The sequence below is a fragment of the Thamnophis sirtalis genome, unplaced genomic scaffold (assembly GCF_051295495.1).
Source record: "Thamnophis sirtalis isolate CommonGarterSnake01/CBP01778 unplaced genomic scaffold, rThaSir2_p1.2 scaffold_3, whole genome shotgun sequence".
NCBI lineage: Eukaryota > Metazoa > Chordata > Lepidosauria > Squamata > Natricidae > Thamnophis > Thamnophis sirtalis.
Genome location: NW_028261383.1, coordinates 103,749,872 through 103,821,960, shown reverse-complemented (window position 1 = coordinate 103,821,960; position 72,089 = coordinate 103,749,872). Strand labels below are relative to the sequence as shown.

The 72,089-nt window shown below is 41.3% G+C and overlaps 2 long non-coding RNA genes across 2 annotated transcripts; one reads left to right on the top strand and one right to left on the bottom strand.

The window, feature by feature from the left end:
• Window positions 1-33,319: 33,319 nt before the first annotated feature.
• Window positions 33,320-58,873, bottom strand: LOC106547655 (uncharacterized). The gene is made up of 2 exons (XR_001313447.2): window positions 58,512-58,873; window positions 33,320-34,262 (listed from the first exon to the last, which is right to left on the bottom strand). It is a non-coding gene; the product is annotated as an uncharacterized LOC106547655 (long non-coding RNA).
• Window positions 35,429-68,960, top strand: LOC148048087 (uncharacterized). Its single transcript, XR_015695973.1, has 3 exons — window positions 35,429-35,847; window positions 35,974-36,167; window positions 67,660-68,960. It is a non-coding gene; the product is annotated as an uncharacterized LOC148048087 (long non-coding RNA).
• Window positions 68,961-72,089: the final 3,129 nt, after the last annotated feature.

The window sequence follows — 72,089 nt, the reverse complement described above, 5'->3', positions numbered from 1 at the left end:
AAATAAAATTAGCAACATAGGACAGAATTGTATTGGGCCTGTCTTTTGGCAGCATTAGAGTCTCAGCAGATGTAAGAGTAACAAAAATATCTCCAGGTCAATATGGTGTTTCTCTTTAAATTTTGGTTTGTTAGCATAGCATAGTGCCATTCATGTCTTCTACTTGTCCAGATAATCTATAGTTTATTGTAAATGTTTTGAGATATGTCTGTCGCATCCTGTCAAGAAAAGTCTTAAATTATTTCATTGGAACATTTGTTATCTCACATTATTCTTTCTTCATAAGTAAAGTGCCTTGCTGTTTTCTTCGTTTTCTTTTCATTGATATCCAGGGAAACAAACAAAATCTTTAATTACTTTCATCAACTCCTGATGAGATTTGCGAAGCATCTACCAAAAGACTTAATGTAGGTAATCTGTGGTTCAGGAATCCACCCAATTCTATCTTGGTGGCACAATCTCCCATTTCTTATGATCTTTTCTTAGACCGTAACCCTCAATTGGAAGAATAAATGAGAACACGGACTCCCAATTTCCTTCATTTTTCTTGTGGTCTCTGGAGTTCAGAGTTTGTTCTAGAAGTGTCATGTATCCCTAAAATGAATTATTGGAAGGGATGATCTTTTTGTTATCTCGAAGCACTTAACAGCCTATATCCATGATGGCGAACCTATGGCATGCGTGCCTGAAGTGGCATGTGGAGTCATTTTCACTTGGCACGCACAGTGTTGCCTGTTCCTCTTCTCGGTTTCTGGCATGCATGCTTGCATGATGATCAGCTGGCCTTCGTGTGTGCAGCAGTGCCAGAAACCAGAAGAGCTGGTCTGGTGCTCTTTCTGGCGTGCGCATGCGCACCGGCCAGCTAATCGCTGCACATGCATGCATGCCAGAAACTGGAAGACCAACTGACCAGCAAGCATGCATGCACCAGAAACCGGAAGTTCATTCCCCAGTGTGTGCATGCCCCCTGGGCCACTTCTCTTCTGAGTTGTGGCTCTGATGAGTGCACACACTCCCTTTTCAGCACTTGGTACTGAAAAGGTTTGCCATCACTGGCTTATATGATGCATCCTGGTTAGAGTACCTGAAAGAAAATATACTTCCTGCAACATCATGTCACGCCTGCACACTATGGCCTTGTTTCCTCCTCCCAGGAGAAACTCAACCAATACTATCAAAACTGTGCTTTGAAGCTTTTGAAGCTCCGCGAAGATGCTTCTCTGGAAGAGCTCTAGGCGTTAGGATGTCTGGCAAATTTGCACATGCGCACACTGGGAACAGGCTCCAGCTGTTCATCTGCCTCACTGATGTCTGACTCTGAAGGCAGCAGAGTCAGACATCTGGCATACAGGTCTGGCCCCCTCTCTGCCTCTGACACAGAGCCCTCATCAGAGCCTTCCCCAGACTCCAGGACTGCCCATGTTCCTTCCCAACCTCCTCACTCTCCGAATCTTCTGCCAGCTCCGCAGGCTGCTGGCGGGCCACAATAACGTTAGATGTTTGAAAGTATTGTAATTCTACATTAACAGTGTTGCCTGCTGGAAAAAGCATTCTTGTAAATAGGATGCCCCTGCTGTCCTCTTTGTGGCTCCCATTTGTCCTCATATTTCCTCTTTCTTAGTCCAAGCTGCATTTGGTGCAAAGGTTTGTTTTCCTATTGCTAGAAGAAAAGGGCTTGGAAAGGCTCTGCTTGCAATTCAGCACTTACTCAATTTCACTGAATGCTGACTAAGCCATGGAGAGGAGCATGTCATTCGGCCAGGGAGGAATTCCTTTGCTTTGAGTTTGTCCTCTGATGGGCAAAAGGTAGGCGGATCTCACATATTGGCAGGATCCTACGCACACACATATCAGCTTTTTCCATCATTATTCAAAGTTTGTTGCATTAAAACATTGGAAGAATTGTGTGAAGGATTAGGCCATAGGCCAAACTGTTCCCGCTGTGGATTTTGTGAAGTCTACAAGCAACAACATCTTCCTACTACTCATGCTGCACAGGAACTGGAATTGGAAGGCATCTCATCTCTGTTCCTGTGAGGCAGCATACACACATCACGGTTGTTGCCATTGCTTGATTCTCCATGAACTTGCCTAATCCTTTAGAAAGCTGTCTAACTTGCTGGCCATTATTAAGTCAAGGTGGGGCAGTGGTTAGAATGCAGTACTGCAGGCTATTTCTGCTGACTGCCAACTGCCAGCAGTTCAGCAGTTCGATTCTCACCTGGTCAAGGTTGACTCAGCCTTCCATCCTTCTGAGGTCAGTAAAATGAGGACCCAGATTGTTGGGGGCAATAGGCTGACTCTGTAAAACGGCTTAGAGAGAGCTGTAAATCACTGTGAAGTGATATATAAGTCTAAGTGCTATTGCTAAGTGCTATTATATCTTGTGATAGCAAATTCCAACTTTAGCTGTGCTTTGTGTGAAGATATAGTTCTTGTCATCACTTTTCAGTTCCACCATTTGGTTACAGAGAATGAATGTATTGTGCATTAAGTGTTACAGGAGAAAAAGAAAATTATCTCCCTTTCCACACCATCACACTATGTCTAATTTCAAACTAAATACAGCTGCCTTAGTAACCCTACTCCCAAAGGTTTCAGTCTTTGTTTTAGCCTTTTGACCATTTTAGATGTCCTTTTCTGTATTGTTTAAGCTTGTTTTGAGATGCAAAGACCTGGAATGTATAACCACGGCATATATTGGTATAAAATCATGCTGCCATTTTTTTAAATTCTTTTGATGATGATCCTGAACATGCAGTTTGCTTTTTCACATCAATCATACCATAGGTGGAGCTTTTCACTGAGCTGTCAAGGTTGTTCCTAGCCAGTCAGTACCAACACAGATCCACCCCAACAGCATAAATTAGGAATTTATTCTGGCTCAGGATGCATTAATTTTTATTTTGTGAACATTTGCACAGTTCCCATTTTAATAGCCATTTATGAATGTGAGATCCTTTAGTGTCTGTGTGTGTGTGTGTGTGTGTGTGTGTGTATTTATCTATCTGTCTATCTGACTGTATCATCTTTATTCTAACCATCCTAAATAAGTTGGTGCTCCCAAAAAACCGGGTCACTTCACCGCTCACTTCTATTCTATTCTATTCTATTCTATTCTATTTATTAAATTTATAGGCCGCCCAATCCCGAAGGACTCCGGGCAGCTTACAGAAAATAAAATTTTAAGAGAAAGGTTAAAAACAAACAGAAGAAAGCAGATTAAAAGAAACACATCATGCACCCACTTCTAACTTCAAATTACATACAACTTTGTTAAGAAGCCCCAGTCCCCCCCAAAATCTTTGAGGTATGTAACCACTGACGGCTTCCACTTAAAATTAAGAGCTGAAATTACATTAAATTTCTCCCAATAAAATCATTTATTTCGAAGATTGTAGGTTACGCACAACATCCCCCCCCCCCCGATATAGCATTCTCACTCCCAAAGTCTCCAATGTCTTATTTTTCTCAGCATTCTAAACCATTTTGAATTATTTTGTTGGTGGATAAACACAAAAAGTCTTCCCATCACCCTCATGGTTGCTCACATTGAATGTATTGGAATAATTATATGGAACTTCTCGCGCAAACCACAAATTGTTACTTAGATGAAGACCTAGATCTCTTGAAAGAAGGCTGTAAAGGTGAAGGGAAAGAGAAGAAGAGGATAACCAGCAGGAAGGTGGATGGATTCAGTTTCAGTGTTGATGCATACTGTTGGACGAACTGAAGGACAGGTTAAGGACAGTTTGTTATGGAGAAATCTATTTATGTAGTCGCTAATTGATGGCACGTAATCAATAAAATAAATGTGCCCTGCATCTGATATGCCAACTACCTCCAGGATCCTGTTCTCGAGTAGTGTTGGAGTATCATTCTCATGCCAGTTGAGCATTCTATCCCAGCACAGAATAGAATAGAATGGAATGGAGTGGAATGGGAATGGGAATAGGAGGAGTGGGAATGGGAATGGGAATGGGAATAGGAATAGGAATGGGAATGGGAATAGGAATAGGAATAGGAATAGGAATAGGAATAGGAATAGGAATAGGAATAGGAATAGGAATAGGAATAGGAATAGGAATAGGAATAGGAATAATTGGCCAAGTGTGATTGGCCAGACAAGGAATTTATCTCTGGTGCATAAGTCTCAGTGCACATTCAAACAACAAAGTAATATAGTCATAATAATGTTTCTCTGTTTCTTCAGTTACATGTTAAAGAGAAAAAGGATGGGAAAGGAGGGTGAGCAGGACAAAATGACCTGGGCCAACAAATGGGTTATGTGGTTAAAGTCTCGAATTTGGTTCAGTGAATTTGTAATAATGCAGTTGAGATTACCAAATGCAAAGTAGGGGATCTCACCTCAAATAAACAGTCTATGAAATGTTGCTTCCATCTTTGCCCTCTTTAGATATCTAAAGGCAATGTTTATGTCATTGCCTTCTCCCAAGCACCCTCACATGCAACTTGAATCTCTATAAGGAATGCACAGAGGCCTCCATCCAAGCATGAGGTGTTTATTGAAATTTCTGTGCACGTGGGGATATGGGTATGTGAAATATTTCCTGCTGATATTCCTGTCATACAAGGTTGCACCTTTTGCAGGATTACCTTGTGAGCATGAAATTCATTGGCCAGCTCATGAGTGGAAATAAAACTCTTTGCCATTATGCCTGAAGGGACTTCTTAAGTGGCCATTGGCAGGAATGGCTGCTCTGCTGCATTTGATGTCTATGTTTCTTTCACAGAGGGCAGCACGAAATTCATTCTGCACAAGGGCCAAGGCTGGAGTCCAGCCAGATCATGCCATTTGTCCAACTGGTAGAGAATCTGGGAAATTACAATATTGTTTGCTTATTTTCAGATTGTGAAAATCACTAAAATGATGTGAGTCTCATAGGTTTCTCTATCATCATTTCTCTTCAGTTTTCTTTCATGCTCCTCTTCAGCCTTCAGCAAGTTTTAAGAGAAGGAAAGGGAAAGGGAAGGAAAGGACAAAGAAGAGGAGGAAGGAAGGGAGAAAGAGAAGAAAGAAAGAAAGAAAGAAAGAAAGAAAGAAAGAAGAAAGAAAGAAAGAAAGAAGAGAGTTAATATACTAATAGTAATATCTCAATATGCCTCATCCTGAATTCAGGTCAGCCAACAATGGAAGTATTGGGAAGTGACATAATTTATGGTTTCTATAGATACATCATAGTGGCAAGTTGCAATACTGTTGCTAACTAGCAATCTTTCAACTAATGTCTGATTCATCTTGTGTTGGACTGTGTGAATAGAGATTTATTTCATGAAGAGTTGTGTCAATCTGGCTAATCTCCTTAGTCCACAAACTATTTTTTATTGTATTATGCTAACTCAGCCAGGGTGTATGTTACTAACCTAAAGTCAATGGTCTCTGAATGTACCTAATATGCATGGATTCCCTCAATTTCTTAAGTTAGTATTACAGTACACACTGAATCATAAAGTAGCTACAGAGTCTGAGTTCACACAACCGGCTTAGCTAAAATGTGTTGGTTATCTGGTTTGTAAGTCAGGGTCTTGTATGTACACAGCTCAAGAGCTTCCTGCAATGGAATTGCTGGAGCCCATTCCTTTGGTTTCCCTTCCTTGTGTTGCCAGAAAGGACCTCCACATACACACACTAGTTCAAGTCTTTACTTTCTCTTGAAAGAAATCCTCAAGAGATTCAGATGAAGTAAAGAATCTTTAGGATAGGTGGCTCAGTGGCTAAGATGCTGAGCTTGTCAATCAGAAAGGTCGGCAGTTCGATGGTTTGAATCCCTAGAATAGGTCTCCTGCGTGAGCAGGGGGTTGGACTAGATGACCTCCAAGGTCCCTTCTAACTCTGTTACTGTTACTGTTAACTGAGGATTGTGTGGCTGCCCTGGATTTCAGCAACTTTGCACAAGTAGGTGCTACGTTGCCAGGAGGCTGCTTAGGGCTAAGGCCGCAGTGCTTTTGTTCCTATTATTTTCAACAATGACAAATGGAAGGCCATCTGTTCTGAGTGGGTGGCACTTCCTAGCCTTAGAACTTGTGGCACTGCCAAAAAGAATTGAAGTTGCCTGCTCCCTTGGAGATAGTGTCCTCCTGTCTGCCTTTTCTGTGATGTGACAGTAGAATATTTAATTGGCACCTGGAAGGGAACTCTCCTAGTATTGAGACAGAATCAGAGATATCGCAATTTCATTCCAAAGGCTTCCACCTTCCTTCAGAATAAGGTCTAGTCCTCCTTAGCATGTAGCTATGGTATGTGGGGAGAAAGTACTCTTTATTCCCTGAGCCTCCAGATTTTCTGCTCATGAGTTAGGACTGAATACGGTCCTGTTTTTTGTGTTTTAACACACCTAAAACAGGAAGCCTGACACATCAGAATGAAGTGGTGCTTAGAACACATTTAGAACTGCTAAAACTGAGACACCCATTCCAAATATTGCTGTTGTTGGCTGATCATTCATCCTAGGCCAAGGCTGAATAACAGAATAACAGAGTTGGAAGGCAATAGCAATAGCAATATAGCAATAGCAGTAGACTTATATACCGCTTCATAGGCCTTTCAGGCCTCTCTAAGCGGTTTACAGAGAGTCAGCATATTGCCCCCAACAATCTGGGTCCTCATTTTACCCACCTCGGAAGGATGGAAGGCTGAGTCAACCCTGAGCCGGTGAGATTTGAACCGCTGACCTGCTGATCTAGCAGTAGCCTGCAGTGCTGCATTTAACCACTGCGCCACCTTGGCTCAAGGCACCTTGTAGGTCATCTATTCCAACCTCTCCTGCCCAAGGAGGAGACCCTACACCATTTCTGACAGATGGCAGTCCAGTCTCTTCTTGAAAGATTCCAGTGATGAAGCTCTCACAACTTCTGAAGGCAAGCTGCTCCATTGGTTGATTGTTCTCACTGTCAGAAAATTTCTTCTTATTTCTAGTTTGTATCTCTCCTTGATCAGTTTCCATCTATTATTCCTTGTCGGGCTTTCGGGGGATTTGGAAAATAGGTTGACCCCCCCCCCTCTGTGACAACCCCTCAAATATTGGAACACTGCTATCATGTCTCGCCTGGTCCTTCTCTTCACCAGACTAGCCATGTCCATTTCCTGTAACCGTTCTTTGTATGTTTTAGTCTCCAGTCTCTAATCATATTTGTTGCTCTTCTCTGCACTCTTTCTAGACTCTCAATATCATTTTTTTTTAAAAAATTTTTTTTCAAAACAAACACAACACATAAGGTCTTCCTTCATTACATACTGTAGAAAGTGTATCAGTTGGTTACAAAAGGCTTTCGTGCATCTCTTCCACAGTCATCAAGCATAATTCATATTAATTCAAGTATTTTAATTCATATATTTATACATGTTACCGTCATCATACCTCCATTTTCATTTGACTGTAATTGTTTAAACGTCCTTCATCATAAAATATACCAAGATTTAATACATAACCACATACTGGCATTTCATTTACTATTTCTAAAATCCTCCAATAACACTGAATCCTTATGTCCTATTCTAGCTAAACGTCCATAATATTTAGTAACAAAATTTTCTAATTCTCCTTTCCAAATCACTGTTTACAATTTACATCCAGTTTCCTTATGTTGTGTGTGTGTGTGTGTATTATATATATAATGTTGTTATCATTATCCCTCCTTTATTTGACTATATCCTGTATCATAACATTTCCCCCCTAATAATCAAGACTTAACTGAATCTAACTTAGTTCTTTTTTATTAACCTTTATATATAATCCAAAAGAATTTCTAATCTTCATTTCATGGGTACCATTCAATATTCATATCCAATTATTACTTATCATAACACTACACATTGTATACATTATTATCATTATCAATTATTTATTTAACTATATCTATTGTCACGAAATTTTACTAAGTTTAACTAGTTTTAAATTATACACTCCCATCTATCAACCTGTATGTTTCCAGTAGCAAAACAGTCCCATGTCTTCTGCCATTTGTGGTGTCAGTCCTCTAATCATCTTCTTAATCAAATTTATATAAACTCCTCTTGGCAACTCCTTGCTTATAAAATCTCTCATGTAATTTCGATGCCCTTCTTCTGTTTCCTTAATCAGCTTATCTTTAATTGTGAGTAGTGTTATCAATGATTTTGCTAATAAAATTTCTCTTTAAATCCATAAATTCTTTTGTTTTTTCTTCTGTGTCTTGCCATCTGGGTTAGAGTTCCTCTCCATTTAATTCCTCTTTCAGTATTCCACTCTTTCCATTTCCAGAAACAAACCGATCACCATAAATATCAGCAGATTTAATTTCTTTATGGTCATTTTATTCTTCGGTTTTTAGGATTCTAACCTCCACTTTTTCCACTTGATAAACATATCCAATTTCTTCATATTTTACTGTTAGATGCTCTAAGTCTTCCAACTTCTTCTCCGTCCTCTCAAATTTGTTTGATAATTTCTGAATTTCTAAGAATATGTTTTGCTGGCTTAAAGTTTCTTTCTGCTGTTGAAGTTGTGCCATTATCTTCAGCTAACAAACACTGCTGCTCTAGCTTGGAAGGTTTTTACAAGATTAAGCATACATTCACAATAAAATTTTACTTTCACTTTTCTCTGGTTAAAGATATACTTCAAAGGGACATCTGTATGCTTTTCTTCTTATCACTCTTTATAAACAAGCAGTGAGACCTTGAAGTGCCAAGCCAGGATAATCAGAAAAGTAAAAGTGTTTCATTTCCAATACACAAACCTTCAGCCTCCGAGTATTGTTGCAATTTTCTTTGTTTCTTTTTGTATCTTTTTTGTATTTTAAGTTAAAAAAAGGTCCAATTCTTGAATGAGTTAGAAAAACACCCACAGTAATGAAAGAGGAGAATTTTAGTCCATAGGTTACAAAGAATAATAAAAGAAAAAATAAAAGAAGAAAACTTAATCCATTTGTTTTGAAAGGCTTGCATAAATTCCATCCATGAACATAGGTTTAGGTTTAGATTTATTAGATTTATATGCCGCCCTTCTCCCAAGGACTTAGGGCGGCGTACAACATTTTAAAAAAACACATATTACAAAAGTTAAAAGGAATTAAATAGAATATTCCAAACAAACCCAATTAGAATTAACAATGACATTTTAAAGAAAATTCAATTAAAATTAACAAGGATCAATAATTTATTTTGTTTTGTTCAGGCCTGGCTTGCTGGAAAAGCCAACTTTTAGGGCACGTCGGAAGGACCGGAGGTCGGGGATTATACGAAGCTCCGGGGGCAGCTCACTCCAGAGGGAAAGCGCTCCCACAGAGAAGGCTCTCCCCCTGGGGTTCGCTAGCCGACACTGTCTGGCCGACGGCACCCTGAAAAGGCCAACCCTGTGGGATCGCACTGGACAGTGGGAGGCTACCGGTGGCAGTAGGTGGTCTCGCATGTATCCTGGGCCTAAGCCATGGAGCGCTTTAAAGGTCATAATTAATACCTTGAATCGCACCCGGAAGACAACCGGCAACCAGTGCAGGGGTGTAACATGGGAGCACCTAGGTGGCCCCATGATAATCCATGCAGCTGCATTCTGGACCAGTTGAAGCCTCCGGGTGCTCTTCAAGGGCAGCCCCATGTAGAGAGTGTTACAGCATTTAACATAGCATTTAAAAAGTAAGATACCCACTGTCCAAAACCATTCCAAACTTCCACCGCTTATTTCTTCTGTTCTCCAATTTAAATTAATTTTAAGTTTTTTATAGGCTTCCTTTTTTAAAACGGTAAAAATTCCTCACCAGCTGGAAACACTTTCTCTTTCCATATCCTTCCATTTTGGAGCCACCCCGACTTCATCAGCCTTGGCTGGAATTTTTGTCGCTGGCTTGAAGAACTTCTCTTGCATCGATCAGGGACTTTGCGATGTCCCTGAGATCAGCAAGATGTATTCTTCCTGTTCATCATCTCTGCCAGACGGTTTAGGTCCGATTGGACCACCCAGAGGCAAAAGTATCGGCCATGGTCTCACAGCATCAAGACCGCAGGTCCGTATCGTTGCGACATTGGCTCCTCCCCTTCAACATCATTTTTATAGTGTAGTGACCAAAACTGGATTCAGTATCCTAGATGTGGTCTTACTAAGGATTTATAGAGTGGTAATAGCACCTCACGTAATCTTGATTGAATCCTAATGCAGTTTAGGATTGCATTGACTTTTTTGGCTGCCGCTGCACATTGTTAATTCATGTTTAATTGGTTGTCCACTAAGACTTCAAGATCGCTGTCACAGTTACTGATATTAAGGCTGGTTTCTCCCAATCTATGTGTGTAATTTTGGTTTTTCTTATCTAAGTGTAAGACTTTACTTTTCTCTACATTGCTCGTATACTGTTCATAAAGCCACCCACAGCACCTTATTCTTGCAAACAATAATATGATGACTGTGTTTGTGACAGACCCCAACAAGTAAGAGACAGAAGTAGCTCTTCACAGGCTCTTAATGCTGTCCTGGCAAGAGATTTCCAGGGCGTGATTGCCAATGCACTCTCTTCCTGGCACTGAGTCATCGGCACAGCCCATCTTTTTGCTGCTCTGGCAGGCTGATTCACTAGCTTGACGCAGTTTTCTTGGCCAGCCATGGGGTGCTTTCCTTTCCCTTCCCTTCCAAGAAACCAGCCCTTGATCTGGGTTACCAGATCACTTGCTCCTTTGAACAGCCTCTCAGGACTAGTGCTCAACTCAAGCTCTGTCTCGGGCCAGAGGTCAAAGTGAAGATTAACATTAAGCTGATTTTGATAGCTAGATCAGGAAGAGATTAATATACATCACTGCTCCAGTTGCTGGCAGATTGCATGATGCCCAGTTTTCCAGAGACTGGAATGAGGATTAAAAACCTCAGTGTCAGATCAGAGATGTAAGAATGGAAGCAAGGCGAAGCAACAGGTTTCCATTGGGGCATTTCTACTAGTGCCTTCCTGCTTATTAGTTTTGTGGCCCCACCTTGTGCACACCTGTGAATCACAGCTCACAAGTCAGGGCAAACTGTGAGTAGATCACAGGGAATTGAAGTGCTGAGTTTATCAGAAACAGGGGCCGCCTGGAGCTATTTGACAGGGCCAATTTTATAATTCAGCAAAATTTAAATGAATCAGCCATAACTATAGCACACAGACATGAAATAAAAGATAATGAGGTCAAGCCGAATAACAATCTGATTAGGGAGAGTGAATTATCCAGGACTGGAAGTCTGGTGGAACAGCTTTCAGAAAGCTCATGGGCAATTTTTTTCTCTTGAGTCTTGAGCACCCTCAGCCAAACAGGATCTGGCCACTTTATTTTCTGACTGTCTTCTTCAGGCAGAAGCACAAGGTAGGGTTGAAGCCACTCCAAAAGGTCTCAGTAGACCCGAATGCAGGACCCTTGAAAGGCAAAACAGTAAAATGTGCTTGGCAGGGCAGTTTCTACCAGAAGCTTCTACAGAATGAAAGAAATGCTCCCAACCAAGTTGTATTGGATTATAGTTCTCCACAACTAGTGGTCTAGGGGTAGCAATGGAAAGTGTGGTCTGGACTGGGTGATGAAACTTCCGTAAGATAGTGGATGGCCTATACCTGTGACGGCGAACCTATGGCACGCGTGCCACAGGTGGCACACAAAGCCATTTCTGAGGGCACATGAGGCATTGCCCTGAAGGCTCCTGAGGGCAAAACCCTGCCCAACGGGCAACTTGGAAGTCCATTCCCGTTCCTGTTAGGTGGTTTTTCACCCTCCAGAGACTTCAGGGAAGCCTCCGGAGGGCAAAAAACAGTTGAAAATCAAGGCTGAAAATCCCGTTTCCATGTTGGGACATTTTTTACCCTCCCAAGGCTCCTAGAAGACCTCTGGGGCCTGGGGAGGGCAAAAAACAGACCTACTGGGCCCACTGGAAGTCGCGCGCCCGCCCCGCTAATTTAAGCCTTCCTCCTGCACCGTGACCCCTGCACATGCATGTGTGACCCCCCCCCCCTGCCCCACACATGCGCCCACAGGTAATTTCCAGCCTCCAGGGTTGGGAGGCCATTTTCGCCCTCCTCAGGCTCCAAGAAAGCTGTGGGCACATTTGTGGGGTGGGGGGGATCACACATGCATGTGCAGGGGTCACGGTGCGGGAGGGGGCTTAAATTAGCGGGGTGGGCATGTGAGCGCACGCAATTCTGGCACCTGAAGCTAAAAAGGTTCACCATCACTAGCTTATACCCATGTGACAGTCAGTGTCACCTACCCTGGTATGTGGCTGTTTTTCTTAGCATTTGTTAACAGGCATTGCTGCAAGGTCCATTTGTTTTTGCACTGTTTGTCTAGTTTTTACAGCAAAATTATCAATGCGTAATGTGACCAAAGGTTTTGTTTATCAGCTGGCTAGTCACACAGAAGCTGATTAGGGCTGAGGGGGAGTGACTGGCCTAAGGTCACCCAGCTGGCTTCCACACCTAAGAGAGGACTATAACTTGCATCTCTCTATTTCTGGTCAATACCTTAACTGGCTTTGACACTTTCCCCTAGCATGGATTAGTTGATGTCGCATTCTGCACATCCGATTTTTACCATAAAGCCCATTATTTATTTATGGTAAAGCCACAAAAATAGGCGAAATATAGGTTTTGCTTTGTAAAGAAAGTACAGTGAAAGTTTAATTTTAAACCAGCCAAAATTGACATGAAGATCTATTGTCTTTTTAATGGTGACTTGGCTAGAAATGGTTATAAACAAAACAAACGACACTGAAATAAAAAGAGTTTTGTTCTCAGTTGATGGCTGAAAGAACCTGAGATGTTAATCATGTCAATCAGCCTTCTCTGGACTGGCACCTCTATGATGGATGGGGCTGCCAATTCCATTTTTCCTAGATCATCTTTGGGGACGGTGGAAATTGTAGTCTTGCAAAACGTTTCCAAATTGGAATGTTCTCCAAATGTCTGGGCTTAGGAAACTGAAATCCACCCACATTTTGGGCTGAGGAAGACTTATTTAACAATTTAAAAAAAACTGCTCTAGTGTGCTCAGGCACAAAGTGTGTTTCAGTGGTTCTTTTCCCAGCCCAGGGAGCCCTTGTGAACCTTTAGATTTAGTTGCAATCTCCAGCCCAACAGGGCATATGGAAACACCTTTGCTGTTAATGGAAATAGGGAGGCTTTGCTGTGAAACAGAGGTAGTCAAATCTTCCATGCAAGAGGCAGGGATGGTTCCGTGTTGTAAGCTCTGACGTTCAAAGGACTGAAATGATATAAAAGCACAACATCAATACAAATAATAAAGATAATAAATACGTGGATCCCTGGAAGCTGACAAGGCTCGCCGTGTCCAAGAAGATCTGCTTTAAGAAGACTTTAAAAGACCTATGGATGTGCAAGAATGCTGATTAGTTCATTAAATATAACCTCACCACTCTCTTGCCATTCAGCGGCTTGGATGATTTTCTTCTCAGATTATTTTAGCCCCCGAATTTGGGTAAGGCTCATCCCACATGACTGGCAGAAAGTAACTTGAACACAGTTTGCCAAGCAAGCAGCCAGCAGATGGGGGTATAATATTCCCTCCAGGTTAGTGTCAGTCACAGCTTGAATGACAGCAGTTAATGGTGCACCGTTTTTCTGCAATCCCCTTTTCCTTTCTGCACCTCTGTGTGTGCATTTTGCCCTTTCTGCCGCCTCAGCGGGACATGGTGCGTCAGGAGCCTGTGTCGAGAAACAAAAGAGCGGTGAACGAGCATGAAAGAGTACCACGGCCTCAGCAGGATGAGAGGAATTCACAGCACCTGAGACATTGTGGAAATGTGCAGATACAAGGGATGGCTGAAAGGCCCGGGATTGTTTATCTCTGAGCCTGAGAGGACAATGCGATGAAAAAGCATATTGATTCGGGATAATGCTTGGCTTCAGGGAGCAAATTGTCAACTGACAAGAGGATCAAAGGGAACTAGAAAAATAGCAAATCCAAATCCCTGCAAAGGAACACTGTCTCTCTGTAACATGAATGCAAAATATAACCTGCGGGTTTTCAGAAGCGTCATAAACAGTGACAAAAATTGAACATATTGAACTAATTGCAACAGGCTATTTTGGCAAGCAAGCCAGAGGCTCACACAATGACTATAACCCTACACTCAGTCACAGAGTAACAGATGGTAAATTTAATTTTCCCTCTGTTGTCTATCTTGCTTGTTGTACCTGCTGCTGGAAAATGATCTCCTGAAATAGTTGGTAGGAGGTGTTTGTAAAAAAAATCTGATTATGAAGCACCTCAAATTCAAATCGCTGTTTTCAGCTTTCTTTGAGCAGAAAACAGGTTTTGCAGGTGAAAAAGGACACTCCAAACATTTTGGAATCATTTTGAAGTTCAAAACATCTTTGTTTCAAACATGTGACCCCTCCCGAAAGTTCAAAACAACTTAATTCAAGCTTGAAGTAAGACGAAATCAGAATGGCTCAAATTTTAAGTATTTTACACATACTCTACGCATCTGGGAGCTGAAATAAGTTAGAATTCTGCACCATTTAAATATGAAGCACAAGAACGTACTAAATATTAGAATTTCAATGACTGGAAATGTGGGTTTTCTAGGCAATCCAGTCATTAATATAATTAACATAGTACTCTCTAGAACAGGGGTGTCAAACTTGCACCCCGCGGGCTGGATGCGTCATGTGCTGGCTCCGCCCCCACCTGGTTTAGCAAAGGGGGGGAAAGTCCTGATAGATCACGTGATGCTGCCATGACGATGCAGGTTTGACACATCTGATCTAGAATCTCCAGGTGTAGTATCTCACCAAGTGTACCCTGTATCACATTACATTGTTCACATTCACTCATAGGACAACCACAATGCAGCTATCTGCCATTAAAAAAAAAGCAATGGTATTTCTTTAGGTCACTGTTTCTCAACTTCAGCCATTTTAAATTATGTGGACTTCAATTCCCAGAATTCCTTGGCCCAGCATGTGTGAAGTTCACACATCTTCAAGTCGACAGTAAATTCGAATCCCTTTTCCTGGATAGGAGTTAATTTCTAGATACTAACGATTAGGATCAACTGTCTGTGGGCAGCAGATTATAATCAAGCATTTCTTTCATATACATGGTCAGATATAAGAATGAAGGAGCACCGAGTTCAGCATCTCCTTATTATCTGGTGGCTCACCAAAAACCAACTAGAGGTTACTTGCTTCTAGATGTTTGTTTATATAGTTGATTGATATTCTGCTTTCTCTTTAGGAGCTCAAGACAACATACAGAACATTCCTTCCTGCAGTTGTTTTTCTCTGCAATGATCACCTTGTGGAGGGGGTTGAGGTGAGTAAGTACTGCCTGCCCCAAAGTGAGCTTCCATGATGATGTAAACCTGGTTTTCCCAGGTCTTAGATGAATACCAACATTCCCAACTTGATAACAGCCTTCAGTTTTCAGATTGTGTGGAGTTTTTTTTTTGTTTTCAGTTACAGTCCTGTGATTCTTGACCAATATAAAAATGCAGATATGACGGTAGAATGTGAAGCTAATTATGTACTGTAAGTTCTATGAGTCATGTGTTGGGATTATATATAGCTATGAATTGCCACAGATTTTTTGGGGGGGGGGGGAGATTCTACTGTTTACTAAGAAGAAGTGGCTATTGTTAAATTGCCAGGAGTCAAAAGCTTCTGCTGATCTCATGCAAACTATCCTTGAAAGTTGCTCTGAGGAGAGTTTTTCCCTCAGCTGTTGACCTGAGCTTGCGGTTGTTAGTACACTCTGATGACTATAGAGTACAGAGTGAATTGCACAGCACCACAGTCCTAAAGGAGACAGAAACACTTGATGTATTCAAAAGGAAAACATGAAGGACAGCATTGCTGGGAATCATGTTGAAGGATTCCATCAGCCGAGGGGAAAAAAAGAGAGCATTATTAACCTCTTTCTGCAGCCAGCCCCACACTTAATTGATCTTGAAAGAAGAGCTAATTAAACTATCAACATATGAGCTAATTATTAATTATTACTTGGCTGCAGTGTAATACGAGTCTGTAAGAGTGTCTTTGTTTTGTTGAGAATGGTACTCTCCCTTCCTCTCCTGTTAGGAAGAGCTAGGCCTCCAAGGTTCCTTCCAACTCTGTTATTCTGTAGTCCATTTTTCCCCCTGCCAGTTTTAATCATTGATCCACATTTAACCAAGAGGTGCTTAAGAACTGATAGAGCCATTTTACAGCCATCCACCCCCCCACCCACCCCCAAAGCAGATTGAAGGAACAAAAACCTCCATAAAAATAATTACAAGGAAGTGTGCTTGCTGACAAGAGTGAAGGGAGGGTTATGTCAAGATAGAGGACTTCCCCTTATCCACCGCTATTAAAATAAATAAATGGAAGTTCCTGTTCCGAGTAACACCACTTCAGTCTGCTTGTTTTACTACGTTTTTATCTGTTCTATTAAGGCGTTTCACCTCTCTATAGGGATAAATCTGAGAAGCAACCTAATCTGTGCATGGACAAAGAGAAATTCCTAAAAAAAAAATGTAAAAAATCCAAGGTCTCCTTTTCTGCTCTTCTTGGCTTCTCCAGCTTAGTGGCATTCTTTTTCTCCCTTACAAATTGCCACCTTGCCACAATTTCTACCTTGGAGAATATCATTGCCACTAAAAAAGAGGCCGGAGAGCTGTTTGTCAGAAACCAGATAGAATCTACTGCCCAGGCAGGGGGTTGGACTAGATTACCTTTGAGGTCCCTTCCAATTCTTATTCTGAAATGAAAATGTAAACTCAAAGGTGGAGCTGTTTGAAGATGACCTGACTTTAGGGAAAGTCTGTCCTCAAAATATACATGACCTGGAAATTCTCCTTGGCCTGGATCCTTTTTAATCCCCTTTTCCCTAACCTTCAACCCATTAGCATGTCTTCTGCTGACAGAGGGCCATTGCAACTCTTCTTGGAAAAATTCCTGCCTTTCCCTCAGGGACAATCCATAAAGTACGTCACTCATCAAAGCGAGCAAGCAGTAAAGGAGTTGTGACAAAGGAAGGGAAGGGTTGGGCTTTGGTTGAAAGGAAGGAAAGTATTACCAGGGAGTTGACTAAGGGAGGCACAGCACAGCAAAAACAACATGCATGACTGAAAAGCTATCCCATTGACTCAGACGTAGAGATACAATCAAGCACTTGGCTGCAAGAGTTTCTGTCAGAAGGACACTGCTATCACATGCATTGCAGTACTTTCTCTGAGGAAGGTGCTGGCCATTCCAATCACCTCCAGCCTTTGAATTCTGCTAGTGAGAGGATACTTCTGTGACCGGTCTTAGAAATGATTCTTCAAACGTCCCTCCCGCAGAGATGCAATTGAGTATATTCTGTAGTATCTAAACACCTATAGGAGATAACAGAAAATGCTTCTCCCCTCCAAAGAGATATTTTTGTGAAAATGGATCGGAGCGGGAGAGAATGCACATGAATCAAAGGTTAATTATAAAGAAATATGCTTGTCAGTTGAAAAGAGCTAAAGGACAATTTCTTGCCACTGGGTAGGCCAAGGTGCACCACAACTCCTATTAAGATAACATGGTTATCAGTGACGTGCGGTGACGGTTACCGTTGGTGAGGCAAGACCGCAGCAGCAGCGAGAAGCAACGTCCCCGGCACTGTGTCCGACAGGCGTCTCGCATTTATGGCGGACATAAATGCGAGACGCCTGTCGGACACAGTGGCGGGGACGTTGCTTCTTGCTGCCGTCGCGCTCCACCGCCTTGCGCCCCGCCTCCTCCGATGAACAATCCTGCTGCCCCGGCCTGCAGCCAGCCCACCCGCCCCTCGCCCGACCTGCTCCCTGGGTGTCCCGGCTCCATCTGAGATGCTTCTCGCCACCGTCGCGCTCCACCGCCTTGCCCCCCCCGCCTCCTCCAACAAACAATCCTGATGCCCCGGCCTGCAGCCAGCCCAGCAGAGCTTCCAGTCGCAAAGCTGTAAATTAATTCCTGCCAAGTCCCTGAGGCACGAATCACAATAAGCAAATCTTCCGAAAGAAATACGTTGTCTCCTCCAACCATCACTCCTCTTTTGCTTCTATTTATTCTCCAGCCAGGAGGAGCCATTCAGCATTCAGGTGTGCCTTTCTTCCCATGTCAGTCCCTGTCCCTCATTTTTTCTCCTCTCCTGACAGCTCTGGACATATGCGCATCTGGAACAGGCCCCAGCTGTTCTACTTCCCTACTTATCTCCAATTCCTGAAGGCAGCTGGAAAATGTCAAATGGCTTTGTCTCTATCTCTGTTTCTGATGCAGAGCATCCATCAAAACCTTCCCCAGACTCCAGGACTGGCCCAAATTCCTCCTCAATCTTCTTATCGTCAGAGTCTGCCGCCAGTTCTGCTGGCAACTGGCGGGCCACAAGAAAACCATACTGACTAGTTAAAAACAGCAAATTGGAAACTAGGCTAATTTTGACGGAAGCCCTTCTAAGACTGTCAGGTTTAGGCTGTAGTCTCCTTACCGTCTCACTTGGGAGGGAAAATCCAGTATAATCCCCTTCTGAAACACCTGAAGAGCAAAACAATGACCAAAGTCATTCTTCTTTCTATATACACTTACATCATTCTTCCCTAGCTTTGTTTATTCCCCGACATGATGCAAGCAGACCCTATATATCAGGAGTGTCAAATTCAAGTCCTGTGGGCGGGACTCGGCCTGTGGGGTGCTTAAATCTGGCCTGTGGGGCCGGCCTGGAAATAGCAAAGGACCATCCCATGGTACCTCTGGCAGCCAAAATGGGGCACTGGGCGGAGGGGGGGATACCGTGTTTTCAGCCTGAATGGCCTCCTGCAGTACTCTGCCAGGCAAAATGGGTTGTGGGGTGGCTGCGCGCAGCCCACACACACCATTTTTGGTGGCAGGGTGCTGCAGGAGGCATCCCTCCCATCTCCCCCCTCCCCCCCGGCTGGCCCTCAAAGAAATCCAGTTTCACACCCTTGCTCTACACCCATGTGAATCCATGTGAATGATGTTGCCAGTTTCTGAAGAATGGGAAACTGTCTGTACTAAATCTCATGTCAAGTAATCTACTGTACTTGCTGGATTGTTGTTGATGGAAACAAGACTCACCACTTTTTCTAGCCCAGTTCAACTTCAGGTTTCAGTACTGGGATTCATATTCCGGGAACACACCTGGAGCAGCATGGATTCCAAGGGGGGGGAGGAAATTGCTGTTTGTGTATTGGAGAATGTGCATTTCTTGCAATGATAGTTAGTTAGTCTATAGAAGGGCCCATAGTTTCATGAAAACACATCAGTTCAGGATAGGAACTGGGAAAATGCTGGAAGCTAATTGGAAGGAATAAGGTGGAACCAGCTCATCCCTCTCTTAGACTTGCCTAGTTTTGTTCTTTTCACTAGCGGCACATTGAATGCCGCCTCTGGGTGGATACCTCACTAGGGTGTGTCCCACCTGCACTGTATAAAATTGAGTCAGCAATTGCTGCAGTAGAAAGTGAATCTCTATTAACCCTCTGGATGCTGGATGTTTCTCAAGCTGGTGCCTTGCAGAAGGGATGGGCTACCATTTCCATAATGTCAAAACAGTGGTGGTGGAGTAATAGAGATGACAATCTAAGTTATCCAAAGGTCATTCGGTTGGAGAGGTGGGGGCTTCAAATGTATATCTCCAGTACCTTTCTTTTCTAAAGGTGTAGTTTAATTCAATTCTAGTGACGTTCTGGTCACATTCATGCCATTGTCTTGGCAGTGTTCCCAAGGTAGCTGGACTGTGTATTCTGCCAAAATGTCTTAGTTTACAGCTTTACTATTCCCTGGAGGAATCCTATCAGCCAGGCCTGACTGATCCTATGTAGCTTCCAAACCCAGACAAGGTCAGTGAAATGCTGCCATCAGCTGAGACATGTACATTTCTAGAATCTAAAGGGCATAAATTGTCATTGAACAGCAATGACGGGTACAATTTCACAGTGCTGTCTAGTAGGAGAATAACAGATTAAAATCTCCAGAAGCAAAAGTGACCCAGTAACATCTCAGCCAGGTACATAGGACGCTGTTTTCTGAACAGATGAGATCTGACCAGATCATTGGTCCATCTAGATCGGCTTTGAGTATAATTCAAAATGCCCAGCTGGCAAAACCAGAAGACCAGTATATTGAAAGTTATCAAGCTGCTGAAAGTTCATCACAATCAATAGTGTTTGGCAATAAATCTTCAGAGTTGCAGACATAAAGGTCTGACTGGAGACATCAAGGATTGAATCTGAGAGCCTTTAGGGGCACAGCCATAGGTCCAAGGGGGAGGTTGCTGTTGTTGGTTGCGAAGTCATGTCCAACCCATCACAACCCCATGGACAACATTTCTTCAGGCCTTCATGTCCTCTACCATCCCTCGAAGTCCATTTAAACTCACGCCGACTGCTTCAGTGACACCATCTAGCCACCTCTTCTATCGTCCCCTTCTTTTTTTGCCCTCAATCTTTCCCAACATGAGGCTCTTCTCCAGTGAGTCCTTCCTTCTCATTAGGTGGCCAAAGCACTTGAGTTTCACCTTCAGAATCTGGCCTTCTAAAGAGCAGTCAGGATTGATCTCCTCTAGGACTGACTGGTTTGATCGCCTTGCAGTCCAAGGGACTCACAGGAGTCTTCTCCAGCACCATAGTTCAAAGACCTCAATTCTTTGGCGCTCAGCCTTCCTTATGGTCCAACTTTCACAGGCATACATTGCAACTGGGAAAACCATAGCCTTGACTATACACACTTTTGTTGGCAGGGTGATGTCTCTACTTTTTAGTATGATATCTAGATTTACCATTGCTTTCCTCCCTAGGAGCAAATGAAAAAAGAAATGGCACAATGGAAGTCATGTACGTACCCTGATGAGGGTAGTGAGTGGTTGCCAGTAAGATAGATATTGCTTGCTTCTCTAGCCTAGAAGGGTGGCATATACTTGTAATAAATAATATAACTGTGCAAAATAAGAATGCTGCCACTTACTCCCTCGCCATGACTCTGCTCCAGTCAAAGAAGAATAAAAGGAGTGGTTTGGCTCAGACTGATTGCTGTATGGGTTTGTGGGGCAGCTACTGAATTCCACTCACACACGGCTACTGTAGATGGCATTAATCCAGCTGATCACACCCCGAAGTTCCATTGCAAAGGGAGTTTCTCCGAGAGGAAACCAGGTTCATACACCTGCAAACTCAACCACTTGGTGGATTAATGCAATTCATATTCCCGGACATGTAGTATTCTCTAGGCTGGTGTTTCTCAACCTTCGCAACTTTAAGACATGGGGAACTTTAATTCCCATGCTGGCTGGGAAATTCTTAAAATTGCCAAGGGTTGAGAAACATCCCTCTAGGGAGTTGTCCTGGGGCAACAGCTGTTTTCCCCTGATCAAAAGCCTTTCCACATACAGACATTGCACCCATACAGGTAGTCCTTGACTTACAATAGTTGATTTAGTGACTGTTCAAAGTTCTAGCTCCACTAAAAAAAATGACTGATCACCGATTTTCACTCTTATGACCATTGCAGTATGCACATGGTCACTTGATCAAAATTCAGATGCTTGGCAACTGACTTGGCGTGTCCTGGGGTCATGGGATCACCTCTTGTGACCTTCTGACAAGTCAATGGGGAAGCAAGATTCTTGTAGCAACCACATTACTAACGTAACAACTGCAGTGACTCACTGCCCCTGAAGAGTGTTCGAAGACTGCAGTTGGTCCAGAATGCAGCCGCACGAGCGATATTGGGTGTACCTAGATACACCCATGTTACACCCATCCTCTGCGAGCTGCACTGGCTCCCCATTGGTCTTCGGATGCGCTTCAAGGTGCTAGTCGTTACTTTTAAAGCCCTACATGGTATAGGACCTGGCTACCTGAGAGACCGCCTCCTGCCACTTACCTACCAATGACCAATAAGATCGCATAGGTTGGGCCTCCTCCGGGTGCCATCAACCGGACAATGCCGGCTGGTGGCTCCCCAGGGGAGGGCCTTCTCTATAGCTGCGCCGGCCCTGTGGAACGATTTACCCATGGAGATCCGGACCCTTACCACTCTCCCGGCCTTCCGTAAAGCCACTAAGACCTGGCTGTTCCAGCAGGCCTCGGGCTGTTGATCAATATCCAGCCTCACTTAGACAGAATGGATGGTGTGTAATTTTAATAATTGTATCTTTTATCTTAAATTTTTAAATGCTTTTTTATCGTGCCTGTAAGCCGCCCAGAGTCCCAAGGGAGTGGGCGGCATACAAATTTTATTAAATTGAAATTGAAAACTTAACAACTGTGGCAAGAAAGGTCACAAACCTGGAGCAAAATTCACCTAACAACTGGCTCGTTCAGCAACATAAATTGTGGGCTCAATTGTGGTCCTGAGTCGAGGATCACCCATAGGAGATTTGAAGTTCCCTTGTCCCCACTTTTGTTCATTTTGTGGCAAAACCATGGTAAAGGAACAATAGGAAAGAGATTCAGAGTGTTGGGAAGCTGCTTTTGGGCATTTTTACACTGTCCAGCTGGTGGGAGTGCTCGCCAGCTCAAGAAAGGGGAGGTGAGGACAACTGCAGTGTGCTGGCACATAGAAGCACAAAAGAGAGCGAAGGCATTTGGAAGGGCCAACATGGATAGACGATCACATTTTGATCCTCAGTTCGAAGAGGGATCATGATGGCCCTAAAAGGTTTAGAATAGATGATAGATGGATATGACTTTGTTTTCTTCTCCTGGGACACAAAGAGAAGAGGTGAGCAGTTTCTTTATGTTACCAGTCATATAAGTGCTGGATGTCTTTTTTTTCCCTGCAGAGTCCTTCGGGATTGGGCGGCATATAAATTTTGATAATAAATAAATAATAATAAATAAAGTATGGCCCAGGGGTGGGCTGCTACAGGTTCACCCAAGTTCGGGGAAACTCATAGCTATCTTTATGGCCAGTTCAGAGAATCTTCACATCCCACCCCTGACTAGTCCCACCCCCACCTCCCCTCCCCGGAGTCTCCATGCGGCTGATTTTGGATGCGAGGTAAGTGCAGGGCTGGTGTGGAGGCTCGGGGAGGGGGGAAAATGGGCCTCCCAGAAGTTCCTCCAGAGGGCCTCCCGAGCGTGGGTGAAGCAGTTTTCGCCCTCCCAGAGGCTCAAGGAAAGCCTCCGGAGCCTGGGGAGGGCAAAAATGCCCCCACCCACCATGGTGCAAGAGGTCGGCTAGGCCATGCCCACAATGGCCACACCCACCCAGCAACCGGGCAGAGAACCTGTTGCTGAAATTTTTGAATCCCACCCCTGCTATGGCCCCATGAGTCCCATTCCAATATGGACCAGGACTTGCTTGGAGTCTGAATGCTGTCATGAAACCAATCTCTTTGTAGGGTTCCCGACTGTCAGCTCCCAACACAGGCATCTACTTAATTGGGACATGTTGCCGATTACATAGGCAGGAAAGGAAGTTCAACCCTTCCTTATCTAGAGGAAAAAACTTTTGTCTGGGAGTCATCACTGATGGAAAGGAAGAAACGTTTGCTAGGCTGGGAGAACTGAGACTATCTCACTTCAGCCTCAGATTGAAGTTTGGAATTTCCAGAAAACCAAACAGGAAGTTACAGGAAAGACTGAATTAAAAAAGAATTTCTGATTCAAAGGAACTGTCAGTAGTGTTGCAATGGTTCATGAAAGCTCATCTTTTAATGCAATTGGTTAGTCAGAAAAGGTGTCACCACTGTCCTCTTGGATTATTGTGATTATTAATTATTATTATTATTTATATCCTGCTTTTTTGTTACCATAATCTTACCTGGCTCTCCTCCTACAATGTCTACAATTAGACAAACACAGGAAAAATGCCTACTTAGCATTGTACCAAAGTCTTTCATTCCTTTTTCTGTGCTGGTTAAGCTTTTTTTTTTTTAATTTGTCTCTGATCTTTATTTAATACATGCAAGACTGGTTAGTGTATGTTTGATGCATTTTAGAATCTCTTTGCAGCAGAATCTTCATTTATTAGTCAATCATTTCCTTTTGTGATCTGTCATAAATTTATATTTTCTTCACAGCAGTGTAGATTCCTTTAAAGTGTTCTCTGTAACTTTAGAAGTACTGTATTTTAATTTCTTCCACTACTGTTTCTACATACGACGATCTAAAATTCAAAGAGAATTTTTATATTCTTTTTTTAATTTAATGAAGTTTTATTTATCTATAGCTATATGATATTGACTAACAACCCCCCCCCCCCCAAAAAAAAGAAAAGAGCTGGTTTCCTAGTCATACACCCCAAAGTTATAGGAGATAAAGTGGTGGAGCTACATAATTTATTGTATTAATAATTTTTTCTCCTTATGTTGGCCAATAAGGCAACTAGGCTGTAGGCTCATGTCTGACTACCAAGTTAGGGATAAAGAGGAGGGTTCCACCACAAAACCGCGTTCGACTAACGCGCGCTCGACGAAACCGCGTAGCTGACGTCATCACAGGGCGACAACAGCGCGGAGACAGAAGCACGCTGTAAACGCTAAACCTAAAATTAACCCCTAAACCTAAACCTACCCCCCTAAACCTAATCCTAACCCTAACCCTTAACCTAACCCTTAACCTAACCCTTAACCTAACCCTAAACCTAACCCTAACCCTTAACCTAACCCTAAACCTAACCCTTACCTTAAGTTGAATCGGCTTGCTTTCAAAGCGCTATTTAAAGCGCCCTTCTTTCTCCGCGCTCGCTGTTGTCGCCCTGTTGATGACGTCAGCGACGCGGTTTAATCGGGCGCGCTTTAGTCGAGCGCGGTTTTGTCGTGCCACGAAAGAGGAGGATTCCAGGATAAGGTATCCTTCTAGAAGATAGGTGGTTGACAGTATTATCAGGAAACCAGGAAACTGAGCCCAGAGTAAAACCCGGGAGTTAGTAATCACGATTATTCAGTTATTATTATTCATTATTCATAAGTAATGCCAACTCTTTATTTAGGGGAGTTTAGGAAATTATGTACAAGATTTCTGCTGGGGGATAGGCAAGCACATATACCTTTTCCTACTACATTATCCCAACTTCATTAATAAAATTATTTTTTTGGGGGGGGGGGATGAATTATCCCTGCTTCCTTTGGGTTTAAAATAGGTATACATAAAATGCTGAAGGGTTGGGCTGGAACGCTGTATTTTTTTTTTTGTTGCTCACTTACAAAGCTCTGGAGTCTGTGGGCTGGTTCAGATAGCCTCGGGAACCAGCTTAACCAGTATTGGCTCTAAGGCTCAGCCGGGGTTTCTGGGGAGTGAGTCACAAGGCCTATCCTTGCAGCGCCAGCTCTATTTGCTCATGATCAAATGACAGGGCGAGAGACACAGGAATAGCTAGCCTTGCTGGGAATGATGGGTGCTGTGGAAAAAGCATCTGGAAAGGTCCAGATGTTGTAAGGTGGTGCCTTGAATAGAGTCAAATTAGAAATGTACATACAAATGGATAACGAATAAGGAGATTATGAATGAAAGATAGAAATGTATAGTAGGGAAAACACTAACAATCGGTTGCAAAGAAACCGATTCGGAACTGCTGTATGATATACGATGGAACTTATTGTTCCTATGTTGTTTTTAAGTTATGTGTTTTTGTTAATGTGTTTATGTGTTTAAAATAAAAAAAATTATCACTAAAATAAAGAAGGCCCAAAGTCTCCAGGAAGACTGAGAGTTTGTTTGAAGTCTATGAGTTGCCTCCGTATCAAATATAGGTAGTCCTCGTGTTATGACCATAACTGAGCCCAAAATTTCTGTTAAGTGAGACATCTGTTACATGGATTTTACTACCTTTCTTGCCTCAGTTAAGCGGATCACTGTAGTTGGTTAAATTAGTAATCCAGCTGTTACGCAAATCTGACTTTGCTTGTCAGAAGGTCGTAAAAGATGATCCCATGGCACGTCGTAAGTATGGGCCAGTTGGCAAGCATCTGAATTGTGATCATGGGGATGCCGGAAAGGTTAACTGAAAAAACTATCGTAAGTCATTTTTTTTCAGTGCTGTTGTAACTTTGAAACAGTCATTAAATGAATTGTAAATCGAGGATTGTATATGCCCAGTTCTCTTCTGGCAAAGCCAAGTTGCTTTGAATTAGGCAGGGGAGTAGAAAAAGCAGCGTTATCTACCTTTGCAAAATGGCAATAACAGCCTATTGATGGCGGGGAGTGGGGTATTTTGGGGTACCTTAGAGCGGATTTTTCCCCTCCCACAAAAGAACCGCCACTCCTTCCCCAAAGCCACGAGGGATTGTGAGGGACGGGAAATGACAGCCCAGCGTTGCGAGACTCTGTTGCGCTCTGAAGCAATACACGCCTTGCAAAACGTCGCGGTGCTGCCGATGAACTCGCGGCTGACTAGCGGGGCGGAGTTGGGTTGCTCTGGGCTGAGAAATTCCGTGCGCAAATTATACCCAATGCAAACTGTAATCCACGCCACGCGTTGCCCAAGCTGACGACTCCCGTATCGGGGAGGGAAGGGCCGCCTCGTCTTTGCAGGATCAAAGGATTCCACAGCAGCAGGGAGGCCGCCTTTCGTACCGCACGCAGAGGAGGTACAAAGGCAACGTATTATTACTATTTTCAAATAATAACAGCGTTCGGAAGTGCCTCTGATACGGTTCCTGCCCCTTTCTCGAAGCGCGCGTTGATTGCAGATTTTCCGCCAATATATAAGGTGGCCATAAATCTGAGCAGCGCAAGCCAGCAGCGCCCTCTGCTGTTCCCGGGGTGCCTTTGCAGAATCCCTTCAATTACAGAAATAAACATATGAGAAGAGAATCCCACCCAGTTCCCTGCATAGATTATACCTACGATGAATGCTTGCATCCGAATCTGTATTTTTTTCAGGAACTTACCTCTCTCTCCTGTCCTCCTCCCCCCCCAAAAAAACCCAAAACTCTGTTCTATTCACTGTTCTTTTTCTTTGCTCTCCAGCTGACGCTTGACTTTATTGCCTAATTTGCTCTGAGGCCCTCTCTATTTTTCTTGGAAATTTTCTTGGTTATTATTTTTCTGACCGATATAGATTTGTAACATACTATTGTCACCTTCTGAAGGGTTGACGATAGTGTCAGGCATATGTATCATATATCAGGCATCACTTGAGACTTTCAAGAAGAGATTGGACTGCTTATTTGTCAGAAATGGTGTAGGGTCTCCTGCTTGAGCAGGGTGGTGGTGGTGTTGGACTACTAGATGACCGAAAAGGTCCCTTCCAACTCTGTTAATCTGTTAAATGTGTTAAATATGTGCCGATTGGATTCACGTGTTGTGCTAAAATGGTTTACATTTAAATGAGCAAAGATACATGAATGTAGCCACCATGACTTATTGTTAGGAATGAATTTGAGTCTTAATCAATAGCTGTAGTAGAGCGTCAAAGTCATGGGAAGTGATTCTGTATTATGCTGGTCTAACCACCCTTTTGGTTGAAGGAAAGGGAGGCTAGGCTTTGAGAATGGAATAATGCTCAACTGCTCTAGAGGTTTCTAATCCATTGCTCCACATTGGATTTCAATTGGATATGTTCTTTTTTCTACTCATCTTACCTTGGCTAGGCAAATATTGGTGTCTTGTCGGTACGTTTACTGAAGAGTCACCTGACCTATGGATCTGAAAAGATCCCCAAACTAAAGTAATTATCATCTGTAAGCTATTTATTTTTGCAACAAATCCATATACCTACCTGGCTCACCAAAGGCAACTCTGGGGCAGCGCACAATTTCTACTTCTGTACAACTTGCACCCTTATTCTATTTCTTCAATTGAATCAATATTTTGTGTTGGATTTGCACAAGGCACTAAGCTGAAAGAGAGTGGGCTTGTTTCTGATTCGGGGTTGTATGACTATCATTACATATCACTTAGATCAGGACTGTCAAACTCCCGGATGCGTCACGCACTGGCCACACCCATGCCTGGTTTAGTAAAGGGAAAGTCCCAATATGTCATGTGATGCCGCCATGACAATATGAGTTTGACACCCCTGACTTAGATAGTTCTTAATATTTGTTCTTCCCAATTTATCCAAACCTGTTTTTAAAGGAAGTGAGATTTTGTGTTCAAACAGAAGTAACTTGCAATGCCAGGTCTTAATTTTTTCCAGCTGCTTTTTAGTTATATGTTGGATGGAGTCAGGATTCATGAAACAGGATGGAGGAGGTAGAACATGTGAAATGGAGGCAATCTAGAATAGTCAGTAGAACCTGTGCACCATCCCTTTGTGTGCCTTACATATAAACTGTGTTTATAGAGGCTGGCTTGTGTAACCACACCCCACACAAAATTAGTATCTTAAAAAAAAAATTAAAATAAGCTATCCTTTGAGAATCCTGGCATTGTGAAATGCACAATATTTATTCCTCAATTAAGAACCCACTATGATACTCATTAAGGCTATTATTAAGTTAGGTTTGTCATTAGACCAATCAGGTCTAATGATCATCTGACTCAAATGCAGAGAGTTGATACCCGCTGACCAGTTCATAAAGAGCAGTATGTTTTCCTTCAAATGAGGCATATAATCCTTCTATCAAAGTCTGAATGGTTACACACACACACACACACACACACACACACACACACACACACACACACACGGCTGTTGGTGCTGAGTCAGTGGTCTGAATTGCATTGTCAGCAGAGACTCGCTGGTCTTATCTGGCTCTCTGTTTTGTAACAACTCATCGTGACCATTCGGATACATCTAGTGCACAACTACATGCATGCACACTTTTTAATCGTTTGTTTCATTGCAAGGCCAAAATGTGCAACATTTTATTTCTTCCATATCAGTTCAGTTCAAATGAATAATTGTGAAGCAAGTTCACTCATAAGCGTAGTGTTTCAAAAAAAACAAGTTTTAAGCTTTATTGACACAGAAACCTTCACGGAAGGGATTAGGTGCTGCCTATTATCCATTAATGGCAATGATGGGACTGTTGAGAATGAGAGGAAGAATTTCAATAGTAAGATTCATACCGTAAAATGTAATTTAAATGGTAATTTTATTTCCAGTTAAAATGTAAATAAAATGAAATCAGAAGTACTTCATTCAGAGTCTGCAGCCTTCATCTCCAAAAGAAATTATAGGTTTGAGAGGATCCCTGTACAATTTTTGATCAGGTTCGTTAACCTTTGGAAAGCTAAGAAAATAAAAATGGATGTGTGTCGAAGGTCTTTCAAAGATCTTGTTTTTCTATTCCCATTGACACTCTGGTTGCTTGTACGGCTCCTTCTGATGTGATAAAAGTGAACAGTTGTATCGGTTGCTAAGCCATGACCCCAAGAACAGTATTTCCAGGAATCCCCATCTTATCTTCTAAGGGATTCCTGGGAAAACTGGACCCCGAGGACATAGTGAGATTGGGCTCCGATCTGGAATTTTCTCTTAATTCACTCCTTCCCCGTCTGCTGCACAATAGGTGTTTCCTTCAGTGTCCATTTCCACTGGGTGGCAGCAGTGAGAAGGTGATTTGGTAGAAACGGTAAGAGGCCACTGATTCCCAGACTGAGATTTCTTTTTCAAAATATGAATGATTTGAGAAACCCTCCTTGGCTCTGTTCAGAACAAGAGTCCGTTTGGGGGAACTTCACGCCCCCCCAAACCAGAAGGCCAGTCGTCTTGCGGTATCTCCCCCGCCCCCCACATGATGCCTGCCCAGACAGAATGGGCTTCGGTATTTGCAGCATTCTCTGCAATCTGTCATTTTCTCCACGCTCTTCTTCAACCTTGTGGAATTGTCACCTCCTGGATCATACCTGCCCGGATTCTTACCTCTGGTTGCTTTGAACACAGGAAAGCAGGGCTGGTCCTTTTCTTTCTGTGGCTTTGTTTCACCCTTCCTGAGCTACAGTGCTTCATCTCAGACTCACAACTGACCAGAGATGCAGCACTGCACCTTGGGCTGGGAGACATCGAAGTCATAAAACTGTCCATCCTGGAAGCCTCTTTCTCTCGCAAGAGCTGTCGCGGAGAGGTTAGGAAGTCACCGAGAAGAGAAATAAGAGGATTTGGAGCGACCTTAATTTTTTAGCACCTTTTTTTTTTCATACTACTTTCCCCCCACCTTCACCCCATCAAGTTGCTTCCTGAGCATCTTCCCTGGAAGACCTGAGTTTTGCAAAGGATTCTCCAGACCAGTTATTCAAAGCAGGCACCAATCACATGCACTGTTAAAAATCAAGAGTTGAAGTAGAGGGTTTTTATGGGGCTTTTGCTGTAAGAAATACGTTTTTAATACAATGATTGGACATTTTTGCAGGATTTTCCTTGTAGGAAGTTAGATGACAAAATTAGAAGTACGGAAAGTGCTTATTGGCCAAGGCAGTATCTGTATAGGTGCCAAGGCACATTTCAGATGTATTTACAGAAAGTTGTCTCACTTTAAAAATAACAGCATGGTGTCAGGATGATTAGCATATCTAATTTAGTTCAAGAAGATCCACATTCAGATCTTCCTGTAGCCAGGAAACCATGTCTGGATGATCTTGGGAAACTTTACTAAGCCTAACCCTCTAATGGTAGCTACAATTGTCTCCTTGTTTTTGTTTTTTTTAAAAATACAATAAATAAATAAATAAATATAATTGAAGAAAACTATGTAGAAGGCAGATAATAGTTGGGAAAGTTCACTAAATCTGTTGCTCTACAACAATTCCATTTTATGAGCATGTACCCAACAATAACAGGATGTTTGACCAGGCATTGTTGATGCTCAGAATAAACAGAGATTGCTTTTGAACTTATGAGTATTTCTCAACACTGAAATTGAGATCGGTGGAAATTCTGCCAAGGCGGTAACAAGGATGTAGGCTTCTTTCCTTTTCGGTACCAGTTTTGGTGGTGTTTATGAATGTTTGCAGTTGTGATTGCAAAAGTGTTGCTTTTGACGTATGACAAAGTTATATATGCATTTTCTACCTAGACTCTTCCTGGCCTTCATAAACTGGAAACAAATTGTAGCTGCGCTCAGAGTAAGTGTAGTGGCTGATCGAACAGTGTGCTTAAAGAAACATTTCAGCCACTATGCGAATGTTAGATTAGCTGTGCTTGGCAATGCTGAAATAAGTCAAATGTGAGATAATCAGCTTGATGTTTGTCTGCTTAAAGTTGAATTCCATAGCCATATAAACAAAACTATGGTTTAGCTGTTCCCTGACCTATATGTTCCAATAATACGCATTGTGTTTGGAAGCAAGGAATAGATGTAATTCCATATACAGGTCAGACCCAGGAGGCGCTGAGGGAATTAATGTTACAATCTTCTCATCTCTTGGGTGAGGCTGACTGAGAGAGACAACCATGACCTGGAAATTCATTTCAGTTTCTTTGACTTTTCTACATACAGATCGACCCAGAAATGGAGGATTTGATTGCATGCGCCGAATGAAGAGGTGAACGTAAGATCAAGCAACACTTTTTTTCCAGGGAAAAGCTAACATCCTGTGTCAGCCTGACTAGGGCTTGAAGTATGGTAAACAGAGTATCTGTCATAACCGCATCCCCACATTGCTATCCAGCAACCTCCGTCATCAGGAACAAGCACTTCACAACAACTTGACAAGAAGCAGATGGCAGCTGCAGGGGCTACAGCTCCATTCCGGCTGTTTGGCAGCCTCTCTTTTCTCTCTCTGCTCTAGGCTTGGTCCTCGGAAGCTCTTGGATCGCAGCAGCATCCTCAGCAGCTTCCTCCATCAACACAGCGAGAGGTGAGCATTGTGCCACGAAAGATGGAGAGAGAGGTAGAAGCTAACTATAGCACAGGTAATCTGTGAAGCCAACTTCAAGCAGAGATGCAGCAACCCTCCAAAATGAACAAGAAACTTGTTTCTTCTCTCCCCCCCTTCCCAGCTATCACATTTGTTTAGCGAAATGGGGGAACAAGGAAGAGAAGGAAAAAAATGGCACAGAGGTTTTTGTAGCATTTTTCAGACCCTGAAAGGCAGAGCTGGTTAAGATATCAGCAGCAATAGACTTTGTGTTAGAAGCCCTGCTGAGACTTAGAAACTGTCCAGATACCCTAATTTCACAGTGTAATATGCACTCCTGTATATGCTGATGCACTTTCCTCATATTATCAACAGTCGTATCCTCATTTTCTCATATTATCAACAATAAAATCCTCAGTAGCTCTGCATTCACCTTTGCTGTAGCTGAGCCTCTCTAAGTTCTAAATCCATAGTTAGATTGGACAGATTGACAGATTCAAGACAGGTAACCATTTGGAAATTGTATACTGTACATCACAACCTCAAATGGGCAAGGTCTTTGTTTCAGGAAGCTTGCCAAATGTATTATATTCAACCTGAGAATAAATTTGGATTGATGAATGAAAAATAATAGGCAAATTTCGGAATGAGCTGCAATGAGCTCAAAGGGAAACCAAAGGACATTATACCATTGTTCAAACAGACTTCTTCTTTTTTAATTTAAGCCTCCTAAACCATAATGTTTATCAATCGGTGTTTGCCTAAGGAGACATATGATCGCTTAACAGGCCAAGTTTATGTACATAGAGCTGTGTTTTGCACTATGGCTATGATGTTCCTTACACTGCAGATCTGAATTGACTCAGTATCACTGCCTTTCCTCTTGGAGCTCTAGGAACTTCCATTTCTATAATGGAGGAGAGAGAAGTTTACATATTTTATATAGAGATGTAGCCCATCGCTTTTTCTTCCATTTCTATAATGGAAGAAAAAGCGATGGGCTGCATCCCTATATAAAACAAGTAAATCTGGATGTCAGTATTATTGAACAAGTCAGAATCCACATGCACTGCTAAGACATAAGGTTCATATGTCGTGTTCATATGGAGATTTTAGGTTAGGTATCTACTCAGGTGATCCTGAGAACACATAAATCTCTAAGTGGCCTCAACAACTCTCTAAAACAATGCAAATGACTGCAAGGAATATAAAACCACCTATTCCCCAGTATCCAGTCAGAGCTGAAGGAGCTTCTTGGATGAGAATTGAAAAGTCTTCAAAGAAAATACAAGAAAGTCCAGTTGAAAAAAGTTCATATGTCATGCAGTGTCAAAAACCAACCAATGAAGAATGTTATGTCTTAGTTCTCTGTGTAAACCAGGCCATTGACTAGGGATAGAGAGAGAGATTATATGGGATGTGGCAGGGAACTTTGAAAAGGTTAATTCCCAGAATTGGTTATGGCAGCCTTCCTCAATCAGGGATCCTTTGGATGTATTAGGACTTCAAATGCCTAGGCAACTTGGTTGTAGGCTTGGGTTTATGGCAGTTCTACAGAAACTACAGCAGGGAGAGGTTGCTTTAGAGCAAGCTGAGGAATTCTGGGGGTTGAAATCCACACCTTAAGGTTGTTGGAGTTGAGAAAAAAAACATTGCTTTAGACAAATCTATTACAACGAAAGAAGTTGGTTCTGATACTGATACAGTGGGATCAGATGCAATGGTGATTTTTAGGAAAGTCATCTAGTACAGCCACACAGGTAGCTGACCTAAAAACCTGGTTAAGTTGGCTGATTCACATAACTATGATGTGAGGTGGATGTGGACGTTGATGGGACTCAATGAAATGTGAGAGAGAAAGCCCTGTGTGAAAATCACTGTGAACCCGAGAAAAGTTTCTATTTAGCTGAAGGCTTAAACCATCTTCTGAACTGGGATCCTTCAGTTGAATTGGGCCAAAGGGTCCAGGACAGAAGCAGGCAGAAGAAAGCTCACCTCAGACTACAGTCAGATCATCCTACTTAAAAGTCTTCTGCTAGGAAGGTATGCCTAGGAAAGAAGGAAGCTTATAAACCAGGAAATAACTGGTTACAGCATTTCCCCCATCCCACCCCACCTCTGGGATCTGGTTCAATTTTTTAGTTTGAGCTCAGCAGGATATTTATTATACCACGCTCAAACAATTATTACAAAGCTGCTCATATAAGATGGACTGTGCTGAATATGTGTATCTATATATTAAAGTATGAGCTCAGCATGAGTCAATGGAGGGATTTGTTGGTGTTCATATGAGCAGCATACAAAAAAACAAGCAAGGGTAAAAATAATGCCCGTGAACAAGATCAGTATTATACCTCTTGCATCTCAATAGCTAGCCTATGAACAATAATATCCTGACTTCATGTCATATTGAAAGATACGAAGTAAAAATGACTGAACATAAGTAACGTTTTGAGCAAACAACAATCGAAGTCTCCCCACTGTATAGGTAAACTGGAACTTGTTTTCTGCTCCTCTGTTTCTGTTCCTTTGAAGGCTGACTCTCCACTCTTCTCCACAACGCTTCTGCCTCTCATTCACATGTCACAGCCCTTCCTGTAAGAAACAGAGAAAAGAACTGTCAATCACCAAGAATCGGAAAAGGACTACCTTCCCATACATCAATCACCATTTCTTTCCTTGTTCTGAATATTGCCAACTAGACAGTCTTCATATTAATACAGTCAACCTGGAAATTCTATGGCTATTGACAATGTTGGATTATTTATTTATTTATTTTTTAAAAGCAACATCACATTAAAGGGCAATTCAAGACTTTGGGAAGATCTGTGGGAAGTTGTGGGAGAAAATGTTAACATATCATGTTTCCGAAAAATAAGACAGGGTCTTATTTTCTTTTGACCCCTGAAATAAGTGCTTGGCCTTATTTTCAGGGAGGTCTTATTATTTTTGCAAGTGCAGGAAGTGGCGAGTGTGGTCACCTCATGGCTGCTGCTGTGTTGCAATATTTTAAGGGAGGGCTTATTTTTTGGGGAGGGCTTATTTTAGTGCATGAGCTCAAAAGCCCGATTGGGCTTATTATCCAGGGATGTCTTATTTTCAGGGAAACAGGGTATATGTGAGGTAATTGGTCACCCTCTCATCAGTTTCATATAAGAAATGCCTGAATTGTGGTGACAACTAGGCAAGGAACTACTTATTTCAAGTACTTTTGAGGTCTAGAAGGTTGGGGCAATTCTATTCCCAATTTTTAGTCCTTTAAACAAATCAATCATTACCTCTATCGATCAGGACATAAACCCATCAAATCTACATGAATGAGCATATGTCCCATCCCACTGGAAATGTACTAAGCAAGCAAGGAAGAAATATCTCCCTATTGCTTTCTATAGTACTTACCACTACAACACATATTGCCTCTCTCAGTGTAAAAACTTTATTTATTTGTAACAGGATAGTAACTGAAAGGCATAGATATTTCAAAATATTAACATAATACATAGAACAAATTATCAATAAAGCCCCAAAATTCTCCACAGTAATATGAGTGAAGTCTACAAACACATTGGTTTCTGGACAATTAGCTGGTCCATGTATGCAAAGCTTCAATTTATATGAATTTTCAGACTATGGTCACATATTTAGAAATAAGCCTCCTTAAACTCAGTACTTGTAAATGTATGATTGTGATGTGATTCCTCGAGTAACTGGTACTTTTGGTCCCATACAAAGTATTATCAACAGAGTCTGTACTAATTTCCTGATAAAATGAATCCAGGGACATTGTGAGTCTGTTTGTTTTCTGAGCAATGTTGGTTTCTTTCCCCCCTCCCTCAGAATGGCTTCCTTAATGCATAATTCTCATCCCTCCCCCAAGAAAGAATTGCTTTTCAAAGAAAAAGGGCTACTTTGGCAGGAAGGAATTGATCTGTTCCTTTGATGCTGTGACAGCGAAATGGTGTTACTGCCCCAATATACAGCAGGCGGATGTAACCATATGAAGCCATTGGATAAAGTCATCCAAAACTTTGGGGTGTGGCATCATCAAAAGGTTTATGACGCCCGAGTTTATCTCATCACCCCATACCATAAGGGAGTTGCCGTCAACATCCTGTCCCTGTGCTTGGAGGATGGAAAGGTCTGGATGGAAGAGAACGGATGAGCACGGAAACCTAATAAGGTAGAAGCATTGTTTATATATTGGGGATCTCTGCTGACACTAAGATTATCTATTGATGGGCAGGCACTGACCTTGAAAGACCACGTTCACAATTGGGTGCTCTGTTTGTTCCTGTTTGAACTGCAGGTGAAGGACATAACTTGGAGAACATTTGCCCAGCTTTAGCTGGTGCACCTTTTTCAACGCTACTTGGTACAAGAGGACCTAGCTACAGTAATTCATTCAAGTGCCATCACCACTTGGTTGGATTATTGCTTTACATGGGACTACATTTGAAGAACACTTGGAAACTACCATTCATCCAGATTGTATTGGATCAGGTAAGTTACTACTTCCCAACATTTGGAACATGTAACCTCCATGCTGCAGGCTCGGCACTGATTGTTGATTTTCCATGCATGGTTTAAAATGCTGATATTGAACCATAATCCCCTTCGAGTCATGGCTTCTCCCTAATAGATTGGCTCAATTTACCAGATTTTGTAGGAAAACATCCAAGAGTGATTCTATATTCTAGAAGGCAGGGAATGCTATACTACTTTTTAGCAGCTCCATTGTTTTGGAGCAGGTCCCATTGAAAAATGGGACCTGTTCCCTCCCTCCCACCCTCCCTCCCTGACCTTTAGGAAACTATTAAAAATGACTAATTCAGAAAGCATTTTCATGATCATGCAAACTAAAATTAGTTCATTTGAAAAGTGATTCATTGAAATTCTTGCACCACATTATTTCACTCTCTCTTATTTAGTTATTGCACTTAACACTGATTCCCTATATTATTTAAATTGTTATTTTATTGTATTCATTGTAAGTTGCTGAATGTATATTGACTATGGTAGAGTATAAATCCAATAAAGCAACAAACCAACAAAGGCTTGGAAAATCCAGGTGAACACTAGATAGCACCAAAGATTTAGAATTCTCTGTATTTCTTTGGTGTTGCCCAGTAGTCATTTTATTTATTAATTTATTTATCTATTTATTAAATTTATATATTTTTTGTTTTGTTTTATTATTGGTATCCCACCTTTATTATTTTTTATAGATAGATCAAGGTGCTGAACCTACACAATACTCGATCCTCTTCCTATTTTCCCTACAACAACAATCCTGTGAGATGATTTTGGGCTGAGGAAAACAGTGAAATAATAAAAAGTGCCTAAGGCAGGATCAGAACTCATAGCTTCCAGGTTTCTAGTCCGGCTCCTTAACTGGGACACCAAACAGCGCTGTCCATCTCATACTACAAAGTGACAATAAGTAGTTTTGTAATGGACACAAGGGATTGTACATGGAACTAACATGTTTCCTTTGCTCTTGCCCCTTGCATGCAGATGCCACACCCATTAAATCACCTGAAGTGGAAATTCTGTCAAAATAAAAATAAAGTCCCATTAAACAGAAATGTATAATATAAACCATGAAACCAAAATAAGGTCTTGCTGGTCCTGGCCACCCATGGAAAAATAAAAAGAAAGAGACCATATTTATCTACCTACAAGGTAGCCAAGAGCATAAGTAGCAGGGAGACCTGTGGAATTTAAAAGACCCCAAATAATTGCCTTTTTTCCCCTTTCAAAACTGAATAGAAAGCAGCTAATATAAGCCTGTTCTAGATTAAAGCACAATTTGGCTCAAATACTGATTTAGAATAGAGTAGGGTAGGGTAGGGTAGGGTAGGGTAGAGTAGAGTAGAGTAGAACAGAACAGAACAGAATAGAATAGAATAGAATAACAGAGTTGGAAGGGACCTTGGAGATCTTCTAGTCCAACCCTCTGCTCAGGCAGGAAACCCTTCACCACTTCAGACAAATGGTTATCAAACATCTTAAAAACGTCCAGTGTTGGAGCATTCACAACTTCTGGAGGCAAGCTGTTCCACTGATTAATTCTCAGGAAATTTCTCCTTAGTTCTAAGTTGCTTCTCTGTTCCTGTTTGATTCCATCCTGTCCCTCCCTCAAAGCTAGCCACGAATGTGACCCACAAGGCTCTATGGAAAAACAAACACTCCCTTGATCCCTGGCCCAAATCTAGTTCTCAGCTGCCTGCCCTTGGGAAGTTGAAGTCATGGATGAATTGTCCCCACATTCCCTTAGACAGGAGTGCGGCTGGGCATCCTACAGCACTTGGAGCAGAAGCATCCCTCGGGAAGTCATTCCAGTTCTGATGCTGGATGAGAAAATTATTGAGGACATTCAAGACCGTTTGTAAATAGTCCTACAGTTATCTCCACATTCTGTGGGAAAGATGGAAGCTCATTTTTCCACCCAAGATGGGGACTATAAACAGAACCTTTGTTCTCAGTAGAACGTTGCATCTGCCTTGTGAAACTCACGAATTGCTGCTGAAGCAAGTTTCCGTGGGAAGAGAGAACATAGTGCTGGATGGCCTGTCTCAACTTCTCCCAAACCTAAACCATCAGCTTAAGGTTGAAGCTGTATTCTTAACCTGAAAGTTATGGGAGATGTAGCCCCAACACACTCATCAGAAGAGCTTTAGAGAAGATCATTGTATTTCAGACTTCTTGCACAAATGAAGACACTTAGTGAAATAGTGGCAGCTTTCCAAATACATTCATTGAAACATCTCAGAAGTAGCCTGGGAGTTGATTTGTGTGATATCTCTCTGTGCATTTATAATATGCAGACTGGTTTTTTCCCCTGTAGCAAATAAGTCAGGTGATCTGTTTGTCACAAAAGATGGCAAAGACTGGGAGAAGCAGCGCTGGAATATTAGGAATATTGGTACTCAAGTAAATCCGCATATTGCTTGGATAGTGGAATAGATCTATTGTTCATAAATAGGTATTGGAATAGGTCAGCGATGATGAACCTTTTTTGGGTCACGTGCCATAAATGGGGAGAGCACAGGGGGGTCGTGTGCGGGCGTGCCGCACCACCCATAATGCAATGCGTGACCCCACCAGTGCGCATGCACGCACTACAGGCGCGCCCCCCCATTTTTGCATACTTTTTTTTGCCTTCCCCAGGCTCCAGAGGCTTTTTAGGAGCATGGGGAGGGCGAAAACAGCCTGTCCCGCCCCCCAGAAGCCCTTCAGGGACCTTCAGGAGGCTTCTCTGAAGCCTCCGAAGCAGTCAAAACGACCCTCCGAGCAAACCGGAAATCACTTCCGGTTTGCTCAGAGGGTCGTTTTGAGCGCTCCAAAGGCTTCAGGGACCTTCAGGAGGCTTCCCCAAAGCCTTGGGAGCAGTCAAAACTACCCTCCAAGCAAACAGGAAGTCCATTCCCAAACTTCCGGTTTGCCCGTAGGGCCATTTTTTTTTTTGCGCTCGGGAGGCTTCAGGGAAGCTCATGAAGTCTCTGGAGGGCCTCCGGGGGTGGGGGCAGAGGAAGGCTCTTTTTGCCCTCCCCAGGCTCCTATAAAGCCTCTGGAGCCTGGGAAAAATGGCTTTAAAAAAGGCTGAACTCAGCTGGCCAGCGCGCGCATGCACGCTGGCCAGCTGACAGAGTAGCGCCTCGCATGCCCTGACAAATGGCTCCATGTGCCACCTGTGGCACATGTGCCATAGATTCGCCATCACTGGAATAGGTTAAGGATACATAAAAACTACTGAAGGACACACTCTGTTTTTCAGTGATATATTGTAGGTCACATTCCAACACCAGGCGAGGTCAGGAAAATGAACTAGCTAGGACAGTGTTGGTGAACCTTTTCAGCACCCAAGTGCCAAAATGGGAGCATGCCCATGCGTGTGCAGGGGAACTCCGGAAGAGCAGCTCCCCGGCACGCGCACGTGGGAGTGCTGAAAACCAGAAGAGCAGTTCTCCGGTACGCATGCGTGCACCAGGAAGCTGAGCTTCAAGTTTCCAGTGTGTGCATGCACGCTGGTCACCTGGTCCTCCATTTTCTGGCACACATGCGCACAGGAAGGCCAGCTGGCTGGTGCACATGTGCTCGTTTAAACCAGGAAGAGCAACGGGTGACGGCTGGTGTGCCGAGAGAGATGGCTCTGTGTGCCAGTTCTGGCACGTGTGCCATAGGTTCACCATCACAGAGCTAGGGCAAAGCAAAATTTAATATAACAATTTATATTTAATTTGCATTAAACTAATGAAAGACTTTATGTGGCTATTCTCTATGTACAACTGCATATTGTTAAATTTCCCTCTGTTTAATTCTCTTCTTCCCCAAAGCCAGAGCTCCAGAAGAAGGAGGTGGCTTTCATTTGCCATTTCCTTCTTCATTTCCTTAGTCTTCTGCAAATTCAACTTTAGAAGAATTGCAAACGTTAATCCCAAAGATTAGTGCAAAGGAGGTTCAGCCCTGGGAGTTCCATAGAAACAGTGGTTAAATTCTATTTCTTCCAAGAAAGTGACAAAGACCTAGAAAGCTAAGGCTAGAAAGTGGCAAACTCACCATATCCAACAAAAACAATCTATTTGCCTCATGCTGTCGTAGCCTCCCCCACTTGTCTCCTGAATAAATCTTGAGGTATGACATATTGCTGAGACTGAAGAATGAGACTAGTTTATCAAGATCCAAAACTGGCAGCCCAACTAAGCTACAGAAGGAAGAGTACAGTAGGCCAAGACAACTGTCTAAAGCAGTGTTTCTCAACCTTGGCTACTTGAAGATGTCTGGACTTCAACTCTCAGAATTGCGAATGCTGGCTGGGGAATTCTGGGAGTTGAAGTCCAGACATCTTCAAGTGGCCAAGGTTGAGAAACACTGGTCTAAAGCCAAATAGGGAGATGCAAAAAAACCCAACAACAACCAAGACACAGTGGAATACCCAGTATAAACACAACATGTTTGGCTGGGAAAATCAGAAGGGGTACAAGGAGGTACACACTCTTGAGCTATTGGTCCTTGTTGAAAGGGATGTTAGCATTTAAGGTTCGCAGAAAAGGTCCATGCTCCCAAGTGGCTTGCTATGTCTGTAAACCCACTCAAGTAAGTTACTTAGTGAGCCATAGTTAAGCATGCTAGCATTGTTTTTTACTTTAAAGGGCTAAGAGGGCCAATTATTTTGGGACTGGTTGCTAATCAATTTAGATAACAGCCAGGGCTGGGTTTCTCGCCTCGTTCCAACCGAACCGGGGCTAGCGACGTCCTCGTGCACGCGCGCAGTGCACGCATGCGTACTAGCGTCTGTGCGATGCTCCAGCTGCTCCTGGAGGATCGCGCAGGCGCTGTATGCGTCCTGCGCATGCATGGAAGCTCAGAACTCATCAAAACCGGGTAAGAAACACGGGCGGGCGGGTGGACCCTTCGGCGTTCCCGGAAGTTACTTGCTTCCGGGTTCGCCGACCAACCGGTTCGCAGGGACCGCCGCGAACCGCCTGAAACCCACCCCTGATAACAGCCTTATATTAGGCATGCTGGTGCTTACATTTTCTAGCCCTGTTGCCTAATAAACTTTCATTCTAAATCCAAAGTTAATTTCTAGCATTTGAACTGAAGTCAGGATTATGTCTTATTCTTACTGGGGGAAACTATACAAGCTTCATTCTCATATTTAGCAATTTGTCATAACAACCGGAGGTTGCTTCAAAAGTTTTTGTATATGGGCAAAGATACCTGAGCAACAAAACATATAACCTCCCCACCTCCCGCCAAGAGCAACTGTGGAATGCAAGCTTAGGCACTCAGAAATAATAATCGGGAAAGAATTGGACTCGCAGTTCGAAATCTTACATATGACCACACATGCTGAATTCCACCTGTGTGTGTCTTTTAGGCATGTCATCTGCATCTGAATAACAAACCTGTCTTCTCCTGAATTGCCGCCATCCTGCCTCACTCCTTTGAATCCTACTTTAGTGTAGCCACTCTGTGCACCTGATCAATTTTGATGCAGCTCGCAAAAGCGTACGTCTTCCAATTTGTTCCTTGGAAGAGGTGCTTCTGTGTCTACGTACAGGGTGTACCAAAAGTTAAGCTCCCGGAGGGCCAATCGCAACATGTTTTATTAATTAATATTATTTTTCCAGAGAAAATCAAAAGCTGTTTATGAATGTTTGAAAGTCATGGGTCAAATGAGTAAAAGGAGCGCTTCGAAGAAAATAGCAACCAGTTTGAATGCTAAATGTCACATAAGAATAACTTGCCTATGGGGCCTGACGTTTAGTACACCCAGTGTATTCTGCACTGGTGTGCTAACCTACAAGGATCAAAATGTCCTGCAAAGCTATACTAGAAACTCAGGAGTTCAGAAGTCAAAGGAAACAGGGTTAGAGAGCACTATTTATCAGTCTCCTGCTCTACTCCACGGTTTCTGGTTTCAGATCAAATGCTTATGAGAAAACAAAGAAAGATCTCAATCAGGTCCCACAGTCGCAGGCTGATTAACCCTGAGTTCAAACCCAGACCCTTACAAGGACTATAAATAGCTCTGCCTTTTCCTTTCCCATCCTCCCTGCAGGAGCGGAGAAATGCCTGCCCTTTTATGGTCAAAATGGCAGATTCCTGGAGCTGCACAGTCCAGATCTCCCATCCTGGGGCTTAGCCAAGGGGCCCAGAGGGACGTAAGCTGCTGCTGCTGCTTCTCCTCCTCCTCCTGCTTGAGTTTTCTGGGATAAACTGTAATGCCAAGAACAAAGAGCAGTGGAAAGACGATGCAATTTGGAACTAGTGCTTAGGAAACAACGAATGCTGTACTGGCCCTCCTCCCCCTTTTCCTTTCATTTCTCCCTTCCCATCATCAGGGTTTGCACACAGCGTCTGGGGCCAGACACTCTGTTTTAGCATTAGGATCAAAAACTGCATTCTCTGCTGCAGATCAAAGGCACTCTCCCTCTCTGATTTTCTTTTAAATACAGGACCAAATCAATGTCAAAGAATGTGCAGTGAACATGAGGTTGAGGAGACACCTGGCGCTGTGTAAATAAACAAGGGATGCAATCTGAACTTGATGAGTTATTTTTTTTTTTATTTAATACGAGAGTTAGTGCCGTGCAGATGATTTCATAAATATTTTAAATACGTGTAGTTGTTTCCTGCAATTATTTTAAAAATCCCTCCAAAAACAATCAATCTGAATTATATAGAACTTGCATTGTTTCAATTTTAAAAAAAAACGTTTTTACGCTTGTAATTCTTTAAAGAAACTGCACACATTAGATGCAACATGATGGATCAGTATTTGCACATATGTAGTTTCATCGAAACGGGAGAAATACATAGATATAATAGTCAGATGAAAATACACATGGTTAAATTTAAATGGCAAAATGCATGTTTTATCTGAATCCCACTTCAAAACTGATAGAAATAAAACTGTTCTTTTTCAGTTTGGAGAAAGAAGTTCAGTGATCTAGAGCAGTGGCCTCCAACCTTGGCAACTTTAAGACCTGTGGACTTCAACTCCCAGAGTTCCTCAGCCAGCAAAGTTCCTCAGCCAGCAAAGTCTTAAAGTTGCCAAGGTTGGAGACCACTGATCTAGAGTGTGAAAGTATAGGAAGGATGGGTAACCAAAAATGGCAGTCTTAACAACAGCTGGAAGACTGCAGGATGCCCATCCCTGATTAACTGTGGATTGTATAAAAAGCAAGGAGTGGAGAATGAGAAAACATTGGAGTGAAGAACAAAGTTGCTCCTCATTCTTTTGTTTCCTGAAGTTTCGTGTGGACAGCAAACCCATGGAAAATCACTGATGGAGAAGTCCAAGGAACAATGGTGGAGAGAACAATTGGGAAAAGGAGGCCTAACGCTAACCCTAACCCAAGATGTTCATCTGACATTTCACCTATCTTAAATTTGGACAATAGTTTATGAAACAAGTTCTAATAAAACTGGAAACAGGAAGTCTGAGAGAAACTAAGATGGAAATATTCATCCTAGTATATATCGTATTTTGATAGCATATGTTATCATATGCTGATATACAAAACTTCAGCTTCGCCTCCTGGGGTAAAAGTGTTTGCATTGATACATCCTTCAGTTAAAAATTGAAGTTTAGCCAAATGTCTATGGAGATTCTCAGTCATCCAGGCCAGGGTTGTCCCAACGGTGCTTTTTCAAAAGGCAACTGGACTTTGCTTTTCCAACTGAAGAAGCTTCTTGGATGAAAAGCGAAACATCTTCAGGGAAAAGCAAAGTCCAGTTGCCTTTTGGAAAAGCACCGTTGAGATAAATTTTAGTCATTTCAGAAAGCAGCAGTGGTGGCAGAAAAGGGTTTAACATTCACTCTAGCTACTTTGGTGGTATAACTCCATACCTAGAAAGAAACTGCTTAGCAGCAGATAAATAACCATATCCTGGCTTATGACAGTAAAACTATATCTTAAACCCATAGTAGGAAATAGGGGTGTGTAGGAAATTGAGGAGGGAAGGACTGCTCTAGCAGGGGGAAAATACTTGTCAGAGAAAAAAGGAAGCTTTTCTCTCCTGCTGCTTTTGGACTGACCTTGTATTTAACCCACTACATGCAGTGGTGGGATTCAAATAATTTAACAACCGGTTCTCTACCCTAATGATTTCTTCCAACAACCAGTTCACCGAACTGCTCAGAAAGTTAACAACCGGTTCTCCCGAAGTGGTGCGAACCGGCTGAATCCCACCACTGGCTACATGTCATACTACACAGCCAGCATTCTGTAACATAAATAGGGCATCAGGACAAGAAAGAAAGAACTGCTGATCTTAGAACAAGAAAAAGGATGAAACGTTTTCTTTTTCCTTGAGAGCAATTCCCAATCATCCAGTACAGGACAGAATGTGCTTTCAGTGACTGACAGCTTCTTCCTGTGTATACTTTTTCTTTCTCATCTCTTTCCTATTTGCCTGATTCTCTTCATTCCAAAACAAGTCCTATTTTCATCGTTCTTTCAATGTTCCCACAACTATCTACCTCTGTGGATTGTCATTTAAAATCTCCTAAATCCTGGAAAATTTTAAAAACTCCATTGCGCCTCATTTGCTTGGACTATATAAAATGTCTTAGCTAAAGGTGTTGACAGAGACATGATTTTACAGATGTTGGTGTTTTAATACAAAGAAACCATATAATAATAATTTGGTCTGCAGTTATTTGAGATCCATTAGTCTGTGTTTGTATTTGTGGTGTGTATATGCAATTTGGGCATCTTTGAATCACGATAGGGATGTACAATGTTTTTAAACAAAGCAGGAATAATTCCAAGAAAGTACTTAAAAGATTACACGTGCCCATTTTATATTTGTGGGCAGTGACATTTTAGAGCTATTATTGTTTCATTAAACCCATTCCATGTGGAACAGAGAGTAAGTGGGTTGATATGAACATCCTAGGGATGCACACTTTAAAATGTGGAGTATTATGGGGGAAACTATGGATGAAAATGTGGACAGTTTGCTTATCAGAGTTCTCCTGCAATTCTTTATTTTATAAATAGAAAAAAAACCTATTTAAACCACAAGAACAACCACTACAGACCAGGAAGGCTTCTAGTTTTGAAGCATGTGAACTGGGGTGTCTGTAATTGACAGCTCTTGCTTGTTTACATATTGCATTCCTAAAATAAAGGAAATGGTTAGCAAGATTTGTTTCCCAGTAAGGCTCAGTTCACATCAGGAGGTCCACTGGGGAAGACTGCTCTCTTTTGATTGGTGACCTCCATCTGTTCCCAAGGACTGAGCAAAAGAACAAGGAGAGTGTGAAAGGAAGTCCCTGAAGAAGTTCAGAACAATCCTGATAAAATCCATGTGACTCCCAGTTTCCTGCACTTGGAAAGATTATAGCTGCCAAGACTGGACATAAGATGAGTCCTTGGTGGTCTCTGAGTTTAGTTGTTTGCTTAAAGATGATATCTCCAACAGACAACCTGGTGACATCTTCAGTGCTAGAAGGGAGTGGGGTTTGCTCTCTGTTAAAATGAACCCTCAGGGGTTTTTCCTAAGTGAATACATTGCCTGTGTTCTATTGCAGTGAGCACATAGCATCAGAGGTGGGTTGCTCCCGGTTCAGCCCAGTTCAGCCGAATCGGTAGTGGTAATTTGTCCTGAGTCACAGAACTAGCAGCAACCCAGGCTGGCCACGCCCTCGAATCGGTTCCCTGGTCTCATCTGCCATCACTGGCATGTTTCTGCACATGCACAGAACAATTTACAGTCAACTGCGCATGCGCGAGCAACACGTGGGTGCGCATATGCAGTGAACCACTACCAAATGGTACAGGAACCCACCCCTCCATAGCATGAAGTTACAGAATAAAGGGCAGAAATGGTTTTGATTTAAGTTTTGACCTTTTAGTCATCTTGAAATGTAGAGAGAAGATGCATATAGTTTACTCATGTAGCTCTTCTTGTATGATCAGAATTTTACAAAAAACAGAATCCCTAAATCCAAATAATATTTTGCTATTCTGGCAAGAACATAGAAGAACACGCAACTACTGAATTGAAAAAGATTGTTCTCCATGCTTTAGAAATCACATTGGGCAAGTACAAACTATAAGTATGTAAGTAGCAAGTACACAAAGGCTTAATGCAAGGTATGAATTCATCTTTCTCCCTTGAGAATTCGAAGCTGTATTAACACTGAATAAGTTGTAATGTGCAGGTATGCATAGTAATAGCAATAAATAGGCAAAATGCAAAAGTAGAGAGAGTGGCTTCACCAGGGTCATAAATAGTGTCCTGTATACATAAAGACAAGTAGAGGATATGACATATGTTCAAACAAGCATGGTGGATTTAGGAGTGAGATCAGTAAATATTCTACATTCAAATTCTAATTTTGCTTGAATGATTGAATCTGATTCCTCTCCTCAAGCTCTTTGGGTGTTGCTTCTTTCCATCATCCCAGTTTGTGCTTGAAAGAACAGGGCAGAGAAAGGCAAGTGGGAGGATGGTTACAATTCTTATTTCTAAAACACTTCCTTTAATGGGCAATAGGTAAACTAAGACTAAACTTTGCTTGCTTTTCCTTAACTGCTTCTTGGCTCAAATGGCAGCGTTATATATGGGAAGAGACTGAAAAGGCCTTCCCAAATGACCATAAATAGACGATGGAATAGAAATGAATTCTTCTGAGTAATGGTAGAATATGGTCCGATATGATGCCAGTTCTGTGCTTTTCAAGGAGGTGGGAGATCTGTCCATAAATGGCACAATTTTCTTGTGGGAAGAGAGACAATCCTGTTAAGAGGGGCGTACTTCCCCTTCTACTAGAATCCCAAAGTCCACTAATCACACCCCTAGTTGAAAATAGTTCAGTTAAGAATTAAGACACATTATGAATTCAGAAAATGTGTAATTGGAACCAAACTCAAGCTTACAATTCTTTTTACACAAGCCCCTTGTTGGGTACCACTGCATGGATGTATGGCCAGAACAGGAATGAGTTGCTAGGTTGGAACACAACTTTCCAGAAAAGCCCTAAGAGTTTACCTGCCTGAGGCAACTTGACAGAAATATAAAGTCACAAAGTGTATGTTTAGGCAGAGATTTAGAGAATGCCCACATGAAAATGTTGGACTTGACTTGCAGAAAGAGGTAGTAAAGCTTACAATCATAGAAAAGATACCCAGTGATATTAGAACAGTTCTACAAGTTGTGCCAGGAACGTTATAGCTTTGAATAGGACAACTCTTATTCAAAGATATGCAGTCATGGGTGAAGATTACTTAGGCTCCTGCAGGATGAAGGATGCAAGGAAAATCTGATTTGCTATTGGAAGAGGACTAGTAAAAAGAGAAATTTCTAAGAAAGAGGAAAGTGAGTAATCCACAGAGAAGACTGTGTTAAAAGAAAACTAGTAGTGTAATAAAAGTAGCAAAGAGCCAAGATTGAAATCTGAGAAGGAGAAAACATTATATAGCAAGGTTGGCCATATAGCTCAAACCTGCACTAAAAACGGTCCCAGAAAGGTTTATTTTCCAAATAAATCTCCAAAATGCAGCCATGGTAGAAATACCAGCCAGGGTAAATGGAAGGAATACCTTTGGTCTGATAAAGACAAAATGCACTCTAGCGCACTCTTATCTTGTGAGAGGTTCTCCCAGAATAGGGAAGCAGGATCTCACATTTGTTTTGTGGAAAACATAAATTATACTTTCGGTGAATGCCCAGATAGCAATGCAAGGAATCACAAAAAATATTGCTGAAGGGATCCATAGCATCTCTTCTGTGATGTGCCAGACAGCACAAATTTCCCCATATTTTGTCAGTTAATTAGCCAATCAAAAAAGGGGGGGCTGGGAGGGAAGCTAACAGAGCAGGTGTTAACAAAAATAAAGAAAGGAAAAGACTGAGCCAGGAAGGGAAAAGTTTCTCAAGCGTAAAGAGAAAAGTGAGGTTAAGGCACAGCAGAAGTGGAGCTAGTGTAACATCAGGGAACTCATTACCAAGGGAGAAAGAATAGTTGGAGCCGATCAAAGTTTGTTTTTAAACTCTCCTATAATTGTCCAATGGAAGAAGTTCACAGAAAGCAAATGTTTCTGACACTAGTGAAGAAGCAGCCTTGAAAATAAGTGAGGAAGAATTCAGAGCCAAAGGAAACAATGAGGACCATTCAAATATAAGTCTTGAACCTACCCCTCAAGCTTTATCTTAAAGAAGGCTGGGTGATTTTGACACCTGCTTTCAGTCACTTTTATAGGGTTGATCCTAAGGTGAATGGGGTTTTTTTGGTTGGTCGGATTCAAGCTCAGTGGCTCAGAGACACTGAGAGTTTTGTACATAGAACACTATGGATGCAGATACATCTATCTTATAGCCTAAAGAACAGAAATGTTTAGCAAGTGGAGGAGAAAGTTGTTGGGCCTTCCTGGAGTTGTTTTTGTGGACCGGCAATACTGTGTGAGTCAGTGATGGGTTCCAGATCCCAGTGCAACGGGGTGGGAGTGCACCGCATGAACGTGTGCAGCGCACGCATGTGTACTTACCACCCGCAACACTCCAGCTGATCGGCGGAGCGTCACGCAGGCGCCGTACACTCCATGAGTGTGCGTGGGAGCCCTGAAAACCTCAAATACCCGTAAGGAGCTCGGGCAGGTCCTCCGGCGCACCATACCGGAACGGTACCTGGTGCTCCCAGCAGGCACCAGTATGCCTGTATCGGGCGTACTAGTTGTAACCCACCACTGGTGTGAGTCCAGGAGAAGGGATCTTCAGGGTAGAGATCTGGAAGGAGCAACAGGACCCCAGAGAGTAATCTGCTAAGTGAAGTGACCGGTGAGAAGGATGACAGTTTGCAGTCAGGGAAGGCAGCTTGACAAAAGCATTGGAAGCCAAAAGTGATCCCCCTCCCCAGTTCTCATTCTCCTCCCTGGGAAAGAAATGAGCCCCAAAGTGAAAGCACATAAAGAAGCTGAGAAGAGGGAGGGAGGGACGAAGCGCAACAAATAAAGACACTGTAAAAAGCTCCTTGGAAATTGTTTGCGCAGAACTGTATATGCAGAAACCCTGCATAAGGGTGGTAGCTATATATCAGAGAAAATAGAGAACAACTGTGGATGCCTATCTGGAAAGTTCCTGGCCCTTTTACCCATCTACCAACAGTGTCTCTAAAGCATTTTTTTTAAATAGCCAGAATCCTCAGCCCACAACCTCTGATGAAGTCCTTTAGTAATTTGGTTGTGAGCATTGGAACTGCGCAGGATCATGCCTCCAGACTGCTGAATACAGAAAGGATATCCTCTTTCTCTTTAGACAAACAGTGAAATAAAATAAGTGTCTTTAAGACTCCGGTAGGCTTTATAGGCTTTTCAATAACTTATTTTCATTTCAACACCCACCCACCCTCCCCAAATCATTAAAAGAATGATTAAAAGGTGGGAAAAAAATTCTAGCCTCAAGTTCTTGATGTTTTCTCCATGTCGCTACTATGCCTTTTGTGGCTGTTAGCTACCTCAAAATAGTTTAAAGAAAGGCAACTCTGCTTTATTGTTTTACAGCAATGCATTTTGGAGAAGAGCTTTATCTGCTGTATTTGGAAGAGTTTCACATCCTTGCTAACCAAATGTAGATCACCCAGAGATCTGGCAGAAAATCCTGACCTTTATTTTATGACACATGAGTAGGTGAATTACATATAATATTTTCCCCTGACTTAGGAATTCTTTAGTCAGCATGGCCGTAGTTAAGAACTCTGAAAAAAGTTCACCTAATGGTACAGTATTTGCTCACTTCAGGGACAAATTTTTAGATAACCTTCTGCTGATCCCTCTGGACAGGAGAAAGAATAAAAAATTATATCCAGTTATTCAGTGTGATCCTCTCTTCCAACAGAACAGTGTTGTCGGAATCAATTTAGTCTTAAATCCACATAAGCAACCAGACTCCAAATTGTTTAAAATAGCACCCATGACCAATTTTGATCTGAATTAGGGAGCAGATGAAGGGAATGGATTATTTCTTCTTCCCATCCTATTTCTTGAATCTCACTGTGAAGCAATCCATTTATTTTAATTGCATTCATTCAAATGTTTACAAATTTGGAACAAATTTACCTTAGCAGTATGGGGAAAATACAGGAACAGAAGCAAAACCATGGCAATATATCGACGTAAAATTGGAAATTGATAAATAAATGGCAAGAATTAACTATACTTTAATAAAATAATTCAGCTAAACCTTGCCTTTCCCAAGCCACAGCATTACAACCCAGATGGAAAACATCTGGCTTTTTTTATTTGATTGAAGTCTACCCCCAGGAGCCCCAGGTAGCCTGGCCAATGAGAAGATATGTAACCAGCTGAAAGGGATTCTCTCGTACCCTATCTATGGGGCATTGTACCCAGACCTTCCTTCCTTCCCCTTGCCGATCAAGCTCAATTTTGCTCAAGCAAAATTTCATCTAATGCAGACTCAATGCATCTTAGGCAGGAATGTCAAACTGGATTTCTTCAAGGACCGGATCAACATTGTAGTTCTCCTCCATGGGCCAACAGGAGGCATGGGGAGCGGGGGGGGGGGGGAGAGATTGGACAGATGCCTCTTTACCAGCCAAAATGGGCATGGGGGCTGTGTACAGCACCCCTTTTGTGCCTCATTTTTGGCCTCCATGGCCTCCCGCAGCATTCTGCTGGCCAAAAATGGACTACAAGGCCTCCACGTAGCCTATTTTTGGCCGGCAGAATCCTGCAGGATGCTGAAAATGGGCTGTGGCCAGTTTTGGCTGGTGGAGGCACCATGGGCTGGTCCTTTGATTTTTCCAGGCCAGCCCACAGGCCTGATTTAAGCACCCTGCAGGCCGGATCTATCCCTTGGGCTTTGAGTTTGACACCCCTGATCTAAGGAATCTCTCAAGCCTTTTTGTCTCAGAGCCACAATTTTCTCCGGCCTTACTTTATCCTGGTTCCGAAAATCCAGCCTGCTAATATGTTTCTCAGAACCCCCCCCCCCCCCGCGCTTTTTTTTTCTGTGCTGCTTAAATGTTCCATTCTTCTTTTTGGCTGACATTTTATTCTTATCTATTTATTAGATAAATTATCTGTGTTTTGCTGTCCAATAGTCCCAGGCTAGCCATTTCCTAGGTTAAGCATCCAACTTACAGACAACTTCCAACAGTCCTTACGAAAGGATTGCTATAAAGCTTTTATACTGAACATTTGAGTTACATACAACTGTTCGTAATAACGAACACATGCACTACTTCGTGATGCTTTGTTCTGAGTAAGGTTTGGTTCAATCATTTCAAAATAAAGGCAACTTTCTATAATATTGAAGTGCAAGATGGAGTACTGATATAAATGCTGTGTGTGATTTTGTTGAAATCCTGAGAAAAAAGTATCAAGGAGGGAAGTTATTTGCCAGACTAAATACTTAATGAAGAAGAAACAAGCTTATTTTGGTAAAGAATACCTGAAAGAGCATTTTGAAAGAGGAAAAGAAAGTGCACCAGGGCATGAGGTTTTGAAGGATAAGCTAAGGTTATTGGGAGTAACACATCCAGGAGTTGCAACCTCAAGTCTTCTATGTGTATTGCTTCCTAAATCCAAGGTCCCTTGGCTATATCATGAAAATATCTCTTCCTGTTCCTTGGAAAACCAAGGCAAAAGCTTCAGTTACAATTGCCATTTTTTTTAGATTAGTTCTTGAACCATTTTGTCTCTATTGTTGAACATTATTGCTTGGCCAAGAAAATTCCTTTCAAGATTCTCCTTGTGGTTGACAATGCACCTCGACATCCAAGCACTTTAGATGACATTCACACTAATGTAAATATCATATTTTTATCCCCAACATCATACTGCTATTTCAGCCAATGGATCAGTGGATCATAGCCTTCTTTAAGGCCCAATATTCATGGCAGACTTTCTACAATAAGTCATGTTATGCAAAGTGATGTGAAGAGCTGATGGAATTATAACATCTATGATCCCATTAAAAATATTGCTGATTCTTGGGTTGAGGTAAAGCAGCCGAATAGGAAAGGAATAAATTGTGGAACAAATTGTATATGTGAAAAAAATTGTATCTCCAATTTGTGCATGCTTTTCAAGGGTTTACAGCTGACAGCATTGTTAGAGTCAGGCAAGTTATGGTTGGTATATTGGCAATCAAGTGCAATTAGACATTTGTGAAAATGATGTACTTAACTCCCATGCTGAAGAACTGACCCATTGAGAACTAGAGTAGTACATGCTAGCAATTGATTAAGATGGGGACCCAAAAACTCCAGAACCAAAAATGTTTTTGTTGAAAATGTTAGCTGAAGTCTCTGGTCTCTTTGAAGCAGGATGGCAAAGTTAGAGGCGCAAGATCTCAATATAGGGAGGTTCGTCAAGTTAATCAAAGATAGTTACTGTGAGTGTTAGCTGCTACAAGGCCATTTATGATGAAAAAAAGATGAATTATGTCCAAACCGCCCTTGATGTTTATTTCAAGAAATTAAGTCCAGTAGTAACACACTCTCTCGCCCTCCAGCAATAGACTCAAACCCTCTCCAGCACCAGGCCAAATATATACTATAGATTAATACACACATTTAATTAACTGATGCTAAATATTGTTCTGACTTACCCACAAATAAACTTAAAGACAGACTTAGGAATGGACCTCCTTCATAAGCCAGGGACTGTCTGTATACTAGAAGAACATATTTTATTTGACTCTTCAGCCAAAGCAAAAGCCAGTGACAACAGACTATGGAATAGCAGTCATAACCTTGTAAGAATATGAACATGAGTAATGGATTACAATCATAGCTAAGTCACAAGGAGAATCATATTGGCCCACATTTTATTGTGGTCACAATGATTAGTAAGTGATTTCAACAGTTTAGAAATATGCTATACGCATAGTATGTCTGTTCCACAGAGTTGTAACTGATTTCATAACTTAAGTCCTTTCCCTTGGGTGTTGTAGATTTTTTTAAGCAAATGGAACCAGGAAATAGTTCGTAATTCCACTGGTTTAAAATTGTCAGCCCTCTTTTATCAAATATCATTTGGAGGAAGTCACATATGTTAATGAAATTGAAAATTTTAAAATAAGGATCTTAATTTTTAGCCAGAAATGGATATGTAAAAGAGATCAATATGCTTTCTCTGCCCTTTTTCTAGAAAAGAAATGGTTTACATTCAACTATATATGTTCAATTTGACATATATAGTTCTAAAGTTAACTAGAAACATCCTAGAAATGACAATGAAACTACACTAGAATAGTGTAAGAGGAACAATTGACTGTCTGTCCCAAAACTTAAGATTGCCGATGCTTAAGGTAAGAACCTTCTGACTAATTTTACACTAATCTTCTATGTTATATGTGTGAAACCAAATACTCTCTTGGGCCCCTTCTGCATGGGGAGACTGTGTTGAACTGAGATTGGCACCATTCAAATGGCCCTATAATAATATGGGGGTTCTGAAGACTTTGAGAAGATGGTTAACTAATGGTCTGACATCTGCTTGTGAGGAAATATAACAAAAAATGCTTTACAATTTTTTTTCTTGAGTTGCAAGATTTCCTATTTCCCACTGGGAGAAATGCCTACCTTATCCTACCTACTATTTTTGAATTGCAAGATTTCCTATTTGCCACTGGGAGAAACGGCTACCTTATCCTATCTACTATTCCCAAGATCGTGCATCTCCTGCCAGATGGCCTAGAAATGTTGTCCTCTCTTCCACTGCAATTATAGTATAAGGAAAGAATGAAGAGGAGAACAGAGTGTTATTTAGCTACTTAAAAAAAAAGCATTCTCCCATTGCCAGTTGGAAGAAACATTGGCCAACAAAAAGGGAAGATGGGATGCAAGAGTAAGGACAACCACCTCAGTGCTTCAGAAAGACTTCCAGAGGCTCGTTGTCTTAAAGCACATGAGAATCTGATCTCCCGCTCTCACAATCTTAGAGATTGCTCCCCACAATTAGAAGAGTAGAGAAAATCATATGTAGGAAGAAAATGAGCAATCTAATAATGTTCCGAAATACAGTTTTGGATAGAAGTTTGTGCAAATTTTTGATGAATTGCTAGCGCTGATCCTGTTAGGAACTGATATCATTCAGAATCTGGTCTGCCTTGTTTGAGCATTGCCAAATCCCTTCACTTACAATCTTGTTAAACAAAGGAACTCAGATTGCAATTTTATTCATATCTTTCTGGGATTTAGCCACCTGTGGTTGCACCATTAATTATGCACAAGGTTGTGTTGTAACTTTCTTATCACTTAGCACAATAGCCCCCATCCTCAGATACCAGTAATGGTTAGTGCAACTGTTCCACCAATAATGTGTACTAAAATAAAGTTACAATGTCATTTAGAAATACATGTACTATCTCTGGCATAATGTAAGTTAACACAATTGTATCCATTCTAATTAGGGTTTATTATAACATAAGAAAACTTTCTTTTAAAAAGATTGAATGCTAAAAAAGGTTATATGCTCCAAATTATATGAAAAGGTAGGTTCATATCTATGTTCCTTTCTCCAGTATTTGAATATAACTTATGGAAAAGTCAGCACCTTCTGGACCTAACCTCAACATCTGTGATTGGGCATCACAACAGTGAAAGGTTAGACAGCAGATACAATTGCCCTTCTCCACTAACCCACAACGAAGATAATAAAATATGAAGACAATTATTCCATAGGAGGCAGATGGCTGCATTCTATAGCCAGTGTTTAGGTTAATATGTTCAAAACAGAAAAAAATTGTCAAGACATTAAAACCTATGAGCATTTTCATAATTAGATCTACAGCAGCTTCCCCCAGCCTTATGTCTCCCAGATATAAGCACAGCTGTCTAACAATTCTTAAGAACTGCAGTATCTCAGGAATATTGTCTGGTAGCTTGAAGGAGGCTAACTTACATCAACTTTTGCTTTCTTTCCTGCATTATGAGCTTAAAAATGATATTTGAATTCAATCATGAATCATTTCTGATTTCACTACTATGAAATCTCAAACCCAGAGTTGATTTGATAGGTCTTGCAAAAACATATATGGTCAATTCTTGGCTGCTTCCCTACAATAAAAAAAGAATAGAAAAGAAATAACTAAGCAGGACTAATAATGATTAGGGTCAGTCTGTACTTCTTCCATGACATTTTATGAAGAGGGATAAATTGAAATGTTGTTTTGGAAAAGCCGAGGAAAATGAGGAGGCATTTGATTTGTTTTTCATCAGAATAGTTTTTTAAACTATTTAAAGTTGTAAATGTGATTTATAAACTGCTCTTTAAAAAAAAGTAGGATGGGTGAAAGAAACTTAAATGATTTCCAGACCCTGTTTTCACAAGTAGGAAAGGAAATACTACTCTCTCCAGGAACTATTTAACATTGTACCCTGTCTAGACACACAGACTTTCCTATAAATAATTGCTTTGGGAAATCGGAATATGCATATGCATGTTTTTATTTCACTATAGCAAGAAAATAATTCCCTTCCTTGTCAGCTGTCTTTTTCGGCTTCAGCTCTTTAAATCTTGATACCACATTTCCTAGCAGATATTAGCATTTTGAAAAAAAACACATCAATACTGCTCATATTGCTACCTATATTATAATGAGGGAGGGGAAAAAAATAAAGTGACCAGATATAAAGGTGGCAGAGAGGTAATTTGTGTATCTGAGATCCTTTGGAAAGAAAAATGTGTGGATCTATTAACAACGTAATATATTTAATTTCTACCAGCATGTTAAAACATGGTGCTCCCTGAGCTTGGTTATTTTCTTGCAAACTTTTCATTACCCAAACTAAATAACATCATAACTAGCACTGATGATGTTATCTAGTTTGGGTGATGAAACATCCCCCCCCCCAAAAAAAGGATAAAGTTTACTCCTCAGTTATTTTTGTTAGGTATAATTACTGACTGTACAGCGGTAGAGATTAACTTGATTCTGCACTTAATAACGGCAGCAAGACTGTTGGTGGCGCAATACTGGAAGAAGGAAGACTTGCCTACAATTCAAGAATGGACATTGAAAGTCACAAATTTAGCCGAGATGGCTAAAATATCTGCACATCTTAAGGACCACTCAAATGAGAGATATAAACGAGACTGGAAAAAATGGATTGATTATATACAAAATAAATACGGGACTAAGAAATTCCAGATAGCTTATGCTTAAGATCAGGAATGATTTAAATTGTTTAAAGTTAGCTTAGCAAGGAGGAGCTAAGTTCAATGTAAAGATGTTATTAATTTCTTATTCTTTTTTCCAATATATTTTAGACTGTGTTTGTTAAAAATCTATACCGTGTACGGGTTCTGGGAAGCCGGGGGGGGGGGGGTAGGTTGGGGGGGTTTGGGGGGGAGGGTGCGGGGGAGGGATATATATTAGGTTTGATGAGACGCGTTAGATTTTAATGTAATTTGACCCCACATGTATACTGTTTTTTTTCTTATATTTTCATTGCTATTATTATTACTATTTTTTTTAAAACTAGGATATGTTAAGCATATTGACATGTAGCGGAAATACACCAAGGAGAGGAGGAGTGAGAAACAGAAGGGAGAAGAAAGATGGGAAGAGAAGGATAGGAGAGAGAGTAAGGGGGGAAGATGAGAAGGATAAGGAGGAGTGGATTGTAGAGAGAGGAGTAGTAGAAAGGGAGGGGAAGTAGAGTAGAAAAGGATGATGGAGGGAAGATAGAAAGTTGGAGGGTGGTAGAAGAAAGAGGTGTATGGAGAGCAGAAGAGCTATAATGGGTTTCTATTTTTCTGAGCATTGTTGACAAGAGGAACTGATGTAATTATTATTTAATACCATGCTATGTATAGTATACATGTGAGTGTGTGTTGTGAAAATGAAAATGGAAATAAAAATATTCATTAAAAAGAAAAAAAGAAACATCCCCCCCCAAAAAACAACCGAGCATAAAGAAAACCCCTAAAATGTTGCTGTCAAGAGCAAAAAAAAACAACAAAAAAAAACAACCCAGAATCCCTTCCTATAAAAAATCTTTCCTTTCTACTAGAAAATTTGGCTGACTCAGGGATGGATTGAATAGTCAGTATCTCCACTTTTGGTTCTGGCCTGGATCACATTACCAGAAGAACTGTGTGTGTGTGTCTCTGTGTGTGAAACAAATGGACAAAACCAGGCACCTTTTCCCACTGGGTTGTTTAATGCTTGTGAAGCTTTTTGCTGCTCTAATTTTAGCAGCACCTCTGCTTCTAGGTTGGCTCCACCTTGGCGACGAAGCCCTGGGAAGACACGGTGATCTATTGCCTTTTTCCACTGCAGTGTGGGAGGTGAGGAAGGCAGTCTTGGCTGGAAATATTTCTGGTTTTTATTTTCCAGCCTGGAACACATTCTCTGGAACAAACAAATACCAGAACAGCTCTGGTGTATGAGACATCTGCATTTTAGAGTCTGCCTTTGTAGTGTCTGGCAACCATCAGAGATGAACTGCTTTATCTTCCTTGGAAAAGTACAGGGTCACATCAATACTAATTTTTGCAGGCATTTTGTGCTTGGTGCACAGCATGTGAGGATGGCGGTGAGAAACAGGAGAAGTTACAGGCTTAACAGTCCTAAAATCAAAACCATTTCAGTTTCTTAACCGAAATCTTTCTACTCTTTCGCTTGTGCCTTGAAACTCTCAAGATCAAAAATCATCACTCTAGAGAAAAACCTCAGGATGCTGAAATAAGCAGACCGGCATGTCACAGTACTACTAAAAATTAAGAAATAAATCTTATTTGATAGCTTCTTTGTTTCCCATTTCCATCATCAGCTCTCAAAGTCTGGAGAGGAGACTGGCAAATAATTTAATTTAATTCAATTATCAAAATTTATATGCCGCCCAATCCCGAAGGACTCCGGGATATATAATAATATAATATATATAAAGATGGTTCCCACAGACAGATTCCTCCCCCTCCCTCCCTGCTCCAATTGCTTGAGGTAGGTTCTCTATTTTCCCTTCATTTCCACAAAGGGCATCCCAATCTTGTTCTTTTCAGATTAAAAAAAACCCCACCTTAGAAAGTTATGTGATGAAAAATTGAAGGCAAAGTGACTTTAAGCATGTAAAATTATGTATAGTTTAAGAACAGAATGGGGAATTCAGTCACAGACAGTTTGTTCCATCATGATATTTCCATATTACCCAAATAATGATGCAAGTAACTAAAGCTATAAAGCCAACTTAACACAGATGATGGAGAAAGGCAGAGAAATACAGAAATGCACACACACACACACACACACACACACAGAGAGAGAGAGAGAGAGAGAGAGAGAGAGAGAGAGAGAGAGAGAGAGAGAGAGAGAGAGAGATTAAATTCTGCAAATGTTCATCAGTTAGAAACATACCTGCTTTCAACAGGTGGAAATTCCTGCCCATACCTGTCGTATGCCAGGCCCATGGAGTGGATGGAGAAGATGGGGACCTTTTCATCTGCTCAAACTTTAGAGGGGCTACTGGGACATCCGAGCCGCCACTCCTCTTTTAAGCGGCTAGCACAAGTGGTCCTCTTTCCTCACTGCTTAAAGTCTGGAAAACCTTTTACTTTTACCTTATATGAGCTGAAAGATGATGCTGGATGGCTGTCGGCCACATCTGTCAGGAGCTCCGAGCAGACCATTCGCTAAGGCTGGGTCACGTGGCACTGCTGCCTTGACCTGCAACAGTTCAAGCGAATGTTGGTTTTACCCCCCGAGGAAGGCGTGCTTGACAATTTTCATATTTCTTCTAAATTTGGAGATTTCAGACAATGCTCAGAATGCCAGAGACCCATGTGGAAGTCATTAACGCTGGGAAGGAGGGAGGGAGAGAGAAAGAAGGAGGGGGGGAGAAGAGGCCAAGGGAAGGCGGGGAGGGGGGCAAAGGAGTGAGGCCTGGATGCTGTTGCCAGCTACATGCCTGGGAACGTAAATGAACTCACTCAGGGAAAGTTGTTTGTAATAATTTGCTTCCTTTCCAGTTCTCCTGCCCCAACACATGCTTGAAAGGGATAAGTTCTACCCAGTCAGTGACAAACTCAGCAGAAGCAGAAAGAAAAAATATATATTTGGAAGGCAGTATTTTTGATCTCATAGGATGGAGTCGCTCCAGGCAGGCTGCAACCAACAAGGTTCAAAATCTGAAGAGAGAGAGCACTTCCTTGGCCTGGCTTGAATTACCTTGTGATTTTTTTTTTAGTTTGAAAAAACTTCATTTGACCAGGCTAAGAAGCATATAAGCAGCTGAAAAGCAGCATACAAAATGATTTCTTTCCCCTATCCTAAACTTGTCTTGTCTTGTCTCTCTCTCTTTCCCTCCCCCCCAATGTGTGTTTTTCAGTCTGATTCAGTCTTTTCAAATAAGGATTATGTTAGATACATAGAGTAGATTCTGAAGTCATAAAGAAGGCTGGCATGATGTGGAAATATACTCATGAAGCCTTGCAAACCAGGTACAAAATTGGAAGCTAGAATTTCTAGTGCAGCTTTCTCTAAATGCTATCCATTTAGGTTTTAAACATTGGATTAAATATTGGGGTAGCACAGGGGTCCCCCAACCTCTGGTCAATGGACTGAGACTGGTTCGCAGCCTATTGGGAAATGGTCCACACAAGCAGCAGGCAAACATGTGTGAAATCACACACACACACACACACACACACACACACACACACACACCACCACCACCACCACCATGCACTGCCACTACCACTGCCAGTCCATGGATCCAGAAAGGCTGAGGATTGCTGGTATAGCACATAGTAGAGATTAATTTGGTAAAATCCATGGAACATTTTTAGGAGAAACTCAGTGAAAAGGGAAAGAGCCCTTTTTGTCCAAATGGAACCAAACTGCTCGAACTTACCATCAAAAAGTGATTAAGCTGATTTGGGGGATAATTCAATGAATCTGAAGACCCGAGGAGTCGGACCACATATACATTTAATAAACAACAGCAGCAACAATTATTATGGTTTATCACACAGGCAAACAGATATTTAGATTGGATTTAGCAGCTTTATCCACTTACTGAGTCTTTCCCAAGGACCCAGGATAGAGAGATGTTGTTGTTTGATGATATTATTCTGAAGAGATGATTTTTTTTTTTGTTTTCCCAAAATGTGATGTCAGAAATACGACATCAACTGATAGTAGAACATGATAACCAAAGAGCCCACAGAAAAGTCAAAGTAGCAAAAACATTTGGGGAACAATCCCACATTAGTGTTTTTATACTGATGCTAGCAGTTTCAAATTGTTCCCAAATGCATGTTGTGTTGTCATATTAGTAGGTCTGTAAAGTACAAGGATATAAAAAAAACCTAAACATTCATCAGTAAATGAATGGCAAAAATACATTTAAATAACATTAATCATTTACAAGCAGTGTTTAGGTTTTCACCAAAATATTTCTCCCCTGCCTTTGGTCAGTGGTATCATTGGTGATAAAATGGCAGTAATAAGCTAACTAATATTTGTTATGATCAACAGAAAATTACCAACACAACGCTGCCACTATAATAGTGGCATTTTGCAATTTTAAGTAAAAAGTAAAAAAAATTCAAGTTAAAAGCAAGGAATGAGTGAATTAGGATGGTTTGAATGATTTCTACACAGGTAACGGATGTTGTGTCTGGAAGCAAAAATGGAAAGTCTCGTGTAGCATACTGTAAAAGATTATTTTGTGGGGTAATCTTTTGTGTATTATAGTAGATTTAAAATGCGGGCATAAAGAAAGGAAAGGAAACCAGTAATAAATGGCTATCATTAGATACAAACTGTGGGGAAAAACCTGGGAACTGCTTCCTAGAATAGTATGCCTTTGTGACAAAGTAAGCATGATGACCCATAAAGCAAATTCCTCAAAACTAAAAACCACCTCCATGGAATCACTGTGAGTTATGATGTCAATTTCTCCAAATTGTTTGATCCTGTGGACATGCTATTGTCCACCTGCCTGAAATATTAGGAATGACCCTGAGACAGAGAATTTAATCAGGGAGGCGTCCAGAAAGGCATGATGTGTAAACTGAGGTAATATCAATTGTTGTGATAGAAAAGGAGCAATATTCTTTCACTTCTAAGGTTGGACCTGAATCCCGTTCTACAGGATAGAACACATCTTGACAGCACACAGGATATAGTAATGTGTATCAGTGTTTCACTGACAAGAAACAGTGATCCCAATATTTTCAAACTTTATTTAAATGTCACAGGGAAAATATGCAGAAAATCCGGCATGTCAATTTTTTTTAAAATCGGGACAAGTAAGAAGGAAACAAAGAAAATGAAGTGTCCAAAACTCTTGAGATTAATCATTTGGGGTTCCACATCATAATTTGTTTATTTAAGAAATTTATTTGCTGCCCATCTTGTATCCAATGACTCTTGGTGGCTATAATAATATATCTTGAAGGTAAATTACAAGTCAAACACTATCATCAGTCCTAAGAGGATAGCCACACAAATAATAGGCAGTGTTAAGGAAGCTATGACTTTAGATTCCTTTAGACTAGAGATGGGCACCTGAGAGTCTATGGTCATATGTAATGACCATACTTTACTTGTGCCTTGAAACTCCTAAGGCTATTTCCATCAAAATTTAAGCAGGAAAGTTCTGAATTTCAAAAGCATATTTTTGAGTAGGTGGGCTGATGGATTTACTGGAAGAAAGGGTAGCAATTTGATTTCTAGAACCTTCTATCCCCATTTCCACTCTTATTCTCCCTCAAAAACAGACAAACAAAAGCAGGTAAAAGAAATGCAGCATGCCTCTTCCACTAACACTACTACTTCACCCGATATCTTTTTCAAAGCCCCACAGAAGGTGGGAAATTTTAATTCCCCCGTTCTGTTTTATGGAAAATGGATGCCTTGCTCAAAAAAAAAAAAAAAGAGAACAAAATGAAAAGCTTCAAATTCAGAGGTCGTAATCATTTCAGTATTAGTTGCTGGGAAACACTAGCGTGAAAGCATTATTTCATTCTGTTTTACTAGTGAGCTTCACAAAAGCATCAAGTTGGTCTCCATGAAAGCAATAGGTGGTGAGATTGGCCTATTGATCCAGTGCTTGTTATGTTCTTACCCTTGGACCTTAGCTACTCAGTGCTGGAGGCAGGAAAATAGCCTACACAGCCTAGATTGCACTTCCAATATTAAGTCTTTGACCTTCAAACGTAGTGGTGGAAAGGGTTTGTTATTCACGTTGAGTTAAAATGCAATAATCTCAGGAGCTTTTGTTTTGTTCCTGTAGTCTTAAGAATTGCTTGCTTTAGCCTTGAAAGTATAGAATATTTGTGATGGAAAGTGAATCATAAAGGAAAAACATTCCTGGAAGGCTGACTATGTTTTACGTTTCTGAAGTTTTAAATAACAGATAGGAGCTCTTTTGTGTAAGATCAACGAAAGTTACAGTATATGCGTATACAGGGTGAAATTATGTGTACTAAATCAGAATAAATGTGAACTTTTCTTTTATTGTTTTGTTTATTTGTACTTTTTAATGAAAGAGATTTTGTTCCGTGCAAATTTTATTTCAGCCAGTGAATCCAGTGTGGCTGATTGGATAGGCAGCCACCATCTTGTAATGCTCTTCGGAGAGCAAAATGCCTTGCTCTAGCTCTGAGATAAATGATACCTCTCCCATGTTTGAGGAGAGAAATTTAAAACGTGCACATCTATGGTTAGGAAACATGAGCCCATGTATGGTAGGGTCTGTCTCAGAGTGATTTAATTACTGGCATGATGAAAAAGCCATGAAAGGGATAAAGCTTACATGAGCAGCTCTCTCTATCAGCAGTTTCTTTTCTTTGGTATTGTTCTTCGGCTAATGAGGACAGCTAGCTAAATCCCAGACAAAGACTCTCAGCTGACCTTGATGCTTACATCTTTTCTTCTTCAAAGTAAGACACAAAACCTATCACAGCACAGGATTTCTTTTATGTGTGGACTTGAACTATAAGCAGGAAAAATATTCCTAGATTAAAACTGAACGTAGATTTACTTTTTGATCACTGGAAGATTATGATCTGTCTGGTTTGAATTCCTCTGACATTGCTCTTTGTGTGTGAATGTGTGTGTGTGTTTGTGTGTGTGTGTGTTCATCTTGGCCCCCTCTATGGAGAAAAAAGTGAAAAGTTATTCTGTTAGTAATGGATCTCTTGATAACCAATGATAATCATGATCACTTTATTACTAAAATAAGTGTGATCGTATGGTATTGTTCTGCTAGATAGGAATGATATTAAGAGAAATTAGTAGCCAAAAAGAAGCAGCCAGAACAAAATGTCTGATCTCTCAATTAAGCTAATTTTCACAGTGGCTCTCCCATCCTTTCTCCAAGCAAGGAAACATTAATCACTGTATAGTGAAGATAAGAGATTTGCATGAGTTCCAAGATGTAACCAGAAAGAGAAATTAAGGGACTCATTTCCAAGCCTGATCTCAATATAAATAGCATACACAGCTTGCATGTTCTGTACAATATAATTAATCTACTAAATGTCCCTATCTCTATTTTGAATTCCTAGCTTTGGGGCCAGAACAGACTGAATTTCCTTTGAAAACATGGGACTAATAAAGGAATGTTGAGAAATCAGTATGGATTACTATGGCCTTTATTAATTTTTTCTTAGAAACACAGGCATTTCAAAATAGTAAATATCCATAGTCAAGTCCTGGAAGTTGAATTTGGAAGTTGACTATTCTTCACAACTTTATGACTTTCCCACGTGTTGAGCATGAACTCCCCATATTTACCTGGTAACTATTGGGATTATGGGAATTGAATTTCAACCGATTTGGAGGATGTCAACTGAGGTTCCTTGTCCTTAAAGGTAAGGACATGGTACTCATCTCCATTTCTAGGCCAAGGGAGGCAGCATTGTCTGAAGACATTTTCTGTGGTAATGTGAGCAGCATGTCTATACCCCAAAGGTGCATGGAATGCTGTAAACCTCCTACCAAAGTGATACCTATTAATCTACTCATATTTGTGTGCTTTTGAACTGCTAGGTGGGTAAGAAATGGGGCAGGAACGAGAGCTCACCCTGTTGCATGGCACTCGGGTCTCAAAGCTCATATGTTTAACTGTTGAGCCATTACACCCCCTGCCCTCTTGTCCCTGAGTCTACCAAAATAAAAATTGTAAGGAAAGTAAACTACTGTTCCTTGGTAAGGAATTCTATAGTCCATGAGCATCTACCAAGGAGGACCTCCTTCATGTTCCCATTAAATATACGGTATGTCTGTTAGGAGTAAGTGAAACACTTCTTCAAAAGATCTCAAATGTATTGAGAAAATGTTTTTTTTCAAATAGTTGAAATAATAGTATTTTGAATTGTACCCAAGGGTGATTAGTCCAATTCTCCTATTGTTGGCCTTATTCATAGTATATAGGCAAAACTGTTTACTTGATTTGGCAACTAACATGGGAATGCTCATAGTCCCCAGTCAATTACCACTAAGTTCAAGACCCGTGAAAGTCCACAGCTCATATTTTTTACATTAAAAAGATAAATATATTTGCATCCAGAGAAGTTGACTACATACTGGGTGCAGATTAGCGTGACCCGACAAAAGCGCACCCGACAACAGCGTGCTGACAAAACCGCGTCAATAAAACCGCGACATCGATAGCGCGCCCACAAAGGCGCGCCCACAAAAGAGCGCCAACAGAAGCACCATTACGGTTAAGGTAAGGGTTAGGGTAAGGGTAAGGGTTAGGTTTAGGGTTAGGTTCAGGGTTAGGTTTAGGGTTAGGTTTAGGGTTAGTTTCAGGGTTAGGTTTAGGGTTAGGTTTAGGGTTAGGTTCGGGGTTAGGTTTAGGGTTAGGTTCAGGGTTAGGTTTAGGGTTAGGTTCGGGGTTAGGTTTAGGGTTAGGTTCAGGTTTAGGTTCAGGGTTAGGCTTAGGGTTAGGTTCAGGGTTAGGTTCAGGGTTAGGTTCAGGGTTAGGTTTAGGGTTAGGTTTGGGGTTAGGTTCGGGGTTAGGTTTAGGGTTAGGTTCAGGGTTAGGTTCAGGGTTAGGTTTAGGGTTAGGTTTAGGGTTAGGTTAGGGTTACCTTTAGGGCTAGGTTAAGAGCACGCTTCTGTCAGTGCACTGTTGGCGCGCTTCTGTCCTCATTCTTCGGCGTGATTTTGAACTCGCGCTTTTGTCCCCACGGTTTTGTCAGCGCACTTTTGCCGGACGCGCATTTGTTGGTGAACCCAGATTAGAGGTTTAGAACCCATTGGATAGCCATTTGTTTGGGGTAGGTTGAAGATCCATGTCTGGCAAGGATTTGGCTAAAAAAAGTCTCCAAATCTCTTTCTGCCTCTATGGTTCTAGTGGGCTTCTGAAGATCTGTCAGCAGAATCTATCAAGTTTGCTGTCCTATCTTATAGGTTCTGAGCTGAGGCTGATACAGATTAATAGAGGTGGAAACGACCTTATAGGTCATCTAGTTCAACTCCCTGCCCAAGCAGACCCTACACCAGCGATGGCGAACCTTTTTTTGGCTCATGGGCCATAAGGAGGGAGCGCAGGGGAGGTCGTGCACGGGCATGCTGCACCCATAATGCAATGTATGACCTCCCCAGTGTGCATGCGCACATGAGAGGCACTCCCCCCCATTTTTTGCATGCTCTTTTTGCCCTCCCCAGGCTATAGAGGCTTTATAGGAGCCTGGGGAGGGTGAAAACAGCCTCCCCGCCCCCCGAAGGCCCTCCGGAGGCTTCAGGGACCTTCAGTGGGCTTCCCTGAAGCCTCCAGAGAACTAAAAATGACCCTACAAGAAAATCGGAACTCACTTCCAGTTTGCTTGTAGGGCCGGTTTAAGCCCTCCGGAGGCTTCAGGGAAGCCTCCTGAAGGTCTCTGAAGCCTCCGGAGGGCTTAAATCGACCCTACGAGCAAACCGGAAGTCCATTCCTGAATTTCCGGTTTGCCCATAGGGCCAGTTTTTTGCACTCCAGAGGCTTCAGGAAAAGTCAGGCTACACATTGAACAGGAGGAGAGGTCTTACAGGAGAAAACTTTAAGCGACTAAGGTCTGCATTAGCCTTATTCTCGTGCAGCTTCTTTTGCTTTTAGTAGAGAACCAGTATGCCTAATCATTAAAGACAGATATAGGGCAGATTTCTTTTACAACTTTCAATACTTGCAAATTTAAGAAGCCAGCTGCAAGAATTTAAACTGAACAGGCGGCACTGGAAGCTGTCACTCATGCTAACAACTGACGATCAACAGGCTCATCAATGAATGCCTGGGTGCCTGAATTTCAAAAGGCAAACTGATTATAGGTTATCATCATTTAGCTAGGAAAATTAGAACAGATATGAAAGAGAGAAAGGGAGGTGGTTATGTTTGGCAGAAGCATCCAGACCAGGCCCATTGCAATGGAGCCTTGTCCTACTACATTTTGGACAGAAAACAGTATTTTAACAAACAGTCTTTAACAGTCTTTTTTGGAATTCCCCTTCAGCCTGTATGTTTCATTTTGTTTCTACACAGTTGCAATAAGACAAGGGCTATAAAGATAGTAATCTCCTAAACATTACCTTATTAAGTATTCTTAGAAACTAGAAGGCATGGCCCTATCAGGTCATGGAACAAGATTTTAGCTTTCAGTGAGCTAATAGAGGGAACATTACATTTTTCATTTCATTTTAGAAATCAAGTTACTAATTATAGAAGAGATTTAATAGCAGCGTTTATTTGTATTTCTGCTAGCATTAGCCCATCATAAAAATGGTCTGGATGAGTGATTTGAGTAAGTCGAGGAGGAGGGCTAAAAGAGATAAGTACAAAAGTCTCCTGAAAAGTAAACGTAGAGTTGCACTGCACTAAGAGAGATCATGACTACAATTTCCTACCCATATATAAAGATGGGATATTCCTATGATTATCACTTTCTTTGTACTAAGGACTTTTATTATACAGAAACTATGTGGACATAAATGCTGCTGTCTAGTTTCCAACCTAGTGTCCTCCAGATGTGTTCACCTGTATCACCCAGCAGCACAAGAGAGATTGGTTTCAGCTAAAGCTGGTGTCCTTCAGATGTCTTATATTAACTCTCTCATTCTAATGTATGTTGCACCATACTTGACTAGCACCTGTGTTGATTTCCCTGTTCCTTTTGTTGCACTGCTTTGATCTATGCAGCTAGTAACATTCTGCATCTTGAGGTCACATCTCTGAGCCAATCTCAACAAAACAAGTGATTGGAGGCCAGAGGCACCTGGCTTGACTCTGTGGAAGTACCCTCAGCTTGGAAGACAATGCAAAAGAGAAATGTGATTTGAAGCTATTTTCTGAAGGATAGGTCTATTTTGTGTCTTCTTTCTGGAACAATTAAAAAACTGGTGGAAATATTTGTCCATCTGTTGTATAGGATCATTGCATGTCTCATCAAATGAAGTGGAGACATTCTGCTAATCTTTTACTGACTTTGCCACGTTCCCCAACCCAACGTGGAAGCAATTTATTCCTTGTTTGCTCTTTCAGGTAAAATATAACATCTTCCATTTTCTCCCAACACAGGTCTTGGCTTATGGATGATCCAAGATACCTGATCCCAAAATCTTGATGGCAATGCACTCAGGTATCTTCTGTGGGCCATGTGAAGTTGTTGGAAGCATGTCCTTCCCCTCCAGTCAACTGATGCTTCCCATCACAACCATTTGGACTTGGACTGCAAGGAGACCCAGACATCTGACTGACTTGTATGCCTGACTTGTGCTTCACAAAGCATGGTTCAGACTTTTGGTGGGCTACTGTATTTATGCACATCCTTTGGATTTACTACACATATGTTTAGTAGTTTACTAAAAAGGCTTTTTGTGTGGGGGGGAAACAGCTGTCAAATAATTTAAATAGAGAAAAACATCTGTTGCTGGTTCTTTCCAAAATTAGTGCATTATAGGTTTTCTGTGCTTCTGGAATGGCATCATTTTGTTCACTCATTGAGAATTTTCCAGTACAATGGAAAGATTTGGAAATATCCACAATGGAGGAAGATGACAAAATTAGCAGAAATGGTAAAATTAGCTCATTTGATTGGAGAAATATCAACAGCCACATTTGTCAGTGACTGGATACAGCTTAAGGACTTTTGCTGAAGAAAAAAAGAGAGAGAGAAATGAACTTGTGATTTATGGTTTCGAAGATTAGAAAGGGCAGCTTATAGAAAGAAGGAAATTATGATGTAACTTTGGAGAAAGAAGGCAGAATATATTTATAACCATTGCTAAAAAGATTGAAAGCCTTTTCTTTTCTCTTTCTTTTTTCTTTCCTTTCTTACTTATTAACTATTCCTCCTTATTTTATTTGTTTCTTTTTAATATTTTTGTTCTTTTTAATTTGTATTTGATAAAAAATATATTTTAAAAAGATTTTTTCCAGGTGTATCCAGCTGTGATTCTGTTCTATTAGCACTGGGGCTGCCTGGCAGACCTATCTGGTGCATTTGGAAGAGGGTGAAATTGACAGCAGTCCTTCCAATTTCCCCTTCTAGCCCTATATGCACAGCGGCCCTTCTGACAAGTCCGCAAGTTGGAGGATGGGTCAGGGTGAAGCCAATGCAGTTCTTTCATTGCACCTCCCAGACTCTTTCATGCTTCATTCCCTGCCTATTTTCTGCTTGTCTGCCCAACAAGCTATCAGTTAGCCTTTTTATAGATATAAATCTATTAGTCTACCAAAAGATGTGCATGTTTAGAATTAATCTGACTTTCAGGTTATCAGTGTCACAGTGGTGGGTTTCAAATTTTTTTAGAACCTATTCTGTAGGTGTGGTCTGTTTTGTGGGAATGGCTTGGTGGTCATGTGACCAGGTGGGAGTGGCTTGGCAGTCATGTGACCGGGTGAGAATGGCTTGGCAGTCATGTGACCAGGTGGGAGTGGCTTGGCAGGCATGTGACCAGGTGGGAGTGGCCAAGTCGATGTCACTGACTTCTTTGCCCCAATGAATGATCTACAAAAAGAAGATATAAAAAAGGAAATGTATTATTTTGTGTACTTACTACTTAAATAAGATTAAAATAAGTACATAAAACAATAAAAGAGCTACTTACAGAAGGAAAATGACTTTCCAGTCTTCAATATCACTGACGACCGTTCTCCAATGAATGGCCTGCACAAAGAAGAGACACAGAAATGAACTCTTCAATTGCATGCACTGCATTAGGATGAAACAAGCACACAAAATAATAGAAAAGGAAGATGGCTGTCCTTTTGTGTGTCTTCAACATCACCGACTGACCACCTTGCTCCAATGAATGGCATACACAAAGAAGACACACAGAAAGGAAGACTTTAATTGCATGCACTACTACATTAAGGATGAAACCAGCACACAAAGCAATAAAACAGCTACTTACAGAGGAAAGATGACTGCCTACACTTGCTCTAATGAATGGCCTGCACAAAAAAAGACACAGAAATGAACTCTTCAATTTGCATGCACTACTATATTAAGGATAAAACCAGCACGCAAAATAATGAAACAGCTACTTACAGAGGAAAGATGGCTGCCTTGTCTGTCTTCTACATCACTGGCCACACTTGCTCCAATGAATGGCCTGCACAAAGTGACACAGAAATGAACTCTTCAATTTGCACGCACTACATTAAGGATGAAACCAGCACACAAAACAATAAAACAGCTACTTACAGAGGAAAGATGACTGCCTTGCTGGTCTTCTACACCACCACCTCACCATCTTGCTCCAATAACCTGCACAAAGAAGAGACACAGAAAGGAAGACTTTAATTGCATGCACTTACACCTTACATAAGAATAACACAATGAAAGAGATACACTCAAATGCTTACTTGTGTTATAGGTTTTGTGATTGAAGATGTTTCCAGATTGTTCTTAGGCTTCCAACTCCTCAGTTGCACTGTTCTTGGTCTTTACTCGTGGATCATCAGTTGTGTGATGGTGTGCTCTGAGCCACTTTTTCACTGCAGGAATTGGATCTCATCTCTCAACAGGCATGCCAACAATGCTTATCGTCATCAGATTACTAATGTTTGGAACAATTAGGCGGGTTCTTTCCTCTGAACATATGAGGTTCATTTTTGAGAACCCCCTTTCCGCCTCTGCTGAACTAACAGCAATTGTCCTGACAATATCTCTAGTTTTTTGATACTGTCAAGAATTTTGTAGGTCTTTGGATGTTTGATCATTTTTTCCAAAAAATCTCGGTAGTCATTCAAATCAATTTTATAATTAAAAATATCACCAAATTCAATCAATGCTGCCTCTGCTTGTGCCCATGGAACAACTACATCTTCAATGTTCCAGTAATCTAGCTCCAAATATGTGATAAAGTATAATTTGTTTGCATCTGGCAATTGGCTACCTGTTTTTAGATGGTCGCAATCCATCAGCCTTTTATTCAAATTGGTGATGATGCTTGCCAAAAGGTTTTCATGAGGAAGGGCAACAAATCATTGATTTGGAACTAATTTTATGTTTTTGAAGGCTTCTGAATTGCATTAGCCTTTTTTTTTTCATATGGGCCCTTTCCCCCTCTAAGCATTTCAAATGCTTTAATTGATCGCAATACTAACTTTTTTGCCTTGATGATATCTATGTTTCTCCCCCGCAGGGCATTTGACAGACGAGAAATCTCATTTAGAATATCGATCATGAGGGCCAAATTGTTCAAAAAATTTAAAATTTCAAAATGGGAAGCCATGCCAGGGAATCTTTCATTGCCCAGAAAAAAATGATGTAGTGCTGGATAAGTATGCCACACAGCTATGGTTGACCCTAAACTACAGGCAGCCCATCTTGGTCCCATAACTCTGCCAATCTTCACAATTTCGATGCCCAGTTGCTCAGAGATTTGAAAAAGGTCATTCTGGCTCTTGCAGGATTTCTGGAAAGCGGTGTGTACCTTATCAAGGAATACCTTGAAGTGGTTCACTTGTTTTATTTCTTTTACTACATCATCCAGCACAGGTTGGAGGTGGTGGTTCATGTAGTGCCAGATTACAATGTTTGGGAAGTCTTGAGCTATTCTGGTGCTGACTCCAGATTTTCTCCCAACTATAACATTGGCAGATGTATAACATCAGAGCAGAAAGCTGTTAAATTCTTCTGCAGATATTTGGTGGTAAACCTAACTTTACGTAAGCTTCCCATTGCTGCAGAACATATGGTCTCCGCATCTTGTTTCTCTAATTCCAACAACTCAATGAAAATGGTTGCTGGGCATTCTGAATCCTCAACTTTAACAAAAACTATCAGAACTGCTTTCATTGATAGCGTTGAGGCTTCATCAATTATTAAACATACCTTTACATTCTTTGCAATAATGCTGGAAAACATTGGTTTAAATTTCGTTTGCAATGAATTCAACTATTTTCACTGCCTTGCAGCTATTTTCACTGCCTTTCACAAAAATCTTGCAAAGCTGCCTTGCACCAACCTGGCCTGCCCATAAAGCAGCCACTTTGAGGTACATAAATTTTATGTGCCTCAAAGTGTCTGATTTTATATGGGCACGTTGATGCAAGGCAGCTTTGCAAGATTTTGTGTTTATTTCCATAGTGAATTCACTACAGAAACACATGAAATCTCCCAAACCATGCGCCAACCTGCACATTTAAAAGCAACATATTGCATCGCAAATAAAACATTTCCAAAAAGCAATAATATTTCTTGTAATAAACATTTTCTGTAAAAATAAATTTAAAAACCATTCTCTAAGAACAATTTTTAAAAAGCCCATATTCTGTAAACAATAAATAAAAAACATTATCTAAAAACAATTTAAAAACATATTCTATAAACAATAAATAAAAAACCATTAAAAAACCACATTCTATAAACAAGAAATTTAAAAACCATTCCCTAAAAAACATTTTAAAAAACACTCTATAAACAATAAATAAAATATCCTTTAAAAAAACATTAAAAAGCATAAAGAAAAAAAATGGAGACACTTACCAGCAGGCAG